The 69,228-nt window shown below is 39.3% G+C and overlaps 4 protein-coding genes and 3 pseudogenes across 8 annotated transcripts; 2 read left to right on the forward strand and 5 right to left on the reverse strand.

The window, feature by feature from the left end:
* The first annotated feature begins 9,001 nt into the window (after positions 1–9,001).
* Positions 9,002–10,496, forward strand: LOC106331754. Of its 5 annotated transcripts, none has more exons than XM_013770162.1 (7): positions 9,002–9,143; positions 9,233–9,342; positions 9,409–9,491; positions 9,574–9,695; positions 9,769–9,927; positions 10,017–10,110; positions 10,187–10,496. In XM_013770162.1, the coding sequence occupies exons 4-7, from the start codon at positions 9,656–9,658 to the stop codon at positions 10,374–10,376; spliced, it is 483 nt and encodes a 160-aa protein (XP_013625616.1). In that variant the 5' UTR covers positions 9,002–9,143; positions 9,233–9,342; positions 9,409–9,491; positions 9,574–9,655; the 3' UTR covers positions 10,377–10,496. The 5 variants fall into 5 exon arrangements, with proteins under 5 accessions (XP_013625616.1, XP_013625613.1, XP_013625617.1 ...); XM_013770163.1 differs by having other exon boundaries at positions 9,022–9,157; XM_013770159.1 differs by having other exon boundaries at positions 9,409–9,695.
* A 1,970-nt stretch (positions 10,497–12,466) lies between these two features.
* Positions 12,467–13,984, reverse strand: LOC106334241 (annotated as a pseudogene).
* Positions 13,985–27,453: 13,469 nt separating this feature from the next.
* On the reverse strand, positions 27,454–29,960 carry LOC106329382 (annotated as a pseudogene).
* A 5,831-nt stretch (positions 29,961–35,791) lies between these two features.
* Positions 35,792–37,736, forward strand: LOC106329524 (pentatricopeptide repeat-containing protein At3g47530). The gene has a single exon (XM_013768206.1). It carries the CDS (start codon positions 35,918–35,920, stop codon positions 37,685–37,687), a length of 1,770 nt encoding a protein of 589 aa, XP_013623660.1. The 5' UTR covers positions 35,792–35,917; the 3' UTR covers positions 37,688–37,736.
* A 114-nt stretch (positions 37,737–37,850) lies between these two features.
* Positions 37,851–38,921, reverse strand: LOC106330620 (annotated as a pseudogene).
* A 9,583-nt stretch (positions 38,922–48,504) lies between these two features.
* Positions 48,505–49,194, reverse strand: LOC106333921 (uncharacterized protein At4g04775-like). Its single transcript, XM_013772304.1, has 3 exons — positions 49,167–49,194; positions 48,894–49,077; positions 48,505–48,811 (listed from the first exon to the last, which is right to left on the reverse strand). The coding sequence occupies exons 2-3, from the start codon at positions 49,065–49,067 to the stop codon at positions 48,521–48,523; spliced, it is 465 nt and encodes a 154-aa protein (XP_013627758.1). The 5' UTR covers positions 49,068–49,077; positions 49,167–49,194; the 3' UTR covers positions 48,505–48,520.
* Positions 49,195–58,444: 9,250 nt separating this feature from the next.
* Positions 58,445–58,786, reverse strand: LOC106330621 (uncharacterized mitochondrial protein AtMg00820-like). Its single transcript, XM_013769060.1, has one exon. It carries the CDS (start codon positions 58,784–58,786, stop codon positions 58,445–58,447), a length of 342 nt encoding a protein of 113 aa, XP_013624514.1.
* Positions 58,787–69,228: the final 10,442 nt, after the last annotated feature.

The following is a 69,228-nucleotide window of genomic DNA, read 5'->3' on the forward strand; positions in this document are numbered from 1 at the left end:
TGGTGTAAGTAACCATACTGCACCTGCTGCGGAGATCAACTTGCATCCTATTTAAGAACCTCCTGATCAAGTTCTCCGCATCAAAATTATTACCAGCAAACAAGCAGAGTTGGCAAAACTCCCGCTCATACTCCCTGACACTCCTAGTACCCTGCCTCAGATGCTCAAAAGCATTCTTCTTCTGGTGCAACGTTTCTCTGGGAAAGTACTTCTTGTCGAATGCAACGAGGAAATCCTAATAAGTCAGGTCACCATGACGCATCGATTTCACTCCATCCCACCATACTAATGCATCCCCACGCAGATACAACTCTGCGATATTAAGGCAAAGGCGTAATGGACAATTGATAGTCTCCAGACACGTAACCAGTCTATGCTTTCAATTATAAGCCTCTACAGGGTCCACTGTTCCCCCAAAAATCTCCAAATTCACGGATTTCATCTGTCTCATCACCCGGATAAGCGTCTCATCAACTTCAGGAACCTGCTATGAGAGGACAGGTGGTGGTGGTGGTGGAACCGGAAAACCCCTGGAGCCTGCGGAATAGGAAGCTACTTCTGCCCCAGAACCTGAACTGGTGGAACCGGCTGCATACGGGGCTGTTGATGCCTCTGAACCTGAACTGGCGGAACCGGCTGAATAGGGGCTGCTGATGACCCTGAAACTGAACTGGCGGAACATGCTGACCCTTCTGAGCTGCAACCATCTGCCTAACCATTTCTTGTGCAGCTACTCTAGCAGCCTCCCGGACAGCTTGCTGGACTGCCTCTTGTGCGGCTTGTCTGGCAGCATCCTGCACCATCTGCCTAAGGGCATCCTGATCAATCGGGGGAACTGGTTGCGGCACATTCTCATCTCCACCCTCTCGAGAAGCACTAGCGGCATGAGTGTGAACAACTCTCCTACGCGGCGGCATCTGAAAGAAAAAGCAACTCAATTAACTTATGCTGAAACCAAACACCAACGATTCCAGACATAATACCAAACAGAAAGGTGCTATTTACTTTTATTTTTAAAATCCCCATATTCCCATAAATATTTCAAAAATCGTCTAAAACCGATTAAGAATCGAGTCCCACAAATCGCCATCCCGGGTCAGAGCCGGGACGGAACCCCGCTCTGATACCAAATTGTAATACCGGTATTTTCCAGAATAAATAATAAAAATAAAAATCCTGAAATCCTCATTTATTAATCCTCATGAAACGTCTCCAAACTACATAAATCCAATAGATAGCCATAAATCCAAATAACATAATAAATCTTGAAAATATCGATAAAAGCATAAAAAATCGCAAGTGTGAAAAAGAAAGAAATAAAACCCCCAAAGCAATAGTCCGATAGCAATCACTCCTGCTCATCAGTCTCACCTGAAAGGGGAAGGAAAGGAGGGGTGAGTAACAGGGGAGTTACTCCGTGAGGTATAGGATGCTAATCATGCAAATTGCTGACTGGAGTAAATAGAACTCTCACTATGAAAGTTTAGCTCTAACATGAACAACCAAGGTGCCTAGCGTATCACACACAACACCCAATACGCTGCTTGTGCATAACTAAATCACACACCCCGTATTCTCCTCATATGGATACATAATACGCAGAATCGCTAGTACAGTCTGTCTCTGTACCCCCGCCCACTTTAGTAGGGTTGATGGTACAAACGTCTCTGCACCACACGCCCATCACAAGTAGAGTCGCTAGCCCAGACGTCTCTAAACCCCCGCCCGCACAATCAAAGTAGTGTCACTAGCCCAGACATCTCTGAGCCCCCGCCCGCGCACATAGTCCATACTCATTACTATATATATATATATCATCGCTTAACATCACACAATCCAATCAACGGTTGAATCCTCTAGACCCCTAATTATGGTTTTCAATGAATGAACTAATTACCAATCAGGACTCAAACAAACTCAATTCAAATAGATGGATCATGATTCGAAATCTAAACTACGATAGAGAGAATTCTACACTAGTACGAGATTTACGGATTAGACCCTCACCTTAGAAATGTGGAAAAGTGATAGCTACAAACTCATGCTGCTCAGACAGACACCAAATCTGTAATCAGGGCGAAAAATCAAGTCAGAACGCCCTTCGAACCATTAAAAACGGATAACCGGTGATCTGGTCAAAAAGTCAGCCCGCTGGTCAAAAAGTCAGCCCGGTCAACTCTGACCCAATCCGGTCAACCGTTGACCAAATTGAAATTCAATTGAACCGCCGGTTTTCTTTAACCGGATTCGATTTCAATTGGACCAAAATCAAATCAATTAACACCCGGTTTAATCCTAACCAAATAAATCCCAATGACCGATCGGTTTAATAAATAACCAAAATCAATTGACGAACCAAACCGGCATAACTGGTTAATGGCTTGACTCGCTGAGTCGACTCAGCCGAGTCACCGAGTTACCGGCGAGTCGCTGGAGACCGGTCGCCGGCGGCGGCCAACAACGGTGGCGTCTTACCGGAAAATCACCGACGGCGGCTTCCTGGCGTGTTCATATATTAATCCTTACCAACTTGTGGACAGGACTCGAGCCTTTCATCATCATGCTCACTGGTATCTTCTCTTCCTGCATCAGTTAGAAGCCAAATGTGAAAGTTACCTGGGGAAAAAAAAAATCATTATTGAGACCAGTATCAACTCTGCTCTCTCTCACTCTCTAGCTATATGTAGTCCAATTGAGCGATGGTTGAACTGGTATATATATATATATGTATAGGTAGAGGTTTGCGAGAAGTTTGTATAGGTTCAAGAGAAAAGGCAGAAAAATGTATGGAGAAGGTAATGAAGCGAAGGGTAATGGTTTCAAATGCAAGATGTGTCTGGTTTCTTGGCAGCTGGAGCTGTTAATGCAACTGTCTATCTTTCCCAGAAAATGTGCAAAGCTTGTAACTCTCTCTAATACTCGTATTTTCCAGAATAAATAATAAAAATAAAAATCCTGAAATCTCATTTATTAATCTTCATGAATCGTTTCCAAACTCCATAAATCCAATAAATAGTCATAAATTCAAATAACATAATAATAGAACTCCCAAAACACTAGTCCGATAACAATCACTTCTACTTGTCAGTCTCACTTGGAAGGGGAAAGAAAGGAGGGGTGAGTAACAGAGGAGTTACTCCGTGAGGTATGGGATGCTAATCACGCAAACCGCTGGCTTGAGTAAATAGAACTCCCACTATGCAAATTTAACTCTAACATGAACAACCAAGATGCCCAGCGCATCACACACAGCACCCAATGCGCTGATAGTGCATAACTAAATCACATACCCCGCATTCGCCTCATACAGATACAAAATACGCGCATCGCTAGTACAGTCTGTCTCTGTACCCCCGCCCGCTTTAGTAGTGTCGATGGTACAAACGTCTATGTACCACACGCCCTTCACCAGTAGCGTTGCTAGCCCAGACGTCTCTGAGCCCGCATAATCAAAGCAGCGTCGCTAGCTCAGACATCTCTGAGCCCCCGCCCCCGCACATAGTCCCTACTCATAACTATGTATACTTATATATATATGCTTAACATCACACAATCCAATCAACGGTTGAATCCTCTAGACCCCTAATTCCGGTTTGCAGTGAATGAACTAATTACCAATCAGAATTCAAACAAACTCAATTCAAACAGACGGATCATGATTCAAAATCTAAACTCCTATAAAGAGAATTCTACACTGGTATAAGGATTTACGGATTAGACTCTCACCTTAGATATGTGGAAAAGTGATAGCTATGAACTCATGCTGCTCAAACAGACTGCGATCTGTAATCAGGGCGAAAAATCAAGGCAAAACACCCTTCGAACGGTTAAAAACGGATAACCGGGGATCTGGTCAAAAGGTCAACCCGGTCAACTCTGACCCAAGCCGGTCAACCCTTGACCAAATTAAAATCGAATTGAACCTTCGGTTTTCTTTAACCGGGTTTGATTTCAATTGGACCAAAAACAAATCAATTAACACCCGGTTTAATCCTAAGCAAAATCAGTCCCAATAACCAATCGGTTTAATCAATAACCAAAATCAATTGACCAACCGAACCGGCTTGACTGGTCAACGGCTTGACTCACTGAGTCGACTCAGCCGAGTCACCGAGTTACCGGCGAGTCGACCGGCAAGTCGCCGGAGACCGGTCGCCGGCAGCGGCCAACGACTGTGGTGTCTTACCAGAAAATCACCGGTGGCTGCGGAGACGCGGCGACGATGCGGCGGCGGCTTCCCAGCAGCGGACGGACGGTGGCTGGCTACGGCGAACGTCCGGCGGATATGGTGGTGCGTGAATCTCATGCGCGGGACTTCGGGAGGCGTGTGAGGGCACGTCGCGGCGGATATCCGGCTGAAATTCCTGCTCCGGACTCCTTTCAATGTCACAAACACACTGGTGGCGTTGAAATCGCGAGAAACCAAACGGTTAGAGAGATATCGACGATTTTCTAAACGGACAAAACTAAAACCAATGAACGCGACGGTTCCGGCGGTTTCCTTGGGTGTGAGACGGTGGTAACGTGTCGGATCTGATCTCAGTGGACAGTGGTTGTAAAGGTTCACCACTATCTCTCTCTGACGGCTCAAAATCTGCAGAGGTTTGACGCCTTAAACTTATTCTGAATAAACTAATAGGCTAGGTCTGTTTAAATAGGAACTCACTTAGCGTTTCGTGCAATCTTACTGGACCGAAATTACTGGGCCGAGAAATGGGTCATTACACTCTCGGTCATGAGTTTGTCGAAAAATCCCCCCCCACCCCACCCCAACACCAAAGTGTTTGGGTGAACAAGTTGAAGACAATAGGTCTAGCCATCAATAGTTAATCATTCTCTTTTTCATTTTTATCATTTTAATTTTCTTATTTATGATTCAAACAATAGCAGTGAAATTCATCTATAGCTACAACTTAGTACCTTTAGCCACATGTCATGAGCCCATTAGTTTTCCCAAGATTAAAAGTGTTTTGATATCATTTGTAGCATAAAACGGTAAAGATTATTGATAAGAAAAAATTGTATTAGAAACAAGTGTAGTTTGCAGAGCAAGAAAGGAGGGAAGTGCGAATACACCTTGTGCACTTACCTAAAGACGAACCTGCATACAATTCAGTCTTAGCTCTAACTTGTCTGGCTCCAGAAAAGAAAAACATATATAAAGTATTACGTGGAGAGAACAACTACATTGGATATACTTTGGCTATGTAATTTGTGATCAAAGTTCACAAATACCTCATTGCCACTTCCAAAGTAGTTTTCTTCGCTGTTTCAATATGTTTGTTATTTTTTTGTTGATACTAGTGTCTTTTACTGTTTTATCTATTCTCTCTCAAACCAAAGATCACATAACTTTGGTTATGTTACCAATTTTTTTTGTAATATATCATATGTTTTTTCTGGCCAGATGCCTAAAACCAGTTGTCCATCACTAGATGCCTAACTCCTCTTTTTTGGCCCAAGCTCTCATGAATTTATTCTTGGAAAGCTTCCCCTTTCCCCCCGCAAAAATCTCATACTAAGTGGAGTTAGACGGTATTTATATAATAGTCTTTCTCTATCTAATATTTTGATGTGAGATTTGGATTTCTTATTTACTTAAAAAATATTCCCCTCAAACTAGTGACCACAAAACTTTAGCTTTGCTACCCATTTTTTTATGATGAATCAGATGCTCTAATACAGCTATATGTCTGTCACCATATGTCCAACTTATTGTTAAGTATGATATTTGTAGCTTCCTGACCGTCCACGGCTAATGAACCTCCCACGCCTGTTCTTTCGGCCAGTGGGCCCCATTATGTGAGACAGGCAGTACATTAATTTTTTGAAAGTTCTTTGTTTACTGACCCTGCAATCACCACATGACATTTCCCGTGCTTTAGCCTCATTCGCACGATATCCCAAATCAATTTCCTATAGGTCACCTATTCTTCCACTTTTCATTTTAATATATATATATATATATATTTTATATAATTTTAGCTAACATTTTACATAAAATAAATAAATTAATCTATTAATAAAGTAAAATTAGATAAATTTTAAATAAACAATGAAAACATAAAATTAACAAATTTTGACAAAATGACATAAACTTTAAAGGTCATAAAATATAATTAATCAGTTAAAGTAATTGATGTAATAAATTACTAAAAATAAAATATTAATAATATATTATATTATTTTTCATGTAAAAATTGAGGTTATGGTTAGAGATGAAAATTAAAGTTTAACAGTAAAACATCAAATTTAATGTAATTTCAACATCAAATTTAGTTTTATTGTTAGAATTACTCTTCCATCTAGCACAGTGTGAAAATACGAGCAAGGATATCATCACAAGAAGCTCATAGTTGTTCATTGCCTGAACCAAAAAAAAAAATATATATACCATGAAAGTTAACATGAACCGATCTAAATTGCTGGAAGAGAAGCCACCAGTTGTCTTGTAAATCTCATCGATAGCCTTGACATTATTCATTGTTTGTTTGTACCGACATAGAGAAGTAACAACAAAAGTGCTGCTATAGCTCTACAGATACAAATGTTAATCAACGTATTAGCCAGTGGCTATGATGACATTTACCATTCAAACATGCACCAACTTGCTTATATATAGTCTTCAGCAAACCCAATTCACAAGTAGCATAGGTATAGTCTAATTCACAATGTCTAAATCATTATTCCTAGCAGAGAAGAAAATCAGAACTATCACAAACATTCGATAGAGAAGCCAATCGGGCCGAGTTCATTGTTTAGCTTATATTAACGTTTGTTTATTAAATGGTTTTAACATTTTGTAACACCACAATCTATATCAATTGTAAAATAATGAATACAAATGTTGGTTTCTAAAATGTATTATTGTTATTGAAGAGTTAACGTATACAAATCTTTAATTATTTTTAAGACTTCATACACACAAAGAAATTAAGTTTTGCGGCTGACACAAATCACCGAGAACACATAGGCAACATCGATTGTAAAATGACAAAAGGATATTAGGTTTTCTGCTCTCGATATGTTTACTATTGACTCTCCATAATGATTTCATTTTTTACCTCTATGAAACTGTGCTTTCGTTCTCGTTTATGTTTTATTGATACGAGTTTTGTTTCTTTGTTAACCTTTTCTGTGAACTCGATGAATTTCATAAGTTTCAATTTAAAAAGATGGACATCTGTAAGAATTAGTTCCACTAGAGATACATATCAAAGAATAAAATTTTTGAAAAAAATCACCAACAAACTCTGTTCACAGGTTAGTGTGAAAATCAATTATATCAAGCTGTTATAAAATATATTCACCATTTTAGTCTAAAAATCATTTAATTCTAGAACAACAAAACAATTACTTATTTTATAAACCTACGCTTTTGAGGTTTAATTAATTAAGAGTACCGATAAAAATATATATAGTACTTTACCATTATAGTATATGTAAACAATGTATAAACTAAGAATTGTTTGATTTATTAAATAATAAACCAGAAAACTTATAATAAATAATTCAAATATCTCATTCTTACAATTATAATAGCTATATAGAATATTAGGGAGAAACAAATATTAGACGAATGATCAAATATCTCATTCTTCGAACAAACTCAAAAGAAGGTAATTGGAATCTTCTCATGATATTTCATTAAAAGCGTTTTAGGAATAACAATCAAGACTAAATTATTTAATCTGAAAGAAATAATATATATAGTGCTTCCAATATTAAAAATCACTTGGATTTGAAGAAGTGTATTTTTGGGATTGTCACGATCAAATAACATATCAAAAACCACATATTTAAAAAATAATTTGTATTCATCAAAGTTTATTCATTAGAGTAAGCATATAAATCAAAACCAATACTCTTTGTTTATTTATAATCGTGTTTTTGGTAAATAAATCAAAACAATCATTTTATTTATTTATATGGTATATAATTAAACTTTAGTGATATTGACATAGATATATATGGTATATTTTAATATAAATATTTATTATTGACACTTCCTACTCATATGATTTTATCAATTTGTATATTTGCTATAACAAAAATTTAAACCGTTAATCACAAAACTTTTAAGGTGAGATTTTTCCATACAAGTTTCAAAATTAAAATATTGAAATCTCAATAACTTTTCAATTCAAATTTTGAAATAAACATATTTATATATTTTTATATAGTATATGATTTAATTTAAATTATATTAATATATATAATATGAATATTTATTAATGAAACTTCATATTCATACAATTTATCATCATTTGTATCTTGTCTGAACAAAAAAAAGTTAAACCATTGATAAAAAAAATTTCAATGTGGGACTTTACTATTTTTAGTAATTTATAGTCGTTTTAAAAAATTCAAAATATAACATATAAGAAAAAATCAAAATTTTTTTATTATATGCTTAATGTGATTGTTTAATTTCTTTTAATAATATAAAATTATATAAAAAAAAGATGATACAAAAATTGTTATCAAATATGTATTATTAATAATCATTCATTGTCGTATATATGTTAATCATATTAGGTAATTCTGTAGCTTTTATTTAAAGAAAGAATTGAGAATATTTCTTTGTATACTACTAATCATTTTGATAGTTAGTTTAATAAAAAGTATAATATATATTTATATGGAACACCTTTTTTTTGTAAAGATTTTAAGAATCATCCTAGTGATGACATGTGACTACGAAAATATGTTGTAATGCTCCAGGATTAATATACAGGGGAAGTTCAAAATATTTATGTATTAGCATGTTTCTTCAAAATAATTTTTATCTTATATGGTATACATCCTCACTTCACTTGGGCATAATTTTGGGAGAATCGGTGAAATAACCAAAAACAAAACTGCGATTAAGATGAGTCAGAAAGATACAGGTTGAAAAAAAAAAAAAAAAAGAGAGAAGGGGAAAGATGGTTAGGTTTTAATTTTAGTTATTTTTACCAGAGCCAAATTTCTCTAACTTTTATTTTGCACACCCACCCCCCACCCACCCATTCTCTGAATTACAAATTATAAAGTCGCCCCTTTTCCCAGAAGATTATCTTTCTCCAACGCTCGCCTTCCCATCAAGAAGAGTCAAAACTCCTGCAAGAATTTGAGAATGGACTCGTCTGAGAAAAGTTCGGGTATCACAAGAATGGTGCCTATCGCGATTTTTCTCAGCTTATTGTAAGATTCTGACTGCTAGATACTCTGTTATTGTGTCTGGTTTCAGCTCAGAGGATCGTGATTCCGAACAGACACAACGAGAAGCTCGTGGGTCTGCTTCACGAAACTGGGTCAAGAGAAGTTGTGATCTTGTGCCATGGGTTTCAATCCAACAAGGTCAGTCTTCTCTGAAACTTGGTCAATGAGTGAATCTTGATAGACTCATCAAATCTTGATATGCAGGACAACCAAACTATGAACAATGTGGCTGCTACTTTATAGAAAGAAGGCATCACTGCTTTCCGTTTTGATTTCTCTGGGAATGGGTATATGTTTCTCTCTTTCTTGCTTTGATTTGATGTTTTGGGAGCTGTTGCTGCGCCTTCACGGTTGTTGTTGTTGCTGCAGAGAGAGTGAAGGCAGTTTCTATTATGGTAACTATAACCATGAAGCTGATGATCTACGTTCTGTTTTCCAACACTTCTCTGACATGGACCGTGTGGTTCCTGTTGTTCTCGGCCACAGTAAAGGTAACTAGATCCCTTTTCCATCTTCTGCCTTGACCAACATGGATACTCTTTAAACTTATTTTGGAATGCATAGGAGGTGATGTGGTGCTCCTTTATGCCTCCAAGTATCACGATATCCGCAATGTAATCAATCTCTCTGGACGTTATGATCTGAAGAAAGGCATTACAGAGCGTCTTGGGGAAGATTTTTTGGAAACAATTAAGCAACAAGGGTTCATCGATGTTAAAGATGGTATTGTTATTCATCTTTTGGTTTTACTGCACTGTTTCTGATCAAAACACTCTAGTGTCTCTATCAATGTGTTGGTGCGTGCTTTACAGGAAAATCAGGGTACCGTGTTACTGAGGAGAGCTTAATGGAGCGGTTGAGCACTGATATGCATGAAGCTTGCCTCAACATTGACAAAGAATGCAGGTTCATTTCTCTTACTCGTATTGGGATGATGTTGGGGTATAACTACAAACCATGATTGATTAGGTTGCAATGGCAGGGTTTTGACGGTTCATGGATCGGATGATGTGGTAATACCCGTGGAAGATGCCAACGAGTTTGCAAAGATCATTCCGAACCACAAGCTGGAGATTGTGGAGGGAGCTGATCATTGTTATACCAAACATCAAAGCCAGTTGGTTGCAACAGTTACTGAGTTCATTAAGACAGTCATTCTGAAGAACAACTAGTCCTTTATTTTTTGTTTCTTTGAGAAAATGTTCAGGTTACATACTCCATTTTCTACACTTGGTCGGCTGTTTGGTTTGGGTTTAAGAAATAATAGTAATCAAAATACATTTCTTCACTGATACGGTAAAACTAAAAGTCATCTTATAACATTTCGAAAGTGAATTTTATTGAAACAATAGCATAAGCCAAGTAGTAACCGTTGCTTTCTATATCAAACTCTGTTAAGTTGTTATTAGAATCCCACATTGAACCGGTAAGGTGTGAGTTTAAAACCCATCAAATTTATCATTTCAAGCGTCAGATAACATGACTAGACAGATCAGCAAGAGAAACTCTTTACAAGTTTCACTGCAAAACTAACAGAGAATGCTCACTACTAGTCTCTTAAATGCAAAGTTAAACAAAAAGATCCAAAATGTTCACCCAAGAAAAGAAATACATACACACTGAAAGAGAAACATTGGATTACATGATTTGAGAGTGTCATAACATTCATCTATTGTTTGCAAATAAGTAATAACATAGCATTCTTTAACAATACCCGCAAGCAGAGGCGGAGGCAAAGAAGAGTATGTGGGGTCACATGACCCCCACTAAATTTTGGGGGAAAAAAAATTTTGGGGATAATTTTATTTTTGTTGTGAATTAATAGAAAGAGATAATTGGTTGTTCTTATTATTACTAGATCCTTTCTCCGCGCTACGCACGGATAATATATTTAAATTTGTTACATTTATCATTTTTATTTGTATGTGAATTTTTGTATATTAAATTATATATAACTAATTTTTAAATTTGATTTTTTTATATATTTTTAGTTTGAAATAAGTATTTATATTATATGTAACACAATTAACTAATAAAATATGAAGAATCAAGTCCGAGATTTTAGAGTTATGTAAAAAAATTATAATTATGTATAGAACATAAATTATCTTAGTTTAAAAGATCGGAATCTCATCTCGAATAAATTCACAAAAAGAAAAAGTACTCCAATAACCTACTTAAAATATAAAACCCCCTTTTCAAAAAAAAAACGTACTTAATAATATTTTTTTACGTGTAATAGTTGAAAACTGACAATTGAATATCGATCTAAAATATAATTTTAATATATCCAATGGTAAAATATTAATTGTAATAAACAAATTTTGAATTTTGTAATATTACATGAATTAGAAGTCTTTAAAATCTAAAATCTATTTTATTAACATAATATATTTTTTATTCATTTATTATTTTGACGTTACAAAATATTGCTTTAGTTTTATTTGTATATTATTTTTTTAATAATTTAGTTTCTTTTTAAGTAATTTTAAAATTATCAAGAAATATAATATATTTAAAATTATTTATTTAAATATATCCAAATATGATGTCTCATTTTTACGTGTGTTTGCGTTGAGTATATTTAATTTATAGTTTGTATATAAGCCACACTATACAAACAAAAGCACAACATAAATTTCATACACGTTGTTGTTGCTTTACCTCTATGTGTAGATGTGATGCCGTATTTGTGTAGTTAGCGTTTTGCCGTGGTTACAAATTTTCTAAGATTTGAATTGTAATATGGTTGAGATGTAGTGATGAACTGTTCTAATTTTTAGCAGTTGGTGTTATGTATATGTTGTGTGTGTAGAGTGTATTTAACATTGTTGGAGATTTTTCTTAAAGAAAAATAATGATTATATTCTTAACTTAAGATTTTTTTTTGTTTTTTGTTGTAATTTTTAATTGGTGATAGCATATTTATAAAGTGAATAGCGTTTGTTGAAGTTTAACTGGCTAAAAATGTAGCGAAAAAAGTATTTTTGTGTAAAACAAAATTGTATTGGATGGATCATAGTTAGACATAATGATTGTAACTCAACATCAACAATTTTACTTTATTATTAAAATATATAATCTTCTATGTCGGACACATGATATATCAAAGCGTTCATAAATTAGAAAACATATCTAATTTTATAATTTGATGAGTTTTTAATTTTAAAGAAAGAAACTTGGAGAATGTTTCAAATAATATAGCTTTGTAAATTCTCTGTAGATAATCAAAAACATTTTTCAAGATTCTTTATCGATTTCCCGTTTATAACGGCCATTGTTACCAGAGGATCTTATTTGAGATAACACACTCAGGCTCTTGGGCTTATGGAGGACAATGTGATGTCCTGAAAAACCTTGAGCCTCTTCTTATCCAACACTTTCGTCTCTGTCCCCAAAACAGCCATGATTACCGCTTCTTCGAACTCCTTGCTGTCTGGTAATCCAGAGTCTATCGCTTTCTTCTCTTTCGTGTTTGTCTCTCCCTCATTACCACCACCAAAACTCAACATTCCCATGGTTTGACTCGACGATCTTGTCCTCTTCAGCTTCTCTTTATTGTTGATCAACTTCGAAGAGAAGAACGGTTTTGCATCAACCCTTAATGGGTTGTTTAGTACTACATTCGCATTCACATTGGTTTTCACGTTCTCGTCACCGTACCCACCATTGCTCAAATCCGGCTTTGCTTTAGGCTTCACGCTCTGTTCTCTACAAGGCTGAGGCAGCCATATAGAGGAAGAACCAAACATGGTGTCGAAAAGCCTTCTCTGCTCAACCTTATCATCCCCTCCTCTTCTCATCATCTCGAAGCCAAGATCGTTATAAGCATTTGCTGCGCTCTCTCGTAAGCTTTTAAATGCGAATCCACTTCTCTAGGACCATCCACGACCGCTGGCTTCACAAGCCGTAACGTCTCTTTGGCTTCATTGATCCTGCCTTGCTTCATAAGACAGATTCCGAGGTTACACATCTTGTTGTTGTCAGGTGCGATAGATAGAGCTCTCCTGTAGGCGTCTTCAGCTTCCACGAAGTTTTCTTTTTGCATCAAAGCCCATCCTAAGTTCCCCAGTAGCCGAGTTGCTTCTTTCTCAAAAGAGACTTGAAACTTCTTCCCTTGAGATCCAGCGGTTTTGGTTCGTTTTCCTGTTAAAGGCGAGTCCTTTATGTATCAAGAAGAGTTTGTGTTTCAACAGTGCAATCTCGTCATCTTTCTCCCACATCTCTGTAAACAAAAATAACACACAACGGTTCAGTAAAAACTCAAGAATTGCATAAGGAAACAAAGAAAAAATAGAGAATGTTCTGTTTTTTTTGTAAAGTGAGTACCTTGTAGAAATCTAAGAGGATGTTGTCAAGCGATTCATGTGCTTGATCTGAACACCAGACTCTAAGAGACTTAATAGCTTCGATAGCTTCTTCTGCCGATCTTGTTGCTTCATCACCATAGCCATATCTTTCAGAACACTGTCAACTCTGTCTCCGGCGTTAATGGCGGACCAGAACAGTGGAATTGTTCTCTCGGGATCCTTCTCTACCAACTGAATCCAATAATCAATCGCAAAAACAACCAATCAGATGAAAAGTTATGATTCCAAGATCTGAAAGAAAGGATGAGACTTTTAATCACCCGAACGTTTTTGGCTCTGATGTAAGGACTGTCTCCGATGGGAACCTTGTGGATGACATGGAATTATTCAGATCGTGTGCGGGAGAGATCTAGTGGCTTTGCGGGAGAACAGGGAGCAGATTTGGTAGGTCTGAATACATATTTCGTCATCTTTGCAGTGAATGGGGAGACGAAGAAGAAGACGACGTCAAATGAATCTCTGCATCAGATTTTATAAGAATAATCAGCATAGGATGAAAGCAAAATCTGGAAACCAATCGTTGATTGGATGAAAGCAAATCCCTTTGGATCCAAAGGTATTTCCACACCAGTATTGAATATGATCATTGATTGAGAAGGTAACACAAAAACAAAAGACAGAGATCGGAGAAGATGAAGTGGAAGAGTCGGGAGAGGCTGGCCAAGCTTGAAGACGAAGAAGCAGGTTTGTCTAGATGGGCTGGGTGGGCCAATAAAATTTTTAACAGATCCAATAAGAAAGCCATCTCTATTTCAGCCATGGTGACGTGGCAAAAAAACAGCTCCTCATTGGACGATTTTTTATGCTGACGTGGACAGTCTATCTGAGGCTCTTATTCCCATTTTATTACTTGTTTGATTCCATAGACAACAATACATATATATATAGGAATACAATATTAAGGTTTATAACCTCTAGAACATGGGCTTATGGGCCTATATGGACATCCATAAAATAGTTCATAACACTCTCCCTTGGATGTCCATTATACAAAATAAATCCTAAAGCATATAAGATGATGCCTCATTAAAAACCTTACCAGGAAAATCCAGTGGGAAAAACCGTGGGGAAAGAAAAAAGAGTGCAGCGCGCATCTCCTCCTGATGAGAACATAACTTGAGATATCTGATAGGACACAATCCAATGTGATGAATTAACTCCTTCTTCTTGGGGTTGGCCGGTTTACTTCTCTTGGCAGATTTGACAGTCCTCACTTATCTTGAATATCTTGGTGACCGTAGGACAAAATGACTTCAAACCACTTGGAAATCGAAGCTAACATCCATGTCTAACTTTAGGCACCGATGTGGCTCTGTTAAGATGGAAATATCGAACAGTATTTTGAATATCATACGATATTAGGTATTCTGAGACAGCTTGTACATGTCCCACGAAAACAGCCATATCTCGAGTTCTATCATGGAGAATGACTTGATCAAATTGGAGATGAAAATAGATTCAAAGATCTTTCTCTGGACACCAATTTCATATTTTAATTCCATCTAAAAGGTCTCATTTTATTGGAAAACTTTTGACCTTCGATTCTGTCTCAAGAATGGAATGTGTTCATACATTGATTCTTCTTCAAGTATGATTGATCTATCTCATTTTCTCCTGCTGCTTAAATCTCGAAAAATACTTTGGAAGATTGGTGACATTCCTCTTTAGGGGTCTATCATTAGCGTGTTATTTGTTGCCTCGTTAAAACCTTGACATGGAAAACCCTGTGGGTCAAAACCAATGATAAGGAAAAAGAGTACAACCACACGCATCATCATATTGTGTGAATTACTCTTTGGCATTGTGTGAATTAATGCTGCTGCATCTACGTATGAACATTAGCTATAAGATGTTCATAATGTATATCCACATGCATAAAATAATCATCAAAGGCTTGTGAATTCACCAGTATTACTACTTAGTCTCGCAAACATCAGGCTGCAGATCTATGACAAGGATACATACGAACTTCATGTCGATGCATTAATTATAAACATATGGTGGATGATCAGTCCACCAGTGGGTGATCAAGCCCACAAACATCTCCTTGTATAAATAGATTCCAAATCTATTTGACTAGTGAAAACCGTATTCTTATATTGCCTTGTAAGCAAGCAGCATATAGCAAATCATTCGTAAGAATCTTATAGTTCTTCAACAAATGTCTATATGATTATCTTTCGCATCATTACTAAACCAGAATGGCATAACCGGTTTGCCAAACATTACACTTTCAGTAAACTTCTTGTTTACTATTACATTTATCTCCATTTTCTAATCATTGTGTAGTACAATACAATAGTGCTTTGGTGATACTTCTGATTGAAGGTATTCAACATTTCTCTTTACTTATTTTCTCAACATTATTAGATTCTAAATCTCCTGGTTATTTATAAATGACTCCTCAAGTCTATTTCCAGTGTGGACATACTTTTGGATGTTTCACTTACTAAGGATGTGGGATTCTCTAAATCTCCACCTCGAATTGATAATGCTATCGGTTTACCTTAAGAAGATTCATTAATCTCAATTTGAGTGGAAACATAATCTTCTAGAAATTTCTATTATTATATAAAATGTGAGATTCTTCAAATTTTCCCCTTGAGATGATACTACTAAAAGTTTATCAATCTCGAATGAATCTCATTTTTGAATCAACAACATACCCTACTTGGGTCATGTATTCTTTCTCACATCCTTCTAAATTTTGAGACTTAGAATATAATGAAATAAGGACTTTAAATTGCATTCTTATGTACAATAATATTATGTACTCTTCTGAAGCATTCATATATATCATTCTATAAGGTTTTAATACCTTGTATTGTACTCACAATAATTGTTTTTCGTCTTTAGATGATTGAATCATGATTCGAAAAGGAAACTCTTTGGATCTTGACCTTATTTATATCCACATTCACGTCTAAAACCATTTTTATATCCACTTTCTTAACTACTGTTGATTTTCTCCCTCAATATAAAATATCATATTCTCCTCAAGAAAATGATTATAATCAACTAGACGTGATTTATCATCTTACATCAACAGCTCAATATTTTTTCTCAGTCTCAAAGAGACAAATATAGTTATAAACTTAGATATATTTACAGACTCCATGTCTTGTAATCTTTAGATGCAAAATAAATAATGAGCTTTAGATAATCACATTGAGGTGATGATATTTTTCTTTTAATTATTTTAAAGAATTTGTGGACTTTTTTTTTTATGGTCAAGTCTTGTACAATGGTAATGAAATATAATATGTATATAAGCAAGATTCTATGATAATGACATTATAAATACTAGTTTATTACTATGTGTTAAAATAAATAATATTTTCACAGTTATGATCATATATACTAGTTTATTACTATTATGCTTTTATTTTACGAGCCAATATTCAATTCTCCAAACAATAACTAGATGACGTATACCAATTTTTTTTTTCATGAACCTTATTTTTTCTTATCGGTAACTAATTATGTATCGATATGAAACATAACATATAAATGGTACTTATCTCAGTAAGAAGAACTATGGTAGGAGATGAGACTGGAAGAACTATGGTCGGAGATCTGACATGGTTTGGTTAGAATCTCATACAAAATCTCATCTCTTATAATGAAAATAATCCTGAAATATTCAGATTTTCTCATGAAACATGGCTATTTATTCAATATTAGACATCAAATAGTGTAACCCCGTATAATTTCATGTCTAACGAGAAGCATTAATGTCAAATAACAGAACCAACATCTATAAAACAAACCAGCCATGAATCAAGTAAATAAATTATAATCAGAGCTTTATTAATTAACTACTTAAAGATGAGGTTCCACTAAACAAACGATTTATCACAAACCGTAACCAAACCAAACAATAAAAATAAGTTTGTGAGTATAATAGTTTGGGGCCTAAGTCTTTTTTTTTTTTTAATTCTTAACTAACAAGCAAACGTAGTCTATAAATCCTTCTAGCGTACTAACATCAGTCTATCAGATAAATATATTGACAAATAGTAGAAAACAATACAATATGGTTATTTAAACTTATCTGTTTTGCGTTTGCGAAGGAGACATCGTTGGACTTGTCGTGAAAGATCTATATTCTACATCTCGATCTTGATTAGATAGACCTACGTTGTTGTTGATCTATTCACATCCTCAAACAATTGTCAATCCAATTTAAACAAATGAACCAATAAAAATAATATATAGATCAAGCAACTATAATAACAAAATCAATGAAATATACAAATACGTTTTATAGAGCAAGAGGAATGATAACACGATCACTACTAAACCAACAATTGGCAAACTCTTAAGATATTGATTACGATAAGATATGATCTCTGAAGAAACGTGTCTTACTTGCTAACAATATTAAACAATGGATTCACGGTCAAGACTTTATCAGAATTTATAATATCATATTTGATAGAATCTATGGTCTATAACTCACATGATAAACCAATACTATCGATATCAAGCGGACATGCATAATCAACACTTTGCTCTTATATGATCGTATGGTAAAACAATATAAAAATTAGCACTTATCTCGATTATAATGAAGATGAGGAGATCGGAGGTACGAGGAGATTGGAGGTACGACGACTACGGATAGCCACGCCGGTTAAGACCGGTTAAGATCATTAGGGTTTTTTTTTTTTTTAAAGTTTTGCTAACGGCTAGGATTTCGTGTTGGTAACGTGTTGTGAATTAAGAGAAAGAGAGAATTAGTTGTTCTTATTATTATTCCATAGACAACAATACATATATATAGGAATACAATATTAGGGTTTACAACATCTAGAACATGGGCTTATGCACTACAAGAAAACACGCAGCATTCTGACGGACATTCCGACGGACAATATTTTCGTCGGTTTTCTTTGACGACATTCCGACGAGATACCGACGAAACATATAATTTCATGTTCGTCGGCATTTCGTCGGAAAATTCCGACGAAATACCGACGAAAGTCAGGTCGTCAGAAATATCCGCCAAAATTCTGACAGAATATTATAATTTTGGGGTTTCGATAGGGATTTGAAGTTCTTCGGAATTCCATCGAAATATTCCGACGGAAATCCGACGGGTTTTTGACTTTCATCAGAATTTTCCACGACGAAACAGATTTTAGATTTGCAAAGTTATTATAAATGTATAATTTGATACTTAAAATATCCAAATAACACATATATAAATTTATAATATGAAATTAGTTCACACCGTTAAAGTTTTTCATATAAAAAAATTATTTACGTATACATTATCAACGTATTCGTAACATCCTCCAATAACACTTATATACTTATACAAACATATTACGGGAATATAAGAGTAGATTTTGATTTTGTATAATATCGAGTGAAACAAGTAATTATTTTAGTTAAAACTCTTATAAATCATTTACATACTATCAAAGATTTCTATGTGATCATTAGACTGTTGTTTTGAAACCGCAAATTCTTATTTCTCTAAATTCCGTCGGAAATCCATCGAAAATTCTGACCAAATTCCGACGGAAAATACCGATGAAATTCCGACAGACTCTAACCCCGACCAATCAAAAGACATGCAGAAACTCATAGTTTCTCGAGGCTTCCTTTGGCGATATTCTAGAAACATTCTGACGGAATTCCGACGAAATAAATGTGATGAACAGGTTTCGTCGGAATTTCGTCGGACTTTTTCACTTTACCCGGAAGAAAATTTGCGAAATTTATTTGATTAACCGCTTAAAATAGAACCGACCGAATTCTGACGGAAACTGTCCGTCGGTTTATTTTTAATACATAAGCCGACCCTTCTTCTTCTTCCTCATTTTTTCTCTTCTCCTCTGCAATCTTTGCGGTCTTATCTGTGACTCCGACCCCAAATCCTCCAAATCCTCCAAATCTCTTCCCCAATCATGTAAGTCATCTAAACCCTTCTTTAGTCATCGATTTGTCTGCAACGTCCAATACTCTTTCAGTTCCGGCAATGCCGACTTAGTGTAGCTATGGAGGCTAATGTTTCCCCCAAATAACTCATTGGTTGGTCGTTTTCTAGTGAACATTTCCAAAACAAAGCTATACACATCACCATGTATTGATGGTTGTCTTCCAAATCCATATTCTGCACCATAATTCACATAAACAAAATTATACTAGTATTAATTATGTAAACATTATAGTTGTGCAATGCCTTTGCTTGGTGCGGCATAACCAATGGTTCCTCTGACACTGGCCGAGCTGAGTTCAATGAGGATTGACTCTTGGTCGAATTTTTGGAGGAGGTGAGCTAGACCAAAATTAACATGGGCGACTAGATCAATGTCAAGAAGGATGTTGCCCGGCTTAAGATGACAGTGAGCTATAGGTTCATGACAATGAACATGGAGATAGTAAAACAGAAACAACATCTATGGCAATGTTAAGTCTTTCAAGAAGTGTCAATGTTCTTGAGGGCCTGTGAATCACTTCCGCTTTCTCCGGGTGCAGCCATATATCTAAGCTTCCATTAGGCATAAACTGATAAACGAGAGCTCTGAATTCGTTTCTTTGAAAATCAAGACTCGAACAAGCCGTCAACAGTTTCACAAGATTACGGTGCCTTATGTCCTTCAATGACCATTCTGCCATAAAGCTCTCCATGGCTCAACGTTTCTGCAGATTTAGAACTTTCACTGCAACAATATTGTTCTCTGCAGGGAGCATTGCTTTAAACACAGTACAAAACTGCCTGACCCAATCAAGTTACTCAGAGAGAAGCCATTTGTTGCATTTCGAATATCTCCATAACTTACTATCTAGCTTCCACAGTTGACGACAAAGTTTTGAATTCATGGACCACAATGATGAGCTGTGTGGTGTTTTTATTGCTTATAAAATCGCAAGTAATGCCCAACCAATTTGAAACAACGGCTGCAAGTTCATATGTGGTACCAACTCCTATCCAAGCATGTTTTCTTTACAAGATCATATCCAATTAGGCCATTTGCTATGGGTGGGCAAAATAGCTTTGTATTGGAAATTTTTTACGTTATTTTTAGGGAAATTGCCAAAAATGTTATTTTCAAAGTACCACTTTCGATGTTTATAATAACCATTTTTACCTTTATCTTTAATGAAAGGTAAAAGACATTTATAACATTTTGATTACCTTTGACAAAAAAAATATATGGTTAACTAATCTAAACTTAAAACATCAACTCTAAACCATAAATCATCAACTCTAAACCCTAAACCATGAAACATCAATTCTAAACCCTAAACCCCGAAACATCAACTCTAAACCCTAAACCCTAAAACTTCAAATCTAAACCCTAAAACTTCAACTCTAAACCCTAAACGTAAACCCTAAACCCTAAATCTAAACTTAAAACATCAACTTCAAACCCTAAATCATCAACTCTAAACCCTAAACCATGAAACATCAATTCTAAACCCTAAACCCCGAAACATCAACTCTAAACCCTAAACCCTAAACCTTCAAATCAAAACCCTAAAACATCAACTCTAAACCCTAAATGTAAACTCTAAACCCTAAACTTTATATTTTTCTGAAATTCGAACCCTAAACCCTAAACCATAGACTTTAGGGTTATAGGGTTTAAAGTTGAGAGGTGGGATAGGGTTTAGGGTTTAAGGTTTAGAGTTGACATTTTAGGGTTTAGGGTTTAGAGTTGATGTTTCAGGGTTTAGGGTTTAGAGTTGATGTTTCAGGGTTTAGGGTTAATTTTTTAGGGTTTAGAGTTTACTTTTTTAGGATTTAGGGTTTAGTGTTGACAGTTTAGGGTTTAGTGTTGATGGTTTAGGGTTTAGAGTTGAAGTTTAGGGTTTAGGGTTTAAAGTTGATGTTTTAGGGTTTAGAGTTGAAGGTTTAGGCGTATTTCAAAAATAATAGGGTTTAGGATTGATGGTTTAGGGTTTAGGGTTCGTATTTTAAAAAAAAATAGGGTTTATGATTGATGGTTTATGGTTTAGGGTTCGTATTTCAAAAAAATAGGGTTTAGAATTGATGATTTAGGGTTTAGAGGTGAATTTTATGGTTTAGGGTTTCAATTTTGAAATAGTATAATTCAGAAAAAATTTTAAAAAATTATTTTTTATTTTTTTAGATTTTTATTTATTTAAATATTTATTTATTATATATATAAAGAACATGAGCATAAAAGTATTTTGCCACTTAATGAAAAATGTATTTTTAAAAATGTTCTTTTATTGATGATAAAAATGAAAAGTGGTAGCATGAAAGTGGTAAAGACGTAATTTTCCTTTATTTTTATGTTTAGATCTTTTGATACAAGTAATTACTTAATATTATGCATAGTTTTGGAAAAAAAACATTTAATCAATTCTTCTTATAAGTTTTGCATTTGATTGGAAATTACTATTCTACATACGGTCATAATACATGTACTAAGAACGATGCCTAAAGCAGTGATTTAAACTAGGGCTTTTTGCAAAAGTGACTCAAAACTTGGAGTAAAACAGAAAACTAACCTTTTCTTTTGACTCCTTTTTTTTTGAGATTTTAACCCCACACCTGCATTTTATCTACGAAAATGCCATTAACATTTTTTTTTTTTTTTTTTCGAAAATGGCTTCTTTACTGTCTCAACCTCATCTTCTTCAAGTATTTACAATATTGCCACTGCAATGAATAGTGGCAACAACCTTGTACGAACTGTTTGGAGCTTTTAATGCCCTTTAATGCACGTAAATCTCTTTACACTCTCTCTGTTTCAATTGTTATGAACTAAAAACAACATTTCTTTCACTTTCTCTCTATATTCATCCAAAAAACTCAAGCTTTTGATTCAAAATATGGGCTATGGTTGAAGTCGTCCGATAAGTCGTCCAGCTGGGAAGACTTTCCAGACGCCTTATTATAAGTCGTCTAATAAGTCGTCCAGATGGAAGACTTTCCAGACGACTTAATTAAGTCGTCCGATAAGTCGTCCAGCTGGGAAGACTTTCCAGACGCCTTATTATAAGTCGTCTAATAAGTCGTCCAGATGGAAGACTTTCCAGACGACTTAATTAAGTCGTCCGATAAGTCGTCCAGCTGGGAAGACTTTCCAGACGCCTTATTATAAGTCGTCTAATAAGTCGTCCAGATGGAAGACTTTCCAGACGACTTAATTAAGTCGTCCGATAAGTCGTCCAGCTGGGAAGACTTTCCAGACGCCTTATTATAAGTCGTCTAATAAGTCGTCCAGATGGAAGACTTTCCAGACGACTTAATTAAGTCGTCCGATAAGTCGTCCAGCTGGGAAGACTTTCCAGACGCCTTATTATAAGTCGTCTAATAAGTCGTCCAGATGGAAGACTTTCCAGACGACTTAATTAAGTCGTCCGATAAGTCGTCCAGCTGGGAAGACTTTCCAGACGCCTTATTATAAGTCGTCTAATAAGTCGTCCAGATGGAAGACTTTCCAGACGACTTAATTAAGTCGTCCGATAAGTCGTCCAGCTGGGAAGACTTTCCAGACGCCTTATTATAAGTCGTCTAATAAGTCGTCCAGATGGAAGACTTTCCAGACGACTTAATTAAGTCGTCCGATAAGTCGTCCAGCTGGGAAGACTTTCCAGACGCCTTATTATAAGTCGTCTAATAAGTCGTCCAGATGGAAGACTTTCCAGACGACTTAATTAAGTCGTCCGATAAGTCGTCCAGCTGGGAAGACTTTCCAGACGCCTTATTATAAGTCGTCTAATAAGTCGTCCAGATGGAAGACTTTCCAGACGACTTAATTAAGTCGTCCGATAAGTCGTCCAGCTGGGAAGACTTTCCAGACGCCTTATTATAAGTCGTCTAATAAGTCGTCCAGATGGAAGACTTTCCAGACGACTTAATTAAGTCGTCCGATAAGTCGTCCAGCTGGGAAGACTTTCCAGACGCCTTATTATAAGTCGTCTAATAAGTCGTCCAGATGGAAGACTTTCCAGACGACTTAATTAAGTCGTCCGATAAGTCGTCCAGCTGGGAAGACTTTCCAGACGCCTTATTATAAGTCGTCTAATAAGTCGTCCAGATGGAAGACTTTCCAGACGACTTAATTAAGTCGTCCGATAAGTCGTCCAGCTGGGAAGACTTTCCAGACGCCTTATTATAAGTCGTCTAATAAGTCGTCCAGATGGAAGACTTTCCAGACGACTTAATTAAGTCGTCCGATAAGTCGTCCAGCTGGGAAGACTTTCCAGACGCCTTATTATAAGTCGTCTAATAAGTCGTCCAGATGGAAGACTTTCCAGACGACTTAATTAAGTCGTCCGATAAGTCGTCCAGCTGGGAAGACTTTCCAGACGCCTTATTATAAGTCGTCTAATAAGTCGTCCAGATGGAAGACTTTCCAGACGACTTAATTAAGTCGTCCGATAAGTCGTCCAGCTGGGAAGACTTTCCAGACGCCTTATTATAAGTCGTCTAATAAGTCGTCCAGATGGAAGACTTTCCAGACGACTTAATTAAGTCGTCCGATAAGTCGTCCAGCTGGGAAGACTTTCCAGACGCCTTATTATAAGTCGTCTAATAAGTCGTCCAGATGGAAGACTTTCCAGACGACTTAATTAAGTCGTCCGATAAGTCGTCCAGCTGGGAAGACTTTCCAGACGCCTTATTATAAGTCGTCTAATAAGTCGTCCAGATGGAAGACTTTCCAGACGACTTAATTAAGTCGTCCGATAAGTCGTCCAGCTGGGAAGACTTTCCAGACGCCTTATTATAAGTCGTCTAATAAGTCGTCCAGATGGAAGACTTTCCAGACGACTTAATTAAGTCGTCCGATAAGTCGTCCAGCTGGGAAGACTTTCCAGACGCCTTATTATAAGTCGTCTAATAAGTCGTCCAGATGGAAGACTTTCCAGACGACTTAATTAAGTCGTCCGATAAGTCGTCCAGCTGGGAAGACTTTCCAGACGCCTTATTATAAGTCGTCTAATAAGTCGTCCAGATGGAAGACTTTCCAGACGACTTAATTAAGTCGTCCGATAAGTCGTCCAGCTGGGAAGACTTTCCAGACGCCTTATTATAAGTCGTCTAATAAGTCGTCCAGATGGAAGACTTTCCAGACGACTTAATTAAGTCGTCCGATAAGTCGTCCAGCTGGGAAGACTTTCCAGACGCCTTATTATAAGTCGTCTAATAAGTCGTCCAGATGGAAGACTTTCCAGACGACTTATAATAAGTCGTCTGCGCAGTCTTTTGGATTGAAGTAAATACCTGACTCAAGATAGCAGCTTTCATTGATCTGCGGCCTCTGCTGCCCTCGTAAGCCAGTATCGGTGGAGACGGACTGTCTGCTCTGGGACCACCAATACTAGCACCCAATTCCGGCATAGCTGTGTACGTCTAGACCTGAAGAACTTGTATAAACCCATCCACGGTGTAACAGCCAGCAATTTCTTTGTTCCACAAAGAGTCCATCAGCACCTTAAACGCGACTCTCCCCCATGGATAATTCTCAAACCGTTCTAAATCCATCACTAGCCTTGCCAGAGTAGATCGTGTAGCGGTTGAAAACTTTCTCCCTTCAATGAATCCAGTGAAGATGGAGAGGTACGCGAGCCGCTTGCGATCTTCCCTGGACCAATCCCCGCATCTCTTCAGTGCTGCTATTATCTGATCAGTAGTTGGCCCAGCTTCCAGATGAACTCCCAGCATCCCCCAGAAAGAAACCATCTCTGGGGTAACGTCACATTTTGGTGTCTCAAGGTCCTCGATGTACTCGCAGTTTAGACCAGTGAGGTTTTCAAACTCTAACAGTGAAAACCTCAAAGGTTCTGGACCAACGAGAGACCACATCTCATACTTCTTCTTAATGTCCAGCTTGAAACTGAGCATGTAGTGAACCAGCCTTGAAGCCCAACCAAATCCCTGCTCCTTGAACTTGATGAAAACTCCCAAACTCGACTCCTTGAGCTCTTCAAATTCGTCATCAGTAAGAGCTTTCCTAAGAGCAGTATGCAACTTGCTGTTATCCGTATGATACGAAATGCTATTGTGGGCTTCTGGTTCTTCCCCTGATGTGTATAACCTACGGGGGAGTTCTGGAATATCCATCCTTTTTGTCTGCAAAATAATCAAAGACAACAATATAAGTCCAGACGACTTAGTAGACGACTTAAATTACTTACAAGTCTTCCAGTCGCAGAAGGAGTTGGAGTACTCGTCATTGCGGTTATAGATCTGAAAAAATAAACGTGAAACGGTGAGAATGAGTAAATTGATAGAGACAACGTTTTATGTTCATCTTTTCCTCGAGATTGATGACTTAGCGGCGTTAGGGTTTACAGAGAAACGGCGCTAAGGTTTACAGAGAAGAAGCGGCGGCGCTAGGGTTTAGAAGAAGCGGCGGCGCTAGTGTTTAGAACGTTGGTGACCACGGTGGCGAGGGCGACGGTTTGTTCGGAAATAGTGGAATCGGCGGCGCTAGGGTTTAGAGGAATCGGCGCGGCTAGGGTTAGAAGAAGCTGCGGCGACAACGGTGAGAATGAAGTGAGATAGATAGCCGATGTTGAGAACGATGGTTTGTTCGGAAATCGTGGGAATTCGAAATCGCCTTTGAGAGGGAGAACTGTTAGGGTTTCTGAATTTCGCGAAAAATGAAACAAAAAAAATAAAAATCACCTTATATATTGGGTAAATAATCCGGTTAGCTTTAAAATTACATTGGTAAACTTTAAGGTTTGGTCCGGTTTAGACGACTTATTCTGGCTGATAATGTACAACAGACGACTTAATATTTAGTCGTCTGTTTTCAGACGACAAAATATTAAGTCGTCCTAGACCCTAAAATGAACCCCTAAACTAAAATGACTAGATTAACTAACTAACCACGTTATAAAATCAAATTATACTTAAATAGTGTTTACTATACACAGAAATGAACACGCATAAGTAATTTTAAAAATTTTCAAAAACGGTTTTAATGCTTTCCAAAATCTAACCCTAAGAATACATACAATACTACAACATATGTTGATGAAACATAAACTTAAGAATATCATGACTCACTACTTTCACTCATCTATGCTGAAAACAATTGAAATTTGTTATATCTTAATTTATACCTCCTAAGACATATGTTAATTACATAATTCCCATTTTTCACTTATCAAAATATTTTTTACAAAATTTTTAAATTATGTTTAAGACTAACTGTCCAGACGACTTTCAGTTAAGTCGTCTGGACGACTTATTTTCAAGTCGTCTAAACAGACGACTTGCGAGGGGTAGAAACGTAAAAAAAATTCCGTTTTCTTGTTTGGTCACAAGGGGATAGTTGTAATTTCAATAGCCTTTTAGGTTACTTTTGCCTTTGACCCAAATTGGGGTATTGTTTTGGGTTTGACTCCAAGTTTTGAGTCACACTTGGCAATTCTCCCTTTAAACTATAAAACAACTAGATTAAACAAATATCATTGGCATGATGATCAACGGTTAAGTGAGGAATGAGGATGAAATAAACATGCTTACCTTCTGAAAGCAGTAAGAAAGAAGTCAAGAAACGTGCACATCTATGGTATTTTTTTGGCACGTTCTTCCATGGAGTCACATACGGTTTGGTCATCACGATCAAATAGGGGCGGGCATTTCTATTTAGTTACGGGTTTGGTTTGGGTTCAGTTTATTTTAGTGTAAGAAAACTGAAACCAAAGTAAACTCAAATTAGTTCGGTTGGTTTATATTCGGTTTGGTTTGTGTTTAGTTTAGTTTTCATTCGGTTTAGTTTATGTTCGGTTTAATATGATTTTGCTTGTGTTTGTTTAGGTCAATCAAGTTGATTTTTAGTTTTGTACTCGTTGTGACGAGCAATTATTATTTGTATATTTTGAGAAGTCATATGATGTTTTAGCATACTACATCTAAATCTTGAGTGTGCCATTTAATCAAAATTTGTTTACTTTTTCTCACCGATCTGAAGAAATTATTAGAAGAAAGATAATCATAAGACTGTACATGAGAGCTCTGTGACAACATTTAGGAGTAGAGAAGTAACACAAACATACGGAACGTTCATACAACCAAGTTGAGAGTTCGTTTGTCTTAATAGTCTTACCGGAGAATCAATTGCCTTGAAAGATCAGACAGGTGTTTGGTTGGGTATCGGCGGCTGTTCTGGCGCTACAACAAAGTGCAGTCCCCTGCGTTGAGGTACACCACCGTGTATCATGAAAGCAACTTCCGCCGCAGCTAAAGCTGCTTCCTGATGTCATAGAAACAAAAGCAGTGCATTGTCTTGTCTGTTAGATGAAGCATTTTTACAAATTTTTATACGGATTATTTTTCAATGTTCATCAAACCTGTCTTTGCCTCCGACGTTGGAGTATACCGATGCCCATGCCATGATGTAACATGGGAGGAGAAAACCAGCAGCACGAAGAAGGAAAAGCTGTTCAAAACCAGAGAGAGAGAGAAAAACCAAAACGAGAAGAATCAACACAAAACATGGACAAGAAACTCAAAGAAGTGTATTCAGAGAGTAAGCAAGTAAAAGATGGTCATACCGAGAAGAAGGCTGTTGGGTCGTCCTCGTCATCTGGGTTAGTTGTGAGGTTCAGCGCGTCTCGTAACAGTAAAAGTGCCATTAGCTGCCATAACAGACGTAGAGTTGCAGGCATTATTAGTATTGGGTATTACAGTTGAAGAATGTAAGAGATTAGGCTCTCCCTCTCAAGATAATGGAGAAGCTTACGATGAGAGCAGCAGAGCGCCAAAAGGCAACTCCGCTAGAGTTAGACTCAGAGTACTCGTCATAGTCAGCTTCCAGGAAATGGCGTTCTGCTGCAGCCATTGCCAGAATGCGTGGGTCACTCAAGTCCAAGGGAACTCCATTCTCCCAGTTGTCAATGCATGATGCGTTTTCAAATAACAAGAAGACTTTATCTTTCTCATGTTGTAGTTACCAATTAAAAGAAAACAAGCATTCAGAATATTACATGCATAGATAATGTTAGTTATTGGTATCAATCACAACAATCCTAGTACAAAATCACCATAGATTCAGAAACTATACATACCCGATGTGAATTATTGTTTCATCAGGAGGGGGAGGGGGAGGTGGAGGCGCTGTATATCCAGGTTGATAAGCCTGTTTAAGAAAAGACAAAAAGGGGATATTTTTACAAGTGGTAATTGGCAAAATCTCTTGTAGATAAGTACTCTTGGAGTGGTGAGTAAGATAGTAATTACAACAGTGTTACAGAAATGAAAAAGTGAAACTCATTGCGTCATCAGAGGGTGCTTAGTTTTGCAGTTGTGGTACCCTAATAAAAGAGTTAGAATGACATAAAGAAAAAAAAATGCAACAATTAGCAAGACACGGATAGAGCAGCGTAATCACAAACTGATTCGTTTCACCATTTGTGAAAGCATAGCAGCTATCTACGAAGCCTAGGTTGGTTTTATTGTCACACAAAAATACAGATTTTAGCAGATTATTGGTTACCTGGTGGCATATTTCGCAAGTTATGTCGCCTTTCTCATTACACCAACGCTGAACACACTTGCGGTGGGCATACTGCGTACCCAAGAAAGTTCAAAAAAAAAAAAAGAAAAAAAAAAAAAGAAAAAAAAAAAAAGAGAAATGAAACACAAAAAGAATCAAATTGTTTTCTTTTTCATTTTTAACCTTCAAACTGCCATTACAAGCACAAGGAGCCTCCAGGTTCTGAATGGTATCTTCCTCCTGGCAAATACGGCACTCAACAGATTGGAGAAGTGGTTCCTCTTCCTCAACAGCATCTACTCCCTCAGATGAAGAAGCCAAGTCTGCGCCTTGAGGACGAGAAGTTTCTCCTGGAGAATCAGAATCTTTTTCTGATTCCAATTTTTCAGCCGTTATGAGACGATCCGTACATAAACTCAGATGATCGGACATACTTAAACTCAGCACCAATGATAGAACGTTATTGATCTGTAATAAAAACCTCCACTACTTTTAAATCAAGAAACAAAAAAAAATATTCAAAAGCAGAGCATTTGATAACCTAAGAACATCACTAGAAATCCCAATTACAGGTAAAAGTTCCCAAAATATTGAAATACTTCGAAGCTTCCCAGAAATCAACAAATCTTAATCGGAAAATCCCCAAATTCTATAGAAATGATTCGATCTACAAACAGAAATCCAATCGCAGAAGACCGAATTGAGCAATAAACCATGTAGAAAGAGTAGAGATGTAGAATGATCGAAGGAATTGAACATTACCTAGAAATGATTCTGGAATAAAAGGAGAGACAGCTCTTTCGATATCTCCACCTTGAGCTCAAATGAATCTCTCTATTTGTTATGGGAGCGCGTGTGTATAATAAATATCTCATACGTGTATAGTCATTGAAAGAGGTTCGGTAACCGGAGCTTCCGAACTTGCTAAGATAACGTCCTTTTGTTAAATGGCTAGGCTAGTTAAGAACGGCGCTCTAAAATCTTAGTTAACCAAACGGTAACGGAAGTCCTTCTGTTGAAACCAATGTTTTTAAGCCGACCCGAACACTGAACCGGACGACTTACTAGATTCCTGGGTCACTGGATCGACCGCGGATGAACCGCAGGTTAATAAATTAATTAATTTTATTATATAATAATATATCAGCTATGTAAATAAAAATATAGAAACTAAAGTTTAATATTTTGTAAATGTTTTTTAAGAAAGTAAAATAATAGTTTGGATATGTATATATTTTATGTTTAAAAAAATTTAGAAAATACTTAACTTTAGTTTTTATATTTTTATTTTCATTTGACATACAAAATATCAAAAAATAGTTTAAACTATTTAAAATTTTCTCTAACAAGGTAAGATGTATGACATCTAAAAAAATCAAGACATAAAATTTATAAATACTTAAATGTGTAATGTGAATAATAAATTAAACTTCAAATACAAAATAAACCAAAAGTAAAAGATCATTGTAATAAATTGTCAATAACAAAAATAAACTAACACCAAATCAAATCAACTAATTTTGGTTCTCTCTACCATCGTTCATTTCATTTTCTTCAAGTGGCATAGTGAAATCTTCATCAAAATCTAAAAATTACAAATATAAAATTGAAAAGGGAAAACCTAACTTTTTTTAATCATCACCTAATTTCTTAATGGGAAATTTATAATATAAAACATAATCTAAAAACATAATTAAAAACTAAAAAAAGAAGTTAAAGTTATTTATTGGTTCAACCGGTGGTTCAACCGGTATCGGGTTCCGGGTTTTACTGGGTTTTTACAGGTTTTTGCGGGTTTCTAAATATTGAGTTTTTTACAAAACTCAAACCGAATTTTTTCTGGGTCACCGGGTTTACCGGTTCAACCGCGGGTCCGGGTCGGATTTCAAAACACTGGTTGAAACTTTTTTTTGGGTCAAATTTAAACCTTCTTTTTGGTGGTAAGCATTTATGTTGGTAATCATATATATTCAAGGATTCTGGTTAGATTTTAAACTAAACTAGTTGATCATCTGCGGCCTGCGCAGGCTGAATTTTTATTAATAATACTAAATTTTATATTCTGATTTGTATAAACATTATTCTTATGGATTGGAAATGTATTTAAAACATATTTTTTTTTGTTTCTTTGTATATAAAATTGTAGCATTTAGTTTGTTTACTATTTATTATCTATCTATTTATATACATATACTGATAATTTTGTTTAAGCATAATTATATAAATTAAAATTTAAAATTTTACTTTTAATTATTATATGAAACTTCATAATACATGTAAACTGCTACTATAATATTTTTAATATGTTTATTGTGCATTTTAGCTATATGCATAGTAATTAACTTGTTTTTTATATTTAGCAAAGTTTTACGATGAATGTGTAATTTTCAGTGACGGGGGCAGGATTTTGTTTTACTGAGGTCAATTTGTTAATTGCTATATTTTATTGGGGTCAATGTAATAAAGTTTCAGTATTTCATCAGATTTTAAAAGGAAAATACAAGTAAAATTATTTTTGTTTTTAGAAATTTCATATGGGTCATGTGACCCCCTGGTACAAGCTACCTCCGCCACTGTTCTTTTATTAAATATTTATTATGTGTAGATATGTATTTGAAATAGTTTTAGTTATTTTCATGAAAATATATATATATATATATATATGTGATAGTATAATATTGAGAAAGTCCCAAAGATAGACTTTTTAAAGTTATTTTTACAAAAATAGTCTGCAAAGAAGAAAATGATCAAAATAGGTTTTATAAAAGAGTAAATATACACTTATACCCTTAGGGTTAACAAATTTATACTTAGAGTTTAGAGTTTAAGGGATGAGGTCTAAAAGGTTTAAAAAAATAAAATATAAATATTAAAAATTTGAAAATAATAAATTTAAAAAAAATTAAAAAATCATTTTTGAATTTCAAAAAGAAAATTTGAAAAAAGTAAATTTTGAAAAAAATAAAATTTCGAAAGAAAAAAAAAATAAAAAAGTTTGAATTTGAAAACATATCCTTCGAAACTATAAAAAAATATTTTATTTATTATTTATGTATATTTGTATAACTACCAATAAATGATAGAATAGTATTTTTCCTATTTAATGAAACTCTTTTAATTGTTTTCCTCCTTGAGGGCTCTTCTGTAAAAAAACTTAAAAATGTGTTATTTGAGAGAATTGTCCTATAAAATTTAGATATAAAATTTAATCTGAATAAATATTTTGATGAATATAAATAAATTTACTATTTTTTGTTAGATAATAGAAAAATGAAAACATATATAACTAATTTAACTAATATTAAGTGATATTTTATATATTGAGATATAACATAAAGAATCTGAAATATTAGATTTATCTTCTGTTTGATCTAATTAACTATGATATATGGTAGTGAAGTTTGCATGAATGTTTAAAATAAATATGATTTTACTTTCTGAAAGTATATTAAATATTAGTTTATGTTAACATACAAAATATTTGTTTGTTTTGTAGTTGTACATGAAGATTTGTAACACTTTAAAAATGATATACCATGGATTTTACCAGTTTTCAGTTATATAAATGTTTTAGAGTTTTTGTAGGTTTATATATGTTTTGGAGAAATGTGATGAGTATGAGACATTTTGGAGATAAAGATGAAGAAACTCTTAGATGTTCATAGAACCATCCAGAGTCGACATTCAGAGTCACCCGTCGATCGACAAACACTTGTTTTCGTCGATCGACAGCGACGCGCGAAAGCGGGTCCACTTGGTCAAAGCCGACTTGAAGCCCAAGTTCCACATAATTACAAGACTACCCCTGACCGACTTTAATCTAATATTTATGTGTGTTTACCATTATATTGGAAAACACATGCTTTCTTATTTTCTATTATTCACAGCATACAGTTTTAGAGTTTTAGTAATTCCCTAAACTTTCCTTGTGTCCCTCTAATCATAGTGGCTATGAAGAGCAACACCACCATTTCTAGTCTATCAAGAGTTGCATCTTCCATTTGCATCAACTTTTCTTTGCCATCTTTGACTTTTACAATTTTATGTTTGCCAAGGTGCTTATCCACAAAGCTGTAACTTCTCAAATTTTTAAATCGGAACATAATTTATAACAAACCAAACTTCTTTGTTTCCATTGTCAGTGCATACTGTACGAAGAAGCAACATCCACATGCCCATCTCCTCTTCTGTTTTTTTTTCTTCATTTTTATGTGGATGATATGTTTAAATTGAGGATGATTCTCAAACCAACTCAGCTATCTCCCTCTTAGCTTCTTAATAATCTACGAATTATACTAGTACTCCTAAGTGTACGAGTTATACTAGTATTTCTACAAGTTCTACATATTCTACGAATTTTATGAGTTCTCCAGATTATATGAGTATTGTGAGTCAAATTTAAACAAATCTAAGAATATATTATCAAGTTCTCAGATCAAACAACACTTTTGTGCTCTCATTTAAGACTATCATAGTGATATCACTCAAATTACTCAAGGAGTGACTTTTACTCTATCAAATAAGAGGTTCAGTCATAATACTTAGGGATCAAATCCGCAAAGAGCTATGGCACACAATAGATCCTAATCAGTTTATGATTAAGCTAGGCAAACAGAGTAAATTAATAAATAGTAGAAGTGAACAAGATGGTTGTTCAGTTGATTGATTGATTGGTTGAGGTTGTAAACAATTATGAGAAAGTAGCTAGATCTAGGGTTTCAGGTAATCAGGATAATTATGTCAATCCTAGAACTCGAATTCTAATGAAAAGTATTTCAGCTTCCGCGTGCGAATAAATCCTATTGACTAAGTCCAATATCTCAGCTATCGCTTGTTGATACAGATTGAATGTCGATCGATTTTATGAGATTAACGTCAATCAATGTTTCCTTAGGCAAACATTAGCGAGTTGATCGATAGGTTCACTAGTTTTAACTAAATCAGTTGTCGCTTGTTTCTAGCAATCCTAGCTCAAGAGAATAAATTCAGGTAATAGACCATGCCGTTAAATATTAGGTTAAAGTCGCCCATGGCTATTTCTGTATTTGATGTGGAACTTGGACTATAAGTCGACTCTGGACTGGGATAGCTACGAGTTTCTTCTAGATTTATCTTCAAAATGCTCAAAAATCACCACATATCTCCAAAACACTCTTGAACTTATAAATACTTTAATAAGACTTCAAAACATAATAAATAGATTCTAAAACACTTATATACCATGGCTACAAACTGGTAAATTCCATGGTATATCGTATAGCAAAAAAAGCAGCACAAGCTTCATCTTCCTTTCTTTTGTGTACACACAAAACTCTAAAGGTTTCTATTTTTATATTTTGATTCACACTACCACAAAAACAAGGCACATTAAAAAGAACAAACAAAAAAAGTAAAGAGGAAGAAATCTTGTCCCTACTCTTGTCGTGTTAAACTCAACTACATGCATACAAGTTTTACAACTATTAAGAGTACTTCGAGTTCAATACTCTTGTCATCTACGAGTTCACTTTCAACAACCACATATCAAAATTCAGTCGCAAACCACATGTCATCAAAACCGTTTGTGCCTAAAATCCATACATGTCGATAAACTCAAAAATACACTCATAATTCACAAAATGAATGTGTCATTTAGGAATAAACACCAATAATCAACTAGATATCAAAATCAACTCCATATAGTCACACACCGTTGGTGACAGACTACTTGGCGATGAGATATGTGAACTGCTATCATTGATGTCCCCTTCATCTTTTGGGCTTGGAGGCGGAGGCAGAGAAGACGACAAATGAGAACCATTACCTCCAATTTGCTTTTCCTCTTCCAACGGTCGAGGATTAGGCTTAATTTTGTTATGACGCGAGGGCATTGTCGTTTCTATGTCTGATAAAGCAAATCCAACCTGAAAATCATTTCCTGAATTCCCAAATCGAAAACCCTAATTGCCAAATCAAAATTCCTAATTCCTAAATCATACTGAGGTCTTTTACCTTGACTAGAAAATAGTAGAAGATAAGAGAGTTGATTTTTCGTTTGATTGAAAGAAGAAAAATAAATGATGGGTTTGCAAAGAGAGAGGGAGAAACAAGGTAAAAAAGGAGATTAAAAGAGGTGAGATATGTTGGAGATTAAGAGAATTGGTATGTTAAATTTTTAGTAATGGATTTGACCCGATTTTATTAGGTAGGTGTATCTGACCCGAATTTAACCTAGTTAAGTGGTAAATAATAGAATTTGGCTTTTTCATCTAAAAATTTCTTTTATTCAATATTGTCTATCAGAGACAATAACATAAAAATTAATATGATACATCGCATCAAACAAGCCACAACAAGCTCTTCTGAAACAATATATCCCGTTAAAAAGTATGATCTGACAAATACGATTACAAGAATCAACGATCAAGTCCATACCAAAATGTGTTTAGATGTTGCCAATACATTGATACTAGATGATCTTGTTCCCCACTTTTTAACAATCGAACTGTTTTCCCACATCACAACGGGCGGCAGTCACCTTCATTGCCTTCACGTTAAAGTTATTCATATAAAAATAGATTATTTTCTTTGATTGAAAGATGTTTTGGAAGAGATCCTTCTAAAAAGTTTACTCTAGAAACCAAAGTTTACTCTAGAAACCCATGGAACAATCAGTTGATTCTCTCTTTTAATAGAATTTGTTTAGATGAGAATTTTCATTAACATTTTCTTATTAAAGAACAATTATTTTAAAAAATGACAAACGTAACAAGGTCATCCTAGAATTTTATTTGTGTATGGAAGGTCATCCCAGAATTATATTTGTAATTTTAGCTAGTACTTTTAGTTCTTACTTGTTTGTTGGCTCCAAAAGTGTTTCAAGTTGTCGGCTCTTCTTCAGGTTCGTTTCCTTTTCAAGAAATGTTGAAGTCCATGAGCAGCAGCGACGACCACCTGGTCTCTATGATCGTATCTTCCACCGGAAAATCCCATCTCCGGCAGATTCATGCCGTCTTACTCCGAACTTCCTTGATCAGAAGCTCTGACGTTTTCCACCATTTCCTCTCCCGTCTGGCTCTCTCCCTTGTTCCCCGAGATCTCGATTACTCGCGTCGCGTTTTCTCCCAAAGGAGTAACCCAAGCGTCTCTCACTGCAACACCATGATCAGAGCTTTCTCCGTCAGCGAAACTCCCGGCGAAGGGCTTCGCTTGTTCCGATCTCTGAGACGAAAAACCTTTCCTCCCGCTAACCCTCTCTCGTCCTCTTTCGCCCTCAAGTGTTGCATCAAATCCGGGGACTTACTCGGTGGTTTGCAGATTCACGGCAAGATTTTCAGCGATGGGTTTCTCTCGGACAGTCTCCTGTTAACGACTCTGATGGATTTCTACTCCACCTGTGAAAACAGCGCTGCTGCTTGTAAAGTGTTCGACGAAATTCCCAAGAGAGATACCGTTTCTTATAACGTGCTTATCTCGTGTTTTCTGCGGAACAAACGTACACGTGACGTTCTGTTTTTGTTCGATAAGATGATGAAAGAGGTCGATGGGTGTGTCAAACCAGACGGTGTAACATGCTTACTAGCTCTACAAGCTTGCGCAAGCTTAGGCGCGCTGGATTTCGGTAAACAAGTTCATGACTTTATCGATGGAAATGGACTCGGTGGTGCTTTGAACTTGAACAACACTCTTGTTTCCATGTACTCACGTTGCGGGTCTATGGATAAGGCTTACGAGGTCTTTAACCGAATGCGTGAAAGAAACGTGGTCTCATGGACGGCTATGATCTCGGGTTTAGCCATAAACGGGTTCGGGAAAGAAGCTATTGAAGCTTTCGAGGAGATGTTGAAGTGTGGAATCTCTCCAGAGGGACATACACTTACTGGCTTACTATCTGCGTGTAGCCATTCAGGTTTGGTCCGTGAAGGAATGATGTTTTTCGATAGACTAAAGAGCGGCGAGTTTATGATGAAGCCGAATTTGCATCACTATGGCTGCATCGTTGACCTCTTGGGACGTGCTCGTCTACTCGATAAAGCCTATAGTCTTGTACAGTCAATGGAGGTGAAGCCAGACTCCACTATATGGCGTACGCTGCTCGGTGCTTGTAGAGTCCAAGGGAATGTGGAACTTGGGGAACGTGTGATCTCCCATCTTATCGAGCTCAAAGCCGAGGAAGCCGGAGACTACGTTCTGTTACTCAACACATATTCCTCGGTTGGGAATTGGGAGAAAGTGGCTGAACTGCGTTCGTTGATGAAGGAGAAAAGAATCCATACCAAACCTGGATGGAGTGCCATGGAGGTACAAGGACAGGTTCATGAGTTTATAGTAGACGATGTTTCGCATCCGCGGAAGGAAGAGATCTATAAGATGCTAGCGGAGATCAACCAGCAGCTGAAGATTGCGGGTTATGTGGCGGAAGTAGCATCAGAACTGCACAATCTTGATTCAGAGGAAGAAAAGGGACATGCGTTGACATACCATAGCGAGAAGCTAGCCATTGCCTTTGGTATTCTTATGACTCCACCAGGAACAACCATTAGAGTGACCAAGAATCTTAGAACTTGTGATGATTGTCATAATTTCGCAAAGTTTGTTTCTCGTGTTTATGATCGTGTCGTGATCGTTAGAGATCGCTCACGTTTCCATCAATTTAAAGGTGGGTTTTGCTCCTGTAACGACTTCTGGTGATGATTCGGAAGATTTGCTTCAGTGTCATGTATCAAATCTTCAAACTGAAGAAGCTAATACACTCTTTATTTTACAATCAGAAATGTCTAGCCGATGCAAGAAAAGATAAAAGACAACAAAACTCAAACTGATCAGAAGAAAATTGTTATCCGGTTCAATGGATCTAATTAGCAGGTTTGTTTGCAAATGCAATGCCCTTGTCGATGCTAGCTTTGAGCTCTGGTTTAAGAGCTTCTAATGCCTTGTGTTCATACTCAGTCAGTCCTTGGAGGTCTGACTCAATCACAGCTTCAACTCCGTTCCTCCCGAGCTTAATCAGTTAAGCAAAGAAAGGAAGATGCGCCAGACCCGACTCCACAAATGAACACTCGTAAACATCCCCATCCCCATCAAGAGAACGAAGAGATGACTCAACAAATCTCGCTGCAGCATATGCAATTGACAAAGTAGCTGAACCTGCACCTGCCTTAGCATCACGACCCCAGTTCCAGCATTCTGAATCTCTAACAGTGAGTTCTTGGAACTCTTAATCAGTGAGGCTGGAAGAAGGTTTTGTCTTCGGGAAAATAGGTAGAATTGTGATTCCAGCATGGCCACCAATGACGGGAACATCAACAATTATGAGTTTCAACTTCTTTTTCTGAGAAACAAAAGTATTTGCCCTCGCAACATCCAAAGTAGTGACACCAAACAGCTACTTGGGATCATAAACACCTTTCTTCTTCAACACTTGAGCAGCAATAGGTACGGCAGAGTTAACTGGGTTGTTGATAATGTGAATGAAAGCATTAGGACAGTTATCAGCGACAGCTTCAACAAGTGTCTTCACTATGTTAGCATTGATGTTGAAAAAATCATCACCGGGTCATACCGTGCTTCCTCGGTACGCCAGCAGGTATAACCACAACATTCACATCTTTCAAACAATCAGCCAGCTCAGAAGGCCCAGTGAAATCAAGAACAGTTCTTGTTAGCTGAAGAAAGCTCAGAAGGTCTGGTGAAATCAAGAACAGTTCTTGTTAGCTGAAGAAATCAACAAGAAGTGATCAAATAAATGCAGAAAATATAGTAAAACAACAAAACAAATTTATAGAAAAGTAGAGTTTTATTTCGAATTTGCGTATGCACGTTCCATAGACGAATTTATTGGAAGTTCGTCTGGAAATGAGATTACAACGGAAATCAAATAACATAGACAGTAAACCTAACGAAGTTCACTAGCGAAATCACCCATGTCAAGAAGACCTATGCAAGCCGCAGCTCATTTAGCAAAAGACGTAAAAATATGCGCAAAAAGGTTTTGATTGATTTCGGACTGAACCTTATGAAAGGCTGTCTACGTACCCTTTTCGAGGATCAAATTGAACGTAGTTCAATTTACAGAGTTTGAATAAGAGATCGAACTGCTTTTTTGCGAGTTCGTCTAGTTAGTGCAAGCCATAGAAAACTAACCTTGTCGAGAATAATGCCTAGAGTTTTTAAATTCAGTGAGTTCTAAGAGCGTTAAAAACCGTCCTCTTCCTTCTCTGCCTCAGATGTGCTAATATATGCTTCCAAAGTCAGCTCTCTTTCCTTATCTCTTTGAAATTCGAGTTTATCTTTTTGCGGAGATCTTTCCTTATCTTCTCAAAATTCATGTTTAACTTAGAAACTTCACATTTATCCTCTTCTTCCATTTTTCTTTATCCAATTCGAGTAAACCGTCATTGCATTCAGGCCTGTTCTCATTTTAAACCATAAGTGGGCTTGGTCGGGTTTTAGGCCATTTTGTAACGCCTTTACGACGTATGTGTTTTTACGATTATTCTCGGAGAATTCGGCATTTTGTCCGATGCACGTTCTCTATGTCCTTGGTCATATGAACTGATGAAAATCAATTCATTAGTTGAGGATGGTGTTAAGCTAACCGACATTTTCTTGACGTTTAACTTGAACTTTACGAGAAAACAACGTCTTGCTTGTTTTCTCTGTAAAATCTCGACGGAAACTCCGATTGAGACGAAACGAAAGGCATTTCGATCGATATTCGAAAGAGAACATAATGTGAGCGTTATTGAGCAATGAAGGAGATTTGTGGCGACGTGGAACCAAGGAGACAGCTGTGTGGCAACGTGGAGCCAAGGGGAGAGCTGTGTGGCGACGTGAGGACAGAGAGTGTTGCAAGGCAAGGCAAGTGTGGCAAGGTGAGTGTGGCGAGGTGAAGGAGAGAGTTGTGAGGCGAGTGAAGGAGTGAGAGGAGTGTTGTTTTTCTTTCGTTCTCATTCCTTCCGTTGACCTCTTCGTCAACTTTGGGAAATATTTACTTTGTTTTTACGCAAGTTTCTCCGCAAAGATTTTCCTGAAAGTTTTTTTTTGTGTGTAAGATTATCTCTTAGACTTTCCTATGAGGTTCTTCTGAGGCAAATTTCCGATTTTTGTTTTACGGAAGGTTGTTTCGTAAAGACTCGTTATTTATCGCACAAATCTTCCGCAAGAACGTTTTTTACTTTTTTCCGATTTTTTCATGTTTCGATAGTAACTCGATCATTTTTTTGTCCGGGATCAAACACACAATTTTTCCCCTCATATCCTTATTAAATAGGCTCAGCTTATGTGGTGCTGTTTTTCGACATTTCCGGCTCATATTTGATTTGTCATAATTTGTTTGGAGGACTTTAGCCGTTCATTTTGCCACGACCGATTTTGATCCCAACAGTTAGCCCTCCCAACTTGCTAGATATTACGTGTAATTCTTGCGAGGTAGTGATAGGCGTGTTAGGTAGAATCAATGGCAAAAAGGTCCGTTGGTGAAAATAGGTTTTTTTCTTATGAATGTTGAAGTGGTTGGCTCACTCTTCTTTCTTCATAAGAATGAAATATGGTAAGACTGGGGTTGCGCCTTGTGAAGGCTACCTATGTACCCTTTTGAAGGGATCAAGCCTTTCGTAGTTCGTTATGGAGTTAAGATTCTTATGACATGTTTTCTAGTGGGACCTTTACGGCCTAGTTATGTATCATGTGGAGATTTTCGAGCATGTTGCTGCCGATGGCATTTATATTGGACCTTTGTTGGCCTCGAGACTAGCCTTATAGGCTGTTTGTTTTGGACTCATAAAATTACAGTTTATCTCCTTTCAACAACGCAAGAGCATGTATACGCGGAGAGGTAGAGAAGTAGTGTGAGTTGTCATCTCTTTTCTTATGCTCAGCGGATCGCGATACTTGTCGTTGTGTAAGATGAGAATATCAGAAGAATTTTGTTCAAAAAGTCTCATAAATGCGCAAATATCAGTGAAGATACATGTTTTGAAATCTCGTATCGGGTTCTTTGATACTATGCCTAAAGATGTCTGAGACTAGTTGATATCACTCATGTTGGGAAAAAATATTCCATGAAGAGATTACTCCAGTTTCCGGCTTCCAGGTTCCTGCCTCCAGGTTCCTACCTCCAGGTTTTGGGTTCCTGCCTCAAGGTTCCGGGTTCCTGCCCCCGGGTCTGGGTCCTGCCTCCAGCTTCCGGCTTCCAGGTCGAGTGATTTATCCTGCCTTAGGATAAATGAAAATCTTCATTTAAGGTAACCATCTTGGGCAAGAAGGAGTCTCCCTAGATCCGAGAGAAAAAGGAACTACTGCAATACATATGACCTCCCTTAAGAAAAAGGGAAATATTCTATTATCTAATATAATGAATATTTTCAAATCCTAAGAGAGAGGCATAGCCTTCACTATAAATATAAGTTTCTAAACCTAAAGAAGGAGGAGGACATCCAGCTCCAAAGCTCGCCAATTCTACAGCCGCCAAGGCAAGGTTTCGCACCTAGAAGATCATCTTCATCAACAGACTTACAACCGACGAATCCATGCGATTACTATCAACCAGAGGGAGATATATGCTCACTGCAGCACGTCTAAAACTCTACTTACTGGCTCAGGCCACGGGATCCAACTCATTAGCAAGGTCCCTCCATGCTCACTGAAGCACATCGACACATCATGCTCACTGCAGCATATCGACATGTCTACCATCTGTTCCGGCTATGTGCCCTCTAGAACAGATGACTCCTACCCACTATAGAGCTACGTGCTCCCAAGGCTACGTGGCCAATAGGCCATGTGCCCACTAGAGCCACCTGCTCCCAAGGCTACGCGTCTCCATATACATGAACTACGAATGGCTTGATCCCTCACTGAAGGGTACGTAGGCAATCCCCACTGAAGGATGCAGCGATAAATCCAAGCACCTTCCATGGTCCCGTGCGTAGACACCCAAGGACCGACCCTGGTAGTCGGAAGCATCGATCATAGATCAAGAAGACCCCGCGATCTTCATTAATGATAGGTGGCCCCCGCCTAACGACCAATCTCCCCTGCTGCTACTAAGGCACCGACGACATATACTGGCCCATACCAATATGGCAGTATCCTAAGAGCAGGATCTCCTGGTTTATCAACTATCGAAGCAGAAGAATACACTCAACGACATGTCTCCTTCTTCTTATCATTCTGTAGACCTGAGCACGGATCGCTCGTACTCAAAAATACCCTAAAAATTTGGCGCTAGAAGGAGGGGCAGTCATGTACTACGTGACGATGTGAGTCATGTACTACGTGACGATGTGATAGATAGGAGGAACATTACATGTATCCTCTCAAAAATCTCTCAACCCAAGCCACCTGGGGGCAAGAAACGACGTATTCTCATCAGATCTAAAGCTCACGCAGCTGGAAACACCTCTTCAAGAGAGGATAACACATCGCTAACAGCAGTAGCAAGATTCAACGCGGGAACTACCTACGAGTCCCTGCTAGTTCCTACTGGTTCCAGATCCCAACCAGGAATCACACTTCTGCAATCTTTGGTTCCTGCTGGTTCGGGTCTCAACTGCAAAGCAGGCCCCTTCAACCTTTGGATTTAATGATCTCGACTAGGAGCAGTCATCACAACATCAATATCAATGGACAATCCTCTAGCAACAATCTAGCAAGCCCTAGACACCAGGAATGTATCCAGGATCACAACTCCGCCACATATGAGAAAGATGAGAGGTCCTCAAGCAGGGCACAACATCTTCCGGCCGGGTTTACAACTTTGACGAATTCCAAAAGTTGGCATACCAAACAACCACTAAGACGTAACTGGAGAACCACCTTTCTCTTTAGGTTCTAGAATTTAAGTGGTAGTGGAATCCTAGATAAGCCTGATAGCTAGGGGGATACAACGCCTCAGAGTACTTGTCAAATTCGATTGGAGTTGTTCCGCGAAAGGAACCCTGCCCAAGCGCCGGGAACACTGCTGCTCTGCTTCCTGCAAAAGAGCCAGAGAAAATGCTATCTCTACAGCAAGGAGTGCTGGTCCTCATACCCTCTACTCATTTGGAGCAAAGGGGAGTAAAAGAAGCCGGAGAACACATGTTCCCGCTACTATTCATCCAAAAGAAAAAGCCAAACATCTGGGTCCCGGGTCCCAGCTTCCAGGTTCCGGATCGCAGGTTCCAGATCTTTGGCTGTTCACCTTACAAGGAGGTCAAACCCAATGACTCCACGAAAAAGCAAGCTCCGACCACCTTACTACCGCTTTTCCTGGCAATGTACTCTGATATACTTCTAAAGGAAGCTAAGGCCACGTGCTTCTCAAGATTTCCAAGGCTACATGTTTCCAGGGGCATGCACCTCTATAAGCTTCTAAAGAAATAGTTAAAAGGTCACGTGCCTTCACGAACCTCTTAGGAAGGCACGACCACGAGGAAAGCAGGGGCAAATGAGCTAAGCGTTAACCTAAGGGGCAACACGCATCAACAAATCCCATCAACATGCCCATGGCAAAGGAGATTCAAGAAAAATAATGTGCAAACTAGTTGGGAAAAATCATCCAGGCTTCGGGCATGACATCATCCCCCAGGTTCCTGTTGAAAGAAGCTCTGGCTCCGACCCCTGCATCCATCCCTGCCTCCAGATCAATAAAAGGGATTACTAGATCCTATGATCTTGCGCATAAGTGGAAACCCCACGCATATGACACATGGAAAATATTTGACAATCGCGGAAATGGGCTAGCACAAGCCATAGTATGCAGTCAAATATAGTACTCCTGCTCAAGAGCCTACTCCTATGCGAGATACGAAGTACTTATAATGCAAATTACTGCCTGAGGAGCTTACATGCTTACTCTCAGGCAGAGAGCATATTACATAAAACCCAAAGTACTGCCTGAGGAGCTTACACGCTTACTCTCAGGCAGGGAGCATATTACATATAATGCAAAGTACTGCCTGAGGAGCTTACACGCTTACTCTCAGGCATGGGGCATATTACATAACATGCAAATTACTGCGTAAGGAGCTTACACCCTTACTCTTACGCAGGGAGCATCGTACGAAACATGCCAATTCCCGCAACAACGCAGGAGGCATAAGTACAAATACAAGGTACCGTATTCAAACTCAGAGTTTGTACAGGGAGTGACAATGGGTATGAGACATAAAGCAGGAATGGGTCCGCGCAAGCCTGAGTATGCTGTCAAAACTACCTAAAGCCCCTGTGCAGCCTAAGGCACATCGGGGTCCCTAGAGTACCAATGTGAAAAGTACCTGTATTAAAACGTTAGGTGCTACACAATACAGGGAACACATGGTATAGTTATTGCAAAAGTACTATGAAATACAAGGAGCAGTTAAAACCCTACTTCTCCAGACGTGGAAAGCAGCAAAGCCTGGCACTTGGGTCATTACACCCATACCAGCATCCTCTAAGCCTGATAGTGACTTCCCGCAGAAGTAGAATACATCATAGGAACTCGATAGTCGCCAGCTTCCGAGCGACATAATGCGAAATCCGAACAGGTACCGGTAGTAGTCTTGCCTAGGATGGCGGAGTACGGTCACTGCGAAACCAAATCTAAAGATAACCTCAGGGTTATTAGATTAGAACCCCCGAGTTATTAAGAACCTTCGGGTCCCCAAGCAGTCTCTGGGTCCTGAAAAGATCTCAGGGCCTGGAAAAGGTAAACCTCCAGGCTCTTATATAACCCCGGGTTCAAAATGACCTCCGGATCCAAAAGAAACCTCCGGGTTCAAAACGACCTCCGGGTCTAGAGCAACCTCCGGGTTCACAATGACCTCCGGGTTCAAAAGAAACCTCCGGGTTCAAAATGACCTCCGGGTCTAGAGCAACCTCCGGGTTCAAAACGACCTCCGGGTCCAAAAGAAACCTCCGGGTTCAAAACGACCTCCGGGTTCAAAACGACCTCCGGGTCTAGAGCAACTTCCGGGTTCAAAACGACCTCCGGGGCTAGAACAACCTCCGAGTTCAAAATGACCTGCGGGTCCTAAAGAAGCCTCTGGGTTCAAAACGACCTCCGGGTCTAGAGCAACCTCTGGGTTCAAAATGATCTCTGGGTCCTAAAATAAGACCTTAGGGTCTGAAGGAACCCCCGGGTTCCCAAAAAGACCTCTGGGTCCTTACTCAAACTTCGGGTTGTAAATGTGACCTCCAGGTCTAGGGCAGCCTCCTGGCTCTAGAAACGACCTTCGGATCCCAACAACATCTCCGGGTTTTGAAGCAATACGACGGTTCCGTTCGATCCTAGGATCCAACCATTGAATCTCCGGGTCCATAAGAGAGACATGCTATCTCTTGGGAAAATTCACAAGTAACCCATCTACGGAAGGTGGAATGTGATGCATCCTTATACTCCAAGTTCACGAACCTAACACATCTGGTTCCGTCTTTAAGTCTTCCCAAGGGTAGCTGGACGACGCATTGGAAGACGCTCCCAGGTTGTGATAAAGGAAGACACTGCTCCAAAAAGCGTACCTAGCAATCAACGAGAGTCTACCCGATGGAGACGACTTCGGGTCAAAAAAATATACGAGAAGGTCCCCTTGAAGGTCCACACAACCATCAGGTTCCTGGACAAAAGTTCAACCAGCCTCCGGGTTCCAGGACGATAGTCCATCCAGCCTCCGGGTTCCTGGACGAAAGTCCATCCAGCCTCCGGGTTTCTGGGCGATAGTCCATCTAGTCTCTGGTTTCTTGGACGAAAGTCCATACAACCTCCGATTTATGAAGAATCGCATCCACGAGCCATGAGTTTCAGAATGATGTATCTCTAAATCTTCAGATTCTGGGAAAACATGCCCATGATCCTCTGGGTTCCAAGAAAGCACGACACAAGGTCATCCTAGCATTGATTGTAGCCTACCTTCGGGGGCAGACTGCATGGGGGCAGATTGCAATATTACATAGTTGAGAGTGGCCAAGAATCAATGCCAGAGTTTAACTAATGGTCACCTTCTTTATTCGGCATGGGCACTATTGCTCACCGCAAAAAACATGTTCAAGAGTTCTACTCCGGTACCAAGAATCAACTAGGTTATCTCCAAGACGAACATACTGAACGTCCCTCTGCCGAAGGTCAGGGTACAATCCTGAGACAACGTAAGAAGCTACAACTATAACATCAAAACCTTAAGGAGCATCAAGTATGCTAAACGAAATAAGGAGACCGGTATGAAGACCTGAATGAAAGTCCATTACAGCTTTTACAAGCTCAAGAGTGCAAGAAAGGCCAACAGAATCAAGCATGAGGATCCTCAGTTTTGGCCTCGGGGCTTATTAAACCTCCTCATCCCCCTAATCCTTGGCCTAGCCAAGATTATCCCTCTCAGAATTCCTGGGTCCTGACCCATACACTCCTCCACACGATTCATGGAACCAGAGAGCCTACAGAAATGCAAACTGAGGTCTTGCCTGAACTAAGGCCGAGTATAGCTATAGGAGTAGCGCAAGCATCTGGGGTATGAGAAGAAGCATCACCCTTTATGCAGACCCGACTTCTCCATCTAACTTACCGCCAACTCCGACCAATCACAACCATGGGGCAACGTATCATCTTTATAAAGGAGAAGAAGAAAGTCTTACATACTCAACTTGATCCTGCGTGACAGTGATGTCCGCCCTTAGAGCATTTACTAGGTCCTACATGATGGTTTTCCTGATAATCCACTTCCAGGCCATCAGAATCAAGGGTACAACTACATCCACGTGACCATCCTCACTCAGACCAAACACATGCTCATTGAAGAATGTTTGTAAGTATATCTACATTCGTCGAGGCCGTGACATCACGCCCACTGGGTTCACCGACGAATACACTACCTGATCTAGACCACATGTCTATATCGAATCAAGGATTATTGCCCATTCTCCAGGCCATACATCTTCAATCAGGCCGTGAAACCTTTCAGACCGAGCGCAAGTACATCCAAGCATACTAGATAAGGAAGTTTAGAGACCCTTGGCTACGAGCCGACATCTACTCCAAATTCAACAAGGAGCTTGATACCATGGTGAAACTCACAAAGTCCTATGAAGAAAATCATGTTATTTCTTGCCTTCCAACAAGAAACTAAATAATAAGGGGCAACCTGTTGGGGAAAAATATTCCATGAAGAGATTACTCCAGCTTCCGGCTTCAAGGTTCCTGCCTCCAGGTTTCTGCCTCCAGGTTTCGGGTTCCTGCCTCAAGGTTCCGGGTTCCTGCCCCCGGGTCTGGGTCCCTGCCCCCAGGTCTGGGTCCTGCCTCCAGCTTTCGGCTTCCGGGCCAAGTGATTTATCCTGCCTTAGGATAAATGGAAATCTTCATTTACAGGTAACCAGCTTGGGCAAGAAGGAGTCTCTTTAGATCCGAGCGAAAAAGGAGGGCTGGCGATCTATTTCCCCACCGGAACTATGGTGTCGCACTATTTCTCCATCAAACTATTGCCTCGTTTCATTTCCCCACCAAACGAAAGTTAAATATCTATATACCCACCATATCAAAGTTAAATATCTCTTTCCCCACCCGACAAAAATTAAACATTCAAATCCACATAAAACCATGTTGAGTTGGTTTATTAGTTTGGTTAAGACGGGTTACTCATACCGAATCTCGACTTAACCGAACTTAATTATTTTAACCCGACTTAAACATCCTAATCTATCTAAACCCAAAAAATCCCCAAATCAAAAACCCAAGAACCCTAGAACGTGAAATAGAGAGAGTGGGATAGAATTCCTGAGAGAAAACAACAGGAAATCGATTGAATTCGTGTTTACCATGTCTGTAGTACCTATAATCGGCGAAGGAGAGTTCGAAATTGATGATGAAGAAGTTGAGCGAGAAGAGTTTGAACTCGACGAATTGTGTTGCGAAATTTCGTGAGTGAGCCGCCAATTCAGCATGACGTCTTGCCTGAGAGTGATGAAGATAATGAGGAAGAAGAAGATCCTGAAGCCCCACAGAGAATGAGGACGCCGTAAGTTTTTTGTTTTTTTTTTGATTGAAATCACTGTTTCTTTATGTTGTTGTTTGATTAATTTTGTGGTTCTGTATCAGGGATTGATCAGAGCTATTAAGATAGAGTTGCCTAAGATGGAGCATCGGAAGTGTGTAAGACACATCTACGGGAATTTGAAGAAGAAACATGGCAACAAAAAACAGATGAAGTCTTACATATGGAGTGTAGCATGGAGCATGATGATTCGGTACCGGTAAGCACATCTCAAACTGCAGGTGAATCCTCACAAGGAACTCTCACTCAAGCTAGTGTTTCTCAAGCTTGAATGATTTGATATGTAAAGGCATCTATTATCTTTTGTTTTGAACTTAATTTTCGACAGCTATGTAATGACATATATCTTTGGTTTTGAACTTAATGGTCTTGGATCCATGTAATGTAATGACATTTATCTATCTTTGTTTTGCACTTCATATTATCTTTGTTACTGCAACTAGAAGCTTGTACACAAACCACAATGATCAAACACACAAAACATAAGATTACTAAAACAAAGGTCATTCCTATATAAACCTTTTCAACCAAAGAGCTTACTAAACCCAACCATGACCATACACAAAACAACTACAACAACCATCATTTTCTTCATCGTAGAAGATGATTCAACCAAAGCCTCTTCAACTCTCTCGAAAATCTCCTTTTCAAGCTTCATTTGCACATTCTCAAACACTATTCTCTCAAACTCATTCCTCTCCATTGTAACTGTCTCCAGTTTTGCCGCAAGTGAAGCATTTTTCATTTTTAATGCCTCTATCTCATCTAAATAAGCCTCATCGACCCACTTGAAAGTGTGGTTGTCATTCGAGAGCTGTGCATTATTTAGACAAAAAATTATGAAAAGAAAACATTAACTAATACAATGAAGAAGAAGCAAGGATTAATCAAATTACCTTCTTAGATACAGCATATCCGCAACGATAGTAACGCCGGTACGGATTGTTGCTGGATTTAGAAACCAATTCCATTATTTGAACCCCACAATGACAAATTCTCGGCACACCAAACACTCTGCCTCCAGAACGTCCACTTGACGAACCACTAGAAGCTCCAGACACGTTACTCATGGCTTTAGATCTGAAAATTAACACAAAGTGAGAAGAGATTAAGAACAAAAAGCAAAAAGCACTCGACAATAAGAAAAGAAGAAGAACTCTGAGATTCACATTCTACAGTTTTTTCTAGGGTTCTTATCAATTTGGGATTTTTTAGATTTGGGATTTTTGACCGTTGTGTCGGGTTATCACCGAGATATAGGTCCGGTTTAACAATATTTGGGTTTTCCTTCGGTTTACTAACGGAGGTTTGATGGTTTGGTACTGGGGTTTCGACATTTAACCATCGAAATTGGTCGGGTGGGAAAAGAGATATTTAACTTTGATATGGTGGGTATATAGATATTTAACTTTCGTTTGGTGGGGAAATGAAACGAGACAATAGTTTGATGGAGAAATAGTGCGACACCATAGTTCCGGTGGGGAAATAGATCGCCAGCCCGAAAAAGGAAGTATTCCAATACATATGACCTCCCTTAAGAAAAAGGGAAATATTCTATTATCTAATATAAATCCTAAGAGAGAGGCACAACATTCACTATAAATATAGGTTTCTAAACCTAAAGAAGGAGGAGGACATCCAGCTCTAGAGCTCGCCAATTCTACAGCCGCCAAGGCAAGGTTTCGCACCTAGAAGACTATCTTCATCAACAGGCTTACAACCGACGAATCCATGCGATTACTATCAACCAGAGGGAGATATATGCTCACTGCAGCACGTCTACAATTCCACTTACTGGCTCAGGCCACGGTCTCCAGCTCATTAGCAGGGTCCTTCCATGCTCACTGAAGCACATCGACACATCATGCTCACTGCAGCATATCGACAAGTCTACAAATCTGTTCCAGCCATGTGCCCTCTAGAACAGATGACTCCTACCCACTACAGAGCCACGTGCTCCCAAGGCTACGTGCCCATTAGACCATGTGCCCACTAGAGCTACGTGCTCCCAAGACTTCTTGCCCATCTAGGCTACGCACCTCCATATACATGAACTACGAACGGCTTGATCCCTCACTGAAGGGTACGTAGGCAATCCCCACTGAAGGATGCAACTATAAATCCAAACACCTTCCATGGTCCCGTGCGTAGACACCCAAGGACCGACCCTGGTAGTCGGAAGCATCGATCATAGACCAAGAAGACCCCGCGATCTTCATTAATGATAGGCGGCCCCCACCTAACAACCAATCTCCCCTGCTGCTACGAAGGCACCGACGACATATACTGGCCCATACCCATATGGCATTATCCTAAGAGCAGGATCTCCTGGTTTATCAACTATCAAAGCAAGAGAATACACTCAACAACATGTCTCCTTCTTCCTATCATTCCGTAGAGCTGAGCACGGATCGCTTGTACACAAAAATACCCTAACAACTCAAATTACCCTAAGTGATTTGTACACTCTCAAATAAGAATTCGAGTTGTAGTACTTTGGGATCAAATGCAAAAGGAGCTGGGGCATACAAAAGATCTTAAATAGTTTATAATTAAGCTAGGTCAATTATGGAAATAATAAATTGCAGTGGTAAACAAATAATTTGTTCGGTTGATTGGATTGAGGTTTTGTAAACAATTATGAGAAGCGTTAGACTTAGGGTTTCTATTCATACAATCAGGATTATAGTAGTATGGAGACTAAGGTTGTATATTGGATATTCTAGAACTCAATCTAAGAAATAATCTATCAACTTCCGTTTGCTTAGATTATCTATTGTCTAGATATAAGACCTCAACTGTCGTTTGTTGGTCTTGAGAAAGTGTCAATCGAGGCTATCAATGGATAGTCGATCGATACACCTTTCAGTTTGTCGATCGATGCAATTATGGAGTTGTCGACTGACATCCCTTCTAGCAAGCTTTAGCGAGCGAGTTTGAACGTGTTCACTAGGTTTAATTAAATCAGCTGTCACTTGTTTCTAGAAATCCTAGCACAATGTGAATTAAATCAGACAAAGGACCATGCTTCCGCTTGCGCCCAATTATCTAAGAACATGGTCCTAGTTAGCTACTCTAGACCATAAGCATTAAAGGCAATTCAATTGATGGGTATCCAGACAACTTAGCGGTTCTATATTTTGGGCTAATCCCTCATGCTATCTGAACCCTAAACCTAACAAGATGAACTACTCAGACATAACAAATAAATTCATATCAAATAACATAAAGGAATTCATAAATAGATTTTGGTTAGAAATACTGGAGTTTCAATACAAATCTCTGAAGGAGTCTTGGATCTTCTCTCCAAATCTACTAAAAACCTTTGCACTGTGAAACTAGAAAATAGGAATAGTGTAGAAAGCATATGTTTCCTAGAACAATGGCAGAGAACATAAATATTAGGTTAAAAATCGGCCAGAGATATTTCCGTAATTATGTCATGACTTGGGTTTTAAACCGGCTGGACTTTGCGCGCTTAGCTGTAGATTGATGGCCCAGAGTGTGCATCGATCGATGGTGGACTCTGAATGTCGACCTCGAACAGGTTCGATGGCCAGCTTCGAGCTTCCTCTCATTTATCTCCAAAATGCAGCCAAATCACCATTTTTCTCCAAATCATCCCTGAATATGTAAAAGTGCTAAAATGACTCCAAAACAACATAAATATTTCCTAAAACACCTATATACCATGGCTGAAAGTGGGTAAAATTCATGGTATATCACACCCCATACTTACCTTTTTATTTATCCTCAAGCAAAACAAAGGGTAGTATTTGCAAAGAGGTTTTAAAAACAGCAGGGACTCACACAATTTAAGAACTCATATCATCACCTGTAACACCCCCGAACCGTCCTAGAAATATGGCAATCCCCCGGCGAACAATCAAACAAGAACATGAATGATGGATGAACAACACCAAGGGTTGGAGATGAAAGGCCAACCGGCCAGCCAACAATCAAATAAGAACATGAATGACCGTCCAACCCAACACTATGGTCCGGAAGCGCTACGTGACGGGCTAGGGATGATCCGGTCAGAGTCACAAAAATTACTCCACGACTTAGACCAGTTCATCCACTAACTCGTCCCGCTAATTCAAGGCATAAGGCTTTGCAACCCGTACCAAAAGTTAGCATTTTCCCTTAGATTGAGGCCTAAGGCTTTTCAACCCGTACCAAGACCTAACGTTGTGTTAGACCGGTCTAGTCAAATATTAGAGTACTCATGATGCACATATAAAACAATTACTTTATTGATTTAATAAATATTCATACATTGAATAATTCGAGACTGGGCCTAGCCTAATGCCAAATCGAGCCAACTAAACACATAACACAATACCATTTACAAAAAGGCATGAAATCTATTCCGGCGGTCCTAACGTCCAACACTAAGCTATCCGATAATCCTTACCTAAGGCTACCTGCAAAAAGGACAACGGAGTTGGATGAGTAATCTAACGTCACTCAGTGAGCTGGTGGCCTCTACCCGCAACCTAGATTAACCCGGACAACCCAAAATAACAATCAATCTAGCCCTAGCAGGCAATCAAAGCTAAAGCTAAAAAATCAATCCATAGTTAACCATATACACGCCTGAATTCAATACTCATATAGTGTTAGGCACTTAAACTATGCAAGTATCATTAGCCGGTCGACCAACAATCAGACAAGAACATGATCGGCCAATCAATAGTACCGCATGGCTTTCAAAATCCACCACCCTTGACAAGCAATCCTTCAAACACAAACATGCCAACGTTAGGCCTACACTAACAAGATACACACCGAGCCTAATCCGGTACCTGAGCCAGAATTGGGAATCAATGTCAGAAACCTACAAGACAAACAATTAACAACCAAACACAACCACAATAATAACTATAACTAACTACGACTCGATCTAACTCGTAACACCACATATCGGTGCTACACTTACTCAAGGATTCCATAACCCTCTACGACACTGTAACACAACACAACACAACACTCTAACTCGGCCCTGGTCAGTTCGTGTTCATCCTCTTTATCGGCAATATCCTATCTTCCTACCACAAAGGCCAGAAGAAGGAAGTTTCAACCAACCGCGGCCCACAGTCCATTGGGTCACCACGCGACAGCTCACAGTCCTTTGGTTCACTGCCACATTACACCGTCATGTAATACTCAGCCATAGGCGATGATCCCATCTCTCTGAGTCTTCCCGATCAAGCGAATAAGGGGTTTCCTTGAACCCACTGAATACGAGGGCGAGAAAGCACTAATCAACCCCTAAACATGCCTAGCATGGGCGGTTACGCACATGATGTCGGCATCTCTCACTCGACACACAATCCCTATGAAAGACCTAGGAGACTAGACTCAACTACACTAACCACTAGTACCAGTAATCCGGCCTATATGGCATAAGACTCTTGGTACTAACATCTAATAAACTAAACAACAATAATATAATACTCAACCAGTTAGTCACTCCCTTAACAAGAGCTTGCTAACCTCAAGCAACAAGATTAAATAATCAAGCAAGCATTTAATTAATCTAACAAGTAATCTACTCAATCGAACCGTTACCCAGATAGTTTGGCCTCCTGCTACGATACTATCTTTAAAGATATCAGGAACCTGCACTCAACCATATCAACACACAAGAATAGAAAACATGATGCATCATAGCCCTAGTCCTAGTCACGTTATTAACTCAGTCTTAATTCCATACATCTCAACTTAGCCCTTGCTAAACTGAGTCCGGTTCCATAAATAAAATAACCCTAAGGAATCTATCACCCAATAACGTGATCATTCTAATCTATATGCAGACTCGATCTAACCTAAGTTCCAAGTGGAACTCAAACAAAACAACTCACAAAACTACCCTAAATTCCAAGTGGAATTCAAACAAGCCAACTCACATTGTTCTAGGCAAAAAGCAGAAGCTTGATCGGAGAGGACTTGGCCAAAACCCAATGGACGACTTGACTGGAATGGACTGGACTGATCTTGAATTGGACACAACCTCCCCTGATACTGGTATGGACTGAAATCAACTCGAGTAGAACCTTCTCTAGATTCTGGACAAATCTTTGGACTTTCCGGCGGAGTATCGAACTTCAGAACTTCGACTGATCTGACCCCGTAGAACTGAACTAACTCTGGACAGCACCTACACTTCATCATAGAAGAATATGACTGGCTTGTATGGATTGATATGGATAGAGCTTCCACGTCACAATCGTATAGAATCGTCGATTCAACATAACTTGGCTTCTCGGTGGAGTATCGATCTTCAGAATCGACCACTTTATTTCTCTCTCTCTCTCTCTCTCTCTCTCTACCCACGTTGACTTGTTTCCCATCTGAACTGATCTTCACTTTATTGACCTTCAGTTGGACTGAGCCTTCCCTAGACGCTGACTCGAAATCAGTAGAGAAACTGACTTCGAAAACTCTCTAAGACTCTCGAAAAAGATTGGAAACTCTTGCTTTCTTTTTCTACTTTTCTCTCACCTTTTTAAGTGACTTTGAACAGGTATGGATGTGGAGAAATAAGCTGGGGTCGTGGGGTATTTATAGAAAACAACAGCCAATCGGCTTCAGGTTGGTGGCAGCCCGTGTGTTTGTCTGCATGGCTCCGGTTGCATGCGCGGCAGCACCTCGTGCTCCACATGGCTTGATGCATGACCTGGCCGCACGCTTTACGACACCTCCTGCCACCCTGGACGACCATATTTCAGGCTGCATGACTGGAGTGCATGCGTCGCAACACACCGTTCCCTACATGTCAGCTCGCATGCGTCGATTGCATGCACGGCGACATCTCGTGCTTCGTAGACACTCAGATTCTTAGATGTTTGACACCGTGTTCTGATAACATGCATTGAGCCACCTCGAACTTCTCGGTCCATTCGTCTGATTTCGGTCTTTCATGCATATTTTCGACCCGCGATCAATCCTGATTATTTTTCCGCTTCCGTTCTGATGCGCTGAATAATTTTAATAAACTCCAGACTGAATTCTGATCTTGGTGGTAAATATTTCCCAAGCCTCCGGCTTCCCTGAGAAATTCCATAATACCGAAATTAGGGTTTTCGTCAAATTTCGGGTTTTCCTGTCATGCTTCTATCCCATTGTGCATAATACCCGTCCTACTTGATTCCCGTCCTGCTTCCAACTTATTATGTTTCCAACATAATATATTACTGATACGAAGTTTTGCAGAAAACTTCGTGCTGAAGAAACGTGGTGCTTCTAAAACGCCTAGCTTCTGAAACGTCGTGCTTCCAAAAATGTTGTGATCCCAAAACGTCTTTCTGATCAATCTATCACATTGGCTAATCATGGTCGAGTGGCATATTTGACTCATGGTTCACCCACGATCAATTTTTCGACTACCTCGTACTTCAAAGCTTCTCGATCGATCTTTATCGCCCGCGAGTCGACCACTACGTTGATGCTCGACCAATCATTTTTCTCAAAACTTGATGCGAGAAGACTTTTCCCATAGATTGGAGGACCTTGATGAAACAACTATGGCCAGACTTGGAATGCACTAGCACAACATCAATAACCTTCATAATAAGATGCATGTCAGTGAGGTTGATAAGGAGATAGTGAAAAATCAATGGACCATAGGAGATGAAGCCATAAGAAGCTTCATTGGTACATGGTTTCAGATGAGCAAGGAAGATGTAGACACTTGTTTCCCAACAAGTAGCCATCCACCTCCTTACTAGCAAACCTATTGCCAAAGTCAAGCTAAATGACTATAATAAAGTGTTGAGTGGGAGGTAGTCCACTAATAGGTAATTTTACTTAGTTTTATTTCGAAATTGTTACTTATTTTCGCATTTAATTTATTGGAGGTAAAAAAAAAACCCAAAAAGAAACCCGAGGAGATGATTTCCCAGTCTATCGACCGATGAGATCAGGTCGACATCGTTCGACATTACCACACCAGAATCGACCGACGAGCACTTACACACGTCCATCGATAATCAACATCAGCGAGCAGGTATATCGTTTTACTTTGTTACATTATGCACTTATGGTTTATTTTCCATCAAACTACGACTGGATAACACTGGGGACAGTGTAATCTAAATATGGGAGGAGATTTACTGATATTTAGTTTATTATAAGAGTTTTACAAAAAAAAATTCAAATAGTTGTATTGAGTCAAGAAGGGGATAATGAACTTTACATTTTCACTTATTATCTAACCACTCTCTAGCACCACTCTTAGATTTATTGATTACAGAGTGTATTAGAGATACCAAAGTGGATCACCTGCCCATTATCCACACTTGCTGAGAATGTTTGAAGGAACCAAAGCTGATCTCCAACCTAATTGAGCTTAATATGCTTGTCTTGCGGCTTGGTATACATTAGATCGGATTCTTCCTACAAGTCTGGAAGGTAAAAGTCTGTGTATTTCTGATTCCCTTCTCTCTCTCTCTTCGGCATCTCTAGATTAAAAGATGAAACGATTTCCTGCGGTTTAGAGGAGTAGGAGTGTCTCCTACGACCCCATTATTCTACTCTAATGGAATTATAAGAGTAGGAGTGTCTCCTGTGACCCCATTATTCGCCTACACTTTGTCAAATAAAAAAAGGAGAAAGATAAAAAAAAATCAAAAAGAAGGTGAATAAAGATGGACTGTATCATCATCATTGTTCATTGGAATTGAGATTGAGAGAAAAGAGAAAGAGGGAAGAAAGGGATCAGATAAGACTACCAGTGTGTTCAGAAACTTGCTTGAGTAAGAGTCCATTTGTCTTTTGATCGATACTCCCTATAAGATTAAGAGAATGAAATGATTTAGAGAAGATTAAGGAACAGAATGAGAGATTATGAAGAGATTAGACTAGAATCATGATTAAGAGAATATGAACTTAGAGAGATAAACTCAGAACTGTGTAATCTTTCATTAAGGACATGAGTTACAATATATAATGTGAGAACATAAGGGTTTTCAGATTCAAAGGGAAGCTAAAGCATGTGAAGTCAATATGGGAAGGATAAGCTCATTTGGACCGGCCAATTAGCTTCTCCACATGCGCGGAGCATCTAGCATCTTGGACCAAGATGCTCTTGCCTTTCCAGCTGTTCCAGCCTGTCAAGCCGCGCTCTTCCTTATCTCCCAACGGTCTGATCCATCAAGGTAAAACTTCTTCCCTTCTCATGAGTTACCCGGGTAACTCCTTTACCCTTGTCAAGGTTTTACCCATCCATATGTGTACGGATGGTACGGCCATGTACGGACAGTACGGACTGGCTGATGTAGAACCTCACCCAAACATTCCCATGCTTCAACTCATCTACTTAGCCTCAACTCCTCACTTGCTTCACACATATACTCAACCCATTTCAACACTCCCCCTCAAGCTTAGCTTTGTGAAAGCCTAAGCTTGGAAGCCATGAGACCTTCCTCATTAAAAACCTCACCAAGAAAAACCCATTGGGACAAAACCTTGATGAGGGAAAAAGAGTAAAGATCTCATGGGAAAGGGGATCAGCTCTTGGCTGAGAGATCAATGAGTCCCAATCTGATGTAAATGGACTCCATTGTCTTCATCCTTGCGGCTTTAGTAAACACATCAGCCAACTGATCTTCACTCCTTGTGTAGCATGGCAAGATCACTCCCACGACTATCATCTGCCTCACCTTGTGACAATCCACCTCAATGTGCTTGGTTCTCTCATGGAAGTCTGAGTTGGAGGCAATGCGAATTGCTGCTTGGTTATCACAATGCATTGTCATTGGTGTAGCTTGCTCAATCTCAATGTGCTTCAAGATCCCCTTGATCCATACTAACTCGTTGGTGAGCTTCAACATGGCTCTATACTCAGCTTCTGCACTAGAGCAAGAGACCACCTTTTGCTTCTTGCTCTTCCAAGTCACGAGGTTCCCTCCAATGAAGGTGCAGTAGCCGGTTCTAGATCTTCTGTCAGCTCTATCTCCAGCCCAATCTGCATCACAGTAGCCAACCACTTCTTATCTTTCAAAAGACCAAGTGTATATTTCCTTTGAGACATGAATAATCCTTCCTTGGATCTACAAATCTCAATTCCAAGAAAGTATTTCATCTCTCCCAAGTCTTTGATTTCAAACACAGATTTAAGATAGTCTTTGGTCTCTTGTACTCCAACTTTATCACTTCCAGTAATGATAATGTCATCAACATAGACCAAAAGACAGATGATACCTGATGGTGTAGTTAAGGTGAAGAGGGTATGATCCAATTCAGACTTCCGGAAGCCTCTACCATTCAAGGTTGTACTTAGCTTATGATACCGGGCTCTAGGAGACTGCTTCAGTCCATAGATGGCTTTCTTGAGTCTTAAAACGTTTCCTGGCTTCACCATACTCTCAAGACCCAGAGGAGGATGCCTATATACTTCATCTTCAAGTTCTCCTTGAAGAAATGCATTCTTCACATTCATCTGTCATAAGTCCCATCCAAGGTTGGTGGCAATGGACAAAATGATTCTGATGGTGTGAAGCTTAGCCACTAGTGCAAAAGTATCAATGTAATCTTCCCCATAGGTTTGAGTAAACCCTCTAGCCACAAGTCTTGTCTTCTTCCTATCAATTGTCCCATCAGGTAGATACTTGATTGTAAATATCCATTTACATGATACTGCCTTCTTCCCTTTAGGCAGCTCACTCTCATACCAGGTTCCATTCTTAATCATAGCATCAGCCTCATCCGCAACTGAGTCTCTCCACTCTTTATCTTTCATTTCCTCCTCATAGGTCCTTGGTATGTAGCTTGTATCCAAACTCATCATAAAAGCACAATGCTTGTTTGGGAACTCGGCAAATGAATATGTCTGTTCTTTCTCTTAGCCACACCATTTTGTTGTGGAGTGTAAGGGCAGCTAGTCTGATGAAGGATTCCGTGTAAGGCTAGATGTTGCTTGAAGGCATTGCTTGTGTATTCTCCACCATTATCTGATCTGAAAATCTTAAGCTTGGCATTATAATGGTTAGACACATAAGCTTGAAAGTTTTTAAATGCTTCAAGAACTCTATCCTTAGTTTTAATGAGAGTTATCCAGGTGTATTTGGATTTTTCATCAATGAATGTTACAAAGTACTTATAATTTTCCCTAGACAAGAAGGAGCAGTCCAAACATCGGAGCAGTCCAAACATCAGAATGCACAAGATCAAAGCATTTCTCATATATAGTAGTTGAATTTTTAAAGACTGTCTTACAATGTTTGCCCAAGATACATGCTTCAGATTCATTATTTTTAAACATGACACCTGGTAACATTAAGTTTAAAGCCCTAACATGTGAATGACCTGATCTAGCATGCCATAGTGCATCATTATTCAAACTAGAGATAGAACTAAATGAGCAACTTGAATTGGAAATGAGAGCTATGTCTTCTAGCATATAAAGCTCTCTTTTGGTAACTCCCTTGCCAGTCATCTTTCTTGTATCAATATCCTGAAACTTCACATAATTAGGACTAAAGATAACATTGCAATGTAAATCAGTAGTACATCTTTTAACAGATAATAAATTTGATGCGAATTCAGGCATATAAAAAGCTTTAGACTCTTTATCAAATAGATTTAGATTTCCTATTCCTTTAATTGCAATTCTATCACCATTAGCAATCATCACATTTCCACAAGAAGGTTCTATATCTTTAATGAGACTAGTGTCACTAATCATGTGATGAGATGCACCTGAATCTACAATGAAAGGTTTTATCACATTTTGAGCAGCAAATGTTCTAGGCAAATCATTCAAGCTGTTTAGAAATCTAGATGCATCATTAATCTCACTGTTATGACTTAGATAACCATGAGTCCTATCTATGTAAGATGCAGCAAGAGAGTATCCTAGAGGAGTGTTTATACAGTTACCATTCTCCTTGAGAGCTTTGATAAGGGCATCAATGTCTGATCTCCTTATCATCTCACCATCAGTGCTCTTCCCCAGAGTGTGCTGAGTTGTTAAGGCCTTCTCTTCACCTTCTCGCATTGTCTGTCCAGCTCCGGATGTTCCAGCTTCACTAGCTCCTTCAGACAGATGAGCCCTTGCCTCTCTATCCCTCATGAACTTGGTAGGCTTGAAGTGGGGGTGTAGAATCCAGCATTGGCTCCTCTTATGGCCCTGCTTCTTGCAATGATCACACTTCCCTCCAAACTTTCCTTCCTCAGTCCTGTAAGCCGCTTTGTTTGCTTGGATAGCATCAGCTTGATTCGCAAGTGTGAGCTCCCCCTTTCCTCCAAACAGCCCAACTGATCCCTCCTCTCTTTGTATCTGAGCGCACACATCTTCAAGGGAGGGGAGCTTTGGTGATCTCAAGATGTGCTTGATGAGGTCATTAAAGACCGGATTCAAGGTGAGCAACAAACCAAACACTTGATCCTGCTCTCTTCTCTCCATGAGAACATCTTGATCAGTGGTGTTAGGCCTCAGCATCTCTAGCTCAGACCATAAGGCTCTGAACTTTCCCAAGTGTTTAGTAAACTCCACCTCCTCTTGCACAAATGTGTTGATCGATCTCTTCAACTCAAACACACGGCTCAGATTAGAGATGTTACCGTAGACCTTTTGGAGTTTGTATCCCACAGGTCCTTTGGCGTCTCACAGTAGCTGTAGGCTTCCAGGATTGAGGCTTCAAGTGACCCATGTAGTACCGTAAGCACTTTCAAGTCATCTTGATCCCACTTCTCTTGATCTACCACCATCAGTTCTTGACCGCCTTCTCCTTCTTTAGCAACTGGTCTCGGAGCTCCATCAGAGATATGGCTCCATAACCCCTTGCTCCCAACTGCCGCTTTCACCAAGCAAGACCACAACAGGTAGTTAGTACCACCCTTCAACGTAACCGCAACCGAGAGAGCCTTGCTCTTGCTTTCTTCCATTCCAAATGCTTAAGAACAACCGTAAATGAAATGAAACTGAAGATTACTGAGATTAGAAACCAGGAAATGAGCAACCTGGCTCTGATACCATATAAGATTAAGAGAATGAAATGATTTAGAGAAGATTAAGGAACAGAATGAGAGATTATGAAGATATTAGACAAGAATCATGGTTAAGAGAGTATGAACTTAGAGAGATAAACTCAGAACTGTGTAATCTTTCATTAAGGACATGAGTTACAATATATAGTGTGAGAACATAAGGGTTTTCGGATTCAAAGGGAAGCTAAAGCATGTGAAGTCAATATGGGAAGGAAAAGTTCATTTGGACCGGCCAATTAGCTTCTCCACATGCGCGGAGCATCTAGCATCTTGGACCAAGATGCTCTTGCCTTTCCAGCTGTTCCAGCCTGTCAAGCCGCGCTCTTCCTTATCTCCCAACGGTCTGATCCATCAAGGTAAAGCTTCTTCCCTTCTCATGAGTTACCCGGGTAACTCCTTTACCCTTGTCAAGGTTTTACCCATCCATATGTGTACGGATGGTACGGCCATGTACGTACAGTACGGACTGGCTGATGTAGAACCTCACCCAAACATTCCCATGCTTCAACTCATCTCCTTAGCCTCAACTCCTCACTTGCTTCACACATATACTCAACTCATTTCAACACTCCCCCTCAAGCTTAGCTTTGTGAAAGCCTAAGCTTGGAAACCATGAGACCTTCCTCATTAACCAGATAATATTAGCTAAGTTGCTGGTTAGATGGATTTGGTTGCTAAGCTAGGATATGGTATATAGGATACCTCTGAAGTTAGATTTGATTTGATGTGGCTTGCAACATTGTAGAGGTGATGTAATAACCCTCTCTTCGGGATAAAATGGTTGAGACAGCTTGTCTTCTAACAACTTCACTGTGACCAGCCTTTTCTTTAGATATTCGTATCCACAGTCGATCGATGGTCGAGTAAGATTGTCGATCGAAACTTCAGATTAGATTGCATTCTGTCTCCAGATCATGTCCATCTCCTCTTTCAGCTCATCCATGCGTGTAGTCAGCCTGTAAATGCTTTCATTAAGTGGGTAGTAGACATCATCGAGCCTCCTGTAGGTATCATCTAATGACATCTCCTGGGATCTGCAGATACCGTGTACCATATCATCAATATCTGCTCTGCTGTAGCTTCTCAGACTAGGCAATATTCTGTTGAATTTCTCTGCATGCTCTGGGAGACAAATACTAGCCTCCTCATACATCGTAGATCTCTTCATAATATCTCGGATGTCTTCCCTTGACACATGAATGATTCTTCCATCAGGTGCTTTTGCAAATCCAAGCTCGTCTCTGTATACACCATATTCAGAGTCGTAGGCTCTCTGTCCAAACTCATACCATTTGTCGATCGATGGATTTCCTCTGCTGTCGATCGATGCCAAATTTTTTGCTCTAGCGTCTGGCTATGTTCCGTGATGAGTATCAATCGATATTCTGATATCTCTGTCGGTCGATGTTCCCCCTCCTGTTTCATGGGAACGCCTGAGAACTCCTGCTTCTTCCATGGCAAGACCACGATACTCAATACTTGCTTCTTCTTTGCTGTCCTCATCATACTCATCATGTTCCATTGCGCTCATCTTTCTCTTTGAAGGTGTAGAAGTGTGAACAGCGAAGCTAGGTTGGTAGTAATCATTCTCCCAACTGTTGACAGATCCTTTTGGAAAATTGTCTATCTCAGTCGCATGGTCACTGTCGATAAGTGTTTCCAACTCATTGTCGATCGTTGCTACAAGTTTATCGTCGATCGATATCTCAGATTCCTCATCAGCTTCATGATCGCACTGGAAAGCTGCAATGAATCCATGATTGTCTCCAATCTCCATGTAGCCTGTCGGTTGCTTGACAAATCTCACCGGATAGACGGTAGGGTCTATGAGTGTCAGGCACAGCTTGTTGGTCTGCATGTCGCATACTGCTCCTACAGTAGCCATGAAGGCTCTTCTAAGTAGTAGAGAAGAATTCCAGTTGAGTTTGATGTCCAGGACGTGTAAGTCTACTGGAACTAGGGCATTACCAATCTGCACCTCAAGCTTTCTGATGAATCCTCATGAGTTCCTCTGAAAACAATCCACAAAAGTGAATGAATCCTCTGAAGGCTCTATTTTCAGACCTAGATGGTCTGCCATGACCTTAGGTAGAATGCTGACTGAAGCTCCTGTGTCGCAGAGCGCACTAGGGTAATCAATGCCTCCTATCAAACATCGTACTACAAATTTTCCAGGATCACTCTTCTTCTTCAGTGTAATCCTCTGTTTCATCTTCTATCTGATTTGTTGGAACATTCTCCTAATGTCCTCTTCAGTTTCCTTCGTCTTTTTGAAGAACATCCACAACTTGTGGGTAAAGTAAGCCTCCTCAAATGGCTTATCCAATGGGATCCTTAGAACCCTTTTTCTCAAACTCTCCATTTCTTCATCATTAGCTCCTCTCTTCAGGTGTTTGGGAACCTTTTCCTTCCTCTTCCTTAAGGTTCTTTACAAAGTAGCCTGATCAACTTGCATTGGCTCTGCTGCATCCTCAGATTGCTTACTGATGTTATCTATTGGTGTCTCTGAAGGTTGAGAAGGATTTCTGAGTGCATTCAGTCGTGCTAAATCTATCTTGGGTAGCTGTACTCGGTAGCACAGAGGTGCTCGTCGAGCGAGGACTGAGGTCGATTGTCGATCGCTGGTTGAATCTCTGTGTCGATTGGTTACTTGCTCACTTTGCCGAACGATGTCTACATGTAGAGGTTTGGGTGGATGAGGGTATCTAGGTGCAAACTCGTCATGGGTCATGATTCTGATTGATATCACTCAAATTACCCTAAGGAGTGAATTACTCTCTCAAATAAGAGGTTCAAATGTAGTACTTAGGGATCAAATCCCCAGAGACTCTTGATTACACATTAGATTTATAGTCTTCGAAATAAAGCTAGAAAAGTAGGTTTTAAGCAGTAAATGAAGAGGTAAACAAGGCAGTTGTTCGGTTAGTTTGATTTGAGGTTGTTAACAATTGGGGAAATAGCTAGATTCATGTATTATCTCAGATATGATAAGTATGCAACTTATTTGTGGTATTAGGGATTATAAATATTAATTGTTCTCGAACTCAAACTTGGGTATAATCAATTAGATTATATATGTCTAGATCTCGGATCTCAACTTTTGTCTATTGATCACGAGAAAGTGTCGATCGATGATTTTATATGAATATTAATCGATACACCTTTCAAAATATCAATCAACAAAACAGTTGTCGCGTCGATCGATGCTTCTTCTAGCAAGCTTTACGAATGGGTTTGATAATGTTCTCTAACTTACTAGACCAACTCTCGTGTGTATCTAGTCAGTTAGATCATACTAGTTTAGTTTCAGGTATTGGGTCTAGCTATCACTTTTCTCAATTAATCCTAAGATCTGAGTTAAGGGTGATCAATCCTAAACTTAGCATTAAGAGAAACTAGATGAATAACTTATTTTAAAACACCCTAACAACAGTTCATGTTAGCAATTCATATATCACCCTTATGAGAAACTTAAATCTAACATCAAGACTACTCAGACATATTCATAAGAAAGATGGTTATGATGGTCTGAATAATACTTAAATAAATGATAAGCATGAGGAACAAGTAATATAATAAGAAAACAAGGGAGTTCAAGATCTTCTCTGTTTATGAAGTTCAGATCACTCTCTCAAATCCCAAGCTCTCTCTCTCCAATCCCAAGCTCTCTCTCCAAGGTGGCAAGCTTGCTTCTCTCCAAAAATAGGTCTAAAAGGGTCTCTAGGCAAGTCTGCCTCTAAAGTGATACAAAACCCTAAAAATATAGCCTAACAGGCGGCCAGAGACTTATGATGTAATTATTGGAACTTTGGTGAAACTCGCAATCTTCTAATTTTGTCATTAACTCGCGGATGGCTTCACCGTCGATCGATGGTAAGAAATGGCCATCGATCGATTATTCTTGGTAAACGTCGGTCGATATTGTGCTTTAATAGTCGACTCCATCTCTGTTTCCAGGAAAGCTCTCATAACATCTCCAAAACGTCCCAAAACATCATTTTCCTCAAGCAAGTACTTGAACCCGTAATTACTCTAAAAAGACTCCGAATGCATATAAAAGACTTTGAAAACATATATAAATCATGGTTGAAAGTGGGTAAAATCCATGACATATCAACTCCTCCAAACTTACCCTTTTGCTTGTCCTCAAGCAAAACAGTCTCTCTGAGAGATGTTTGAAAACAGTAGAGACTCACACAATTTTAAACTTAGAATCATTACTTCTATAATGTTCCAAACCACATCCATGAAATCCTAGTCTAGCAACCAAATTCACCTAGCCAACAACTTCTCAAATCCTGTCTGATAATCTCCTCCATTAACCTCATTTCTTGCATAAATAAAAGTGTAGGCTTTACCTTGGGAGTATCGATCACATGATGCAAGGATGTTCAAACAAGTATCTAGACCTGCATGTAAAAGTAAGTGTGAGAACCAGAATTTACACCGTCGAGATTTATTAATTGGAGGAAAGCCAAGCTAACATAGCCTTCCCTGAAGGTCCCAGTTATCTGTTGGACCACACACAACACAATCAATATGAAAGAGTCGAAAGTAATAAATCGTAAAAGAGCGAAAAGAGAACAAAGAGGTCTTATTTCAGAATTCGCATTTGAGCGTGAACAACAGGTAAGATCCTAGGCGACGAGAGCTGTCGGTACGTTCGCTAGTCTAGCCAGCTAAGTTCTAACCTAGTCGAGTCGCAGCTCGGTAGTAAAAACATAAAAAATACCTAAATTGCTCTAAGTATTAAGTTTGCTCTGAGAAAGCTCCTCCTTGCTCCTCGCCTTAATCCCTCCTTATATACTCTCTCTAGGTCGGTTTGCACCTTTTCCTGGGCCAGATTCGTCGCGAGATGGGCTTTTCCATTTTTCGTCACCCTTCATGATTATCTTCGGAAACTTGACATTTATCTTTTCCTGCGAATAAAAAACAGACCGTCATATCAGCCTTGGACTCAATCTTGTTCTAAAATCGTAAGTGGGCAATTTAGCCATGGTTCAGGCCCCTTTTGGGCCGTTTTGGGACTTAGACGTTTTTACGATTTTTCCTAAGAAACAGCCGTTGGTTTTTCCGAAAAGATTCCAATTCCCCGTATAGTTAAGGCAACTGGTGTTCAAGCTAACCATAGCCATTTTATACGGCAGGCAGGAATCCGTTTCGACGACCAAGTTTTTTATAACTTTTCCCGAAGTCTTTCTTTGATAATCCTAAGCGTGACGAGACATGGGTATTGTGTCCAAGGGCCCGAGGATTGTGTTACGAGAACTTAGACGAGGATGCACGGTTTGGGGACAGGAGGCCGGTCCTCTCCCATGGGCGAGGTGACTGGGCGAGGTGACCTCGTTGCGGGTCGTCTTCGCCCTTGGGCGAGGTGACCTCGGCGCGGGTCGTCCTATCCCATGGGCGAGGTGACCTCGGCGCGGGTCATCCTTCGCCATGGGCGAGGTGACCTCGGCGCGGGTCGTCCTCGACCATGGGGGAGGTGACCTCGGTGCGGGTCGTCCTCGCCTATGGGCGAGGTGACCCGTGTTGAGACGGTCCTCGCCCAAGGGGTAGGTGGTCGGTCCTTGCTTACGATTGAGAACCATCCAGACTGATCCTCTTCTCGACGTTCCTCGGTTCGCATCCGCGAAAAACTGTCTTTTACTTGATTAACCGTTTTCCAGGATGGTCTAATTTTCAAAGGATCGATCGAGAGTTGGTTTTCCGGGAGCTTTCAGGTATTGATTCCGTCGTGACCGGTTTTGATCCCAACAGTTAGCCCCCCAGCTAGCTAGGATCCGTGGACCTAGGTGTGAGGTCCTAGCTTGCGGTATGACTCGGTTTGATGGAATTAGACGTAATCGTTTGCCGAAAGTCTAAGAATGAATAGTTACCTTTTTTCCTATATATAGGTGGAGTAAGTTTTTTCAAAGTCTTCATTTACTTCTCTTCACAAGAAAATTTATCCAAGGTAGAAATTTCTCTTATCCTCTCTCTCTTTACCTTTGTGTCAAAGTTTTTTGTCTTTAAAAAAATGACTTCAAGAAAGAGATCCTCTAAGAAAAAGACTTCCCCTCAATCATCTTCTGGCAATCCTTGTACCAATGAAGAGATTGTTCCAAAGAGGAATTCGAGGTCGAGCAAGAAGAGAAGGAAGCATTCTAGGACGCTTTGTGCGGTTCGATAACTCCTCCACCCGAAGTCTTCTATCCCACAAGACCCCCGACGCAGCTTGATCTTACCCTTCCGAGCAGGACCTCTCCCGCCTAACCTAAGGCCCTTTGGGAGTTTTACAGAGTCTCGAGTGGGGTTGTGTTTCGAGTCCCGGTGCATGGGGAGAGTGCGGAGGATCCCCCGGAGGGATTCTGCACATGCCACGAAGCTTTCCTGACATGTTGTCGCATGTGGTTCCCGATTCCTGAGGCCATCGTCTGCGCACTCGACCGTTTTGAGCTGTCGATCAGTCAGCTAAACATTGCAGCGTTGCAGAACATTCTTGGTGTGTTGATCCTGAGCTACGAGCTCGGAATGGACCTCAGCCCCGACGACTTTGAAGGGCTATGGTCGACACGAAAGACCTCGATTGACTACTCATACCGTATGGCTCCTAAGAGACATATGTCGATAATCCAGGGGCATACTTCAAATGCCAAGGGATGGTTCGAGCTTTTTTTCTATGTTCGAATTGATGGCGTCTCCGTCGAGGAGAACTGTCTCCCCTTGTTCCGTGGCAAATGGAACTTTCATCGTGGTACGATGGTTGGAAATTTGGTTCGTATAGATACTCAGAGTTATCTAACGCATTTTATTTATTATATTTTTTTTTTGCAGCGAACAGTATCGTCCCCGCGACCCCCAGGGACCTGTTTGCTAAGCGCGATCTTCTCCGCAACGGTCCGTTCTTTTGGGATTCCTTCACCCTAGACAGGATCCGGAATGCAGTGGCTCTCTACCGACCGTGAGGCATCTTCCGACCTCTACGTGCATCAGATATGGATGAGCCACAACCCGACGCTGTTCCCGACCAGAGGGAGAGAGTTAGGCCCTGAAAGGACAAGGGAATCACTCTCGAAGACAGAAACTTTGTCTCAGAAGATCTTCCGCTACCCGGATGGAACCCGGGTTTCGCCCCGGGTGATGGGAGTGGAACCAGCGAGGCTCCCCTTCCGAACGACTTCTTTGCCAACCTTCCTCCTAGTTTTACTACTCCAGCGTCAATGGATGAAGCGTCGAGGAGAGAAGTGGTCGCGGAAGGTTCTCGGTTGATCATGAGGTTTAGTCTCTGAAAAATTATTTTTTTGGCGAATCTTCGTTTGTCGCTTCCATGTTTGACCCTTGATTCGTGTAGGGAATGCGAGTCTTTAATTCAACGCTTGACGGAAGTTTCAGAGAGGCGCGTCTTTCGCACTTCAAGGCCGAAGAGATCGAGAGGAAGTTCATCCGTTTTCAGATCGAGGTTGCGGGAAGAGAGCGCAAACAGGCTGAGTCCCATTCCCGAGCTCTCATTCGTGCGGAGAGGAAAGGGAGGAGGGCGATTGCTGCTGAGTTAGCGAGGAGAGCTACATTGTTTGATGCTGAGTTCATGAGTTTCAAGGACACTCAAGACTACGTGGGTAACTTCTGCGAATGCCGCGGTTCGGTTTGTACCCTTTGGAAGTCGCAGAACGCTGATTTCTCTTTTCTCTCCGAGGTTGCTGAGATGTCGGGCCTCATGGATGGGTGCGCCCAGACCGAGTCGATGGTTCCTCCAATCGAGGGGAAGATCCGAGAGCTTTGGGAACCCATCAAGGTTTTGGAGGACACGACGGAAGCGGGAGCCGATGCTGCAGACGAGGGAGGAGAAGTAGATCAGCCCGCGGACTCATTTTGAGTCTCGATGTCCGGGTATCTTGACCTTGATCTCTGAAGGTCGTCGGGATTGTTTTCCCTTTGCCTTTATCTCAAGATTTCGTGTAGTGTTTTAGGCCGAGTGTGGCAGTTCGTTATTTGAGTGTGCTATGGCCTTGCAAGGTCATTTGACTATGTATGCGGGACTGGCCGTTGGTGGCTTCAAATCCTAGCCGCTCTGCGGCCTTTTTATTCATAACAAATGTTCTTTTAGCATTCTATGGGTTTTAGTTTATACTTCTGCCAAGTGTCGATGGAAAGACAAGAGTAGTCACTTCGTATCTTAACTCTTAATTTTTCGTTCCGTTCGTTTGCTCTTTCGAGGGTATTCAAAAACATTTAGGAGTTTTACGAAGTTTCGTGAGC

This window comes from Brassica oleracea, chromosome C3, assembly GCF_000695525.1.
Source record: "Brassica oleracea var. oleracea cultivar TO1000 chromosome C3, BOL, whole genome shotgun sequence".
Taxonomy (NCBI): Eukaryota; Viridiplantae; Streptophyta; class Magnoliopsida; order Brassicales; family Brassicaceae; genus Brassica; species Brassica oleracea.

Coding starts and splice junctions, on each gene's coding strand:
- LOC106331754 (XM_013770159.1), top strand. CDS start 9,428: ATGTGGCTGCTACTTTATAGAAAGAAGGCATCACTGCTTTCCGTTTTG. Junction 9,928..10,016: donor GTTCATCGATGTTAAAGATG/GTATTGTTATTC, acceptor CGTGCTTTACAG/GAAAATCAGGGTACCGTGTT. Junction 10,111..10,186: donor AACATTGACAAAGAATGCAG/GTTCATTTCTCT, acceptor TTGCAATGGCAG/GGTTTTGACGGTTCATGGAT.
- LOC106329524 (XM_013768206.1), top strand. CDS start 35,918: ATGTTGAAGTCCATGAGCAGCAGCGACGACCACCTGGTCTCTATGATC.
- LOC106333921 (XM_013772304.1), bottom strand. CDS start 49,067: ATGAGTAACGTGTCTGGAGCTTCTAGTGGTTCGTCAAGTGGACGTTCT. Junction 48,812..48,893: donor GATATGCTGTATCTAAGAAG/GTAATTTGATTA, acceptor AATAATGCACAG/CTCTCGAATGACAACCACAC.
- LOC106330621 (XM_013769060.1), bottom strand. CDS start 58,786: ATGAGTTTGGATACAAGCTACATACCAAGGACCTATGAGGAGGAAATG.